The sequence below is a fragment of the Schistocerca cancellata genome, chromosome 1 (assembly GCF_023864275.1).
Source record: "Schistocerca cancellata isolate TAMUIC-IGC-003103 chromosome 1, iqSchCanc2.1, whole genome shotgun sequence".
Classification (NCBI taxonomy): Eukaryota; Metazoa; Arthropoda; class Insecta; order Orthoptera; family Acrididae; genus Schistocerca; species Schistocerca cancellata.
Genome location: NC_064626.1, coordinates 509,428,184 through 509,500,272, shown reverse-complemented (window position 1 = coordinate 509,500,272; position 72,089 = coordinate 509,428,184). Strand labels below are relative to the sequence as shown.

The window sequence follows — 72,089 nt, the reverse complement described above, 5'->3', positions numbered from 1 at the left end:
CCGTTATTCCGAGCAATCCAGCACCACTATACCAAGCTGCATGTGCGTAGCTTTCGTACACAGTCCACGCTCACTTTACTCAAGGCGAAATTGTAATAAATAAGTTGTCATGTCATGGCTCCTCATCGTTAACTGTATTTTAGCAGAATTTCTTGATTTTCTGGAACTCCATCAGAGCAACGTGCTACCCAATCAGGCTAAAATAATTTAGTGATCATATATGCTTCTCTCAAATTAGTTATTTACAACATTACGCAACATTAATCACGGTTCTGTCACCCACATAGCGTGCTGAGCGTTTGCCGACACGAAAAACATTCTTCGCATGACTTCCTTTTATTAATCAAATATGATTTTGAGTTTCTGAACGCAGATTTATATCTGAAGCATTTCCTCCTTAACATAACAACTCAATCTCTGAGCAGTAATCTAAGTTCCGCCTTTTTTTTCTTTTTTTGTATTTTCTCATTTGATTACTTCGTTGCCCCACATGAAAATGAGCTGCCAACAGTTTTCATCATGGTTTATTTTGCGATCGTCGAAGGTTTTTTGAGATGAGAAAGCCGATTAAAATTCACAAGATCCCACAATATACGCTCAGATTCCTTTTATAACGAAGTGAAGTTGAATAATGTTGAGCAACGGTGAGTAGCTACAGGTTAAATCCTATGCATGGATTCACGGGAGTGTAGTTGTGCGGGCATGAAGATATCTGGGACATGACGTCGTCTTGTGGAGGGAATGCAGTCAGAGTTGTAACGTGCTTTTAATTAGGTGGGACTTTATGTTGCGGGTGGCATGGGTGTGGGTAATGGAGCTTTATCTGTGAAACGTAAAGGAAAGGAAAAAGCTATAGCTGGTAGTATGGACTGATTTCTGAATATATTTATGTATTTGTAGCGGGAGGAATGAACAATTGTACTGGGACAGGTTGGAGAATTTGTGGAGTTGAATGGAGAACTCTGAAGGACGACCACCAGATGCGAAATTAGGTTTCTGTTATTCATATGTTTTCATAAATGAAGGGAAAATATAAAGCAGCAGACATGAAAAATGAATAGGTCTCTGTTGTTACTATGATAGTCCTCCACGAAACTAGGATGATGTGAACGATATTAGTTACCTTACACACGACCAATTGGAATCACAACACTTTTGAACTGCGATCTACTCTCGTTGTGGACGCTAAAAAGCTGGAGTCTTCGAGCACTGAGCACTGGAGGCTTCGTGAAGACTGTATGTACGCGAGGCAACTGTCCACATTCGCTCCGCTCGCCTCATGTCACAGCGGGAGTGGTAACAGTGATCACACAGTGACGTAGATCAATCTAGAATCTGCTTTTCGTGAATTCTGCTTAGTTTAAGTGAGAACAGACGTCTTTATTTAATAAGAAGCCGAAATACAGCGATTACCACACACGAAAGGATTTTCTTAGTATGTGACGTCGTCTTTATATGGGATGCTATATGCTTGTATTTGATAGGTGAACAGCTCTCTTTGTTGTTTCCCTATAAAAAAAAAGTTTTCAGGTCTGTAGAGACGATATCCTTCATGTTAGTATGGCTCCATATGTCAAGTTAATAGATATTGTTGTTGTTGTTGTGGTGGTCTTCAATGTCAACAATTTCAACCTTGTCTGTTTTGTGCATTCCTTTTCATATTTGCTTAACTATTGATACTTCCTTTCAAGAACAGGCTTTACTAAGACTCAAGTTTCTATTCAACGACAACAAATTTTTCTTTTACGGACACGATTTTCTTGCCACTGCCGGTGTGCGTTTTATATCGTCTCAACATCGACTATCATCTGTTATTTTACTGCACAAACATCATAACTCGTCTGCTACTTGTAAGGAACCGTTCCTAATCTGATTTCCTAAGTATCGCCTCTTTTAATTTGATTACGTTCTGTTACCCTTTGTTTTCTTGATATTCATCTCATAATCTCTTTTCAAGACACTATCCATACCGTGCAATTGACCTTCCGTGTCACTTGTTGCATCTGAAACAACTACAATGTCACTGGCAAACCTCAAAATTTCCTCGCCCTAAACTTCAATTGCCTTGTCAAATTTCGCCTTGATTTTGTTTACTGCCTTTCAGGGTATAGAGTGAGGAACACCAGGGACAGGCAACCACCATGTCTCATACTCTTCTCACCAACTGTTTCCCTGTTTCTGTTTTTGACTCATAAAAATAGTATGGTTTCTATACAGTAGTAATACACGGAAGTATTTTATCCCTCTTATCACCAGAATTTCAGTGTTTATTCCAAATGATAATTTCACGCCTTAGCTTTCTGAAAAGAATGTCCGCTTTGCACGAAGCTCTTATACATGACCATCACAGGTCATTACTACGTTGCTCGGACTCATCACGCTCAATCTGTAGTTACTTCTTCTACACTATGTGATCAAAAGTATCCGGACACCCGGCTGAAAATGACTTGCAAGTTGGTGGCGCCCTCTATCGGTAATGCTGGAATTCAATATGGTGTTGGCCGACCCTTAGCCTTGATGACAGCTTCCACTCTCGCAGGCATACGTTCAGTAAGGTGATGGAAGGTTTCTTGGGGAATGACAGCCCATTCATTATTCACGGAGTGCCGCACTGAGGAGAGGTGTAGACGTCGGTCGGTGAGGCCTGGCACGAAGTCGGTGTTCCTAAACACCCCAGAGCTGTTCTATACGACTCAAGTCAGGACTCTGTGAAGGCCAGTCTATTACAGGGATGTCATTGTCGTGTAACCACTTTGCCACAGGCCGTACATTATGCACAGTGCTCGAACGTGTTGAAAGATTCAATCACCATCCCTGAATTGCTCTTCATCAGTGGGAAGCAAGGAGGTGCTTAAAACATCAGTGTAGGCCTGTGCTGTGATAGTGTCACGCAAAACAACAAGGGGTGCAAGACCCCTTCATGAATACCACCAACACACCATAACATCACCGGCTCCGAATTCTACTGTTGGCATTACACACGTTGGCAGATGACGTACACCGGGCATTCGCTATACCCACACCCGGCCATCGGATCGCCACATTGTGTACCGTGATTCGTCACTCCACACAACTCTTTTCCATTGTTCAATCGTCCAATGTTTACGCTCCTTACACCAAGAAGCGAGGGGTCGTTTGGCATTTACCGGCGTGATGTATGGCTTATGAGCAGCCGCTCGACCATGAAATGAAAGTTTTCTCATCTCCCGCCTAAATGTCATAGTACTTACAGTGGATCCTGTTCCACTTTGGAATTCCTGTGTGATGGTCTGGATAGACGTCTGCCTATTACACATTACGAACCTCTTCAACTGTCGGCGGTCTCTGTCAGTCAACCGACGAGGTCGGCCTGTACGCTTTTGTGCTGTACGTGTACCTTCACGTTTCCACTTCACTATCACATCGGATACAGTGGACCTAGAGATGTTTATGAGTGTGGAAATATCGCGTACAGACGTATGACACAAGTGACACCCAATCACCTGAGCACGTTCGAAGTCCGTAAGTTCTGCGGAGTGTCCCATTCTGCTCTCTCACGATGACTAATGACTACTGAGGTCTCCGATATGGAGTAACTGGCAGTAGATGGCAGCACAATGCACCTAATATGAAAAACGTATGTTTTGGGGGGGGGGGGGGGGTTCCGGATACTTTTGATCACATAGTGTACATCCAACTGACAATGATTTGTGAGTTCTGTCCATGTATGTAAACGTTACTTGATTTATGGATACCAGTCTGCATTGTCAACTAGCTTCACGTCATCTCTATGTGTATTTGTTTGGGAACTGCCTTCAAGGTAGTTCCATTTACCACATGATCTGTACAGAGTGCCTCTGTTTGTGTTAATTGTTAACAACCATTCAAAATCCAAGATTGCACAAAAGATTTTTTATTCAAGACAACTATTTTTACTCAACGTTAACAAATTTTTCTTTTACAGGCACGATTTTCACTCTACAATACGGATCTACTATTTGTACAGAACCATTCCTAATCTGATTTCCCCAGTACCGCCCGAGCATGTTTTACTGCAAAAAGAAGTTTAAGAGCTGAAGGTGACAGCAAAGACTGCTGAAACCGGTTGTCTTGAATAAAAAATATTTTGTGCGGTCTTGTCTTTTGAATGGTTTTTAACAATTAACGCGATCGCACTTCAGTACTCTCATAATGAGAAAATTCAATCAATTTGTGTTAAGTGGAGTTTAATTTAAGACTTACATTACAGAAGTTTCATTACAGATGCATTATCGTGGACGTGTGCGACACAAATCTAATGACTCCTAGTGCCTTTTCTGTCCTAACTTGCTTCTGTGACTACAAGAAAAAATGAAATTTCATTTCATTTTTTAGTTCCAGTTGACAGAAAATTACCAGTTGCCATTAGCGTCATTGCTGTACATCTCTCGGCACATTCACTTACAAATTATTGATTTATGAGGTTACGACGCATTACATCTAAACTGAGTTCTCTGTACAGGCACGACACTAATAATTAAATTACGGCGATTCTGTTCTTTTTGCTTTAGATAATTACGTAATGAGAAGTCTCTATTATCGATAAATGATTGGATTTTTAAATCATTGAGTACTTAAGAGACGAAGGATGCAATTTTTGGATTAATAAATCCGTATAAATCACTTCTAAATTCAAACTGTGCTCTCCTTTGTTTATTTTTATATTGGAGAATATGATATTAGTAAACGTCATTTTTAATATTAAAAGGAAAAGAAGCAGTAAAAGGGAAAAGTAAGAGAGTGCGATACTGGTAATTTTCCCCTAAATCACAATCAAAGAAATAGGTTCATAAATATCGTTCAAATTCATTTCACAAAATTCTTCAAGAACAGAGAAGTGAAAATATGTTAAAAACCATGAAAGTAGGATGAATGGTCAGTATAAAGAAATCCTAAGTCATATCAGAATAAAAGAATTAATTTAAAGAAGAGTATTCATCAGGGAGAAGAAATTTCCTTAAATATTAGCTGCAAGTAAAAGGAACCATAATGTAACAAGTTCTAAAGTATGTGGTGAATTAATAAAGGCTGGACATCCTCGTACCATAACATTACCTTTAAATACAAATGAGTTTGAAATAGTTTGCTGGAACCATTATCCGAGGCAGACATATTTAAGCAGGACTCACATTTAGGAAAAAGTGTGCAGATGAATAAGGAAAGAGCAAGAACATGATGAACTGTAGGTATGAGAATACATATTCCGAATTAAGGAAGTGCGAATGGATATCCTCTTCAAGTTGCGATTCAGTGAAGCATTACCTCAAAGATCAGCGAAGAAAAACATTCTCTCAGTATGGTTTTTGATACTTTTTATTAACATTCATCTGCTGCACATCAAACAATGTTATGTACAAACTGACTGAGTTAGTAAAGATTGTTGTACTTTGTAACTTCGTTCACAATGGCTTCTTCTACCTATGTTTGTTGGAGGTTTCATCTTGCGAATATTCCGTTCAATATCTCTCTACAATTGTATTGTGTGATGTGCAGGCTTCATAGAGTTCATTGTTCATCCTCAAGTTTACTACAGGAAATGAGATTACGATTCCATTCGTTTACAGGTAAGTCTTCCATTATACTTTCCTTTGATATAGAGACCTATAGTGTATGTTTCACAATAGCAGGTTTTAACACGACAACGTTTTCTTCCTACAGTCAAAAATCCTCAACCAGTTTTCTTCATCAAAAGTTCGACAGCTCTGGTTGAGAAAATGAAGAAGAAAAAGAGGAGAAAGAAAGGAAGCTCACGATTCGTTAGGCCCCTGAAGATAGATATTCTGAGGAGTACAATTACCAAAGGTACCTGATAAAGTTCGTTTCTGCCTCGTTAGAAGCTCTTCCACACATTCCTATCGACGTTTAATGCCATTGCTGGTAAAATATAGAACAATTGCTTATTCTATTACTCGGTGTTCGCTTGAACTGCTGTAAGCATCTCGTTTCAAGCTAGCTTAATGGTTAACGTGGAATTATTTTCTTCGAAACAGTGGAACTGAAACAAAGATTGAGTCTTAGGTCTCGTGGAAAATTTGTCGAATACTGGTAGAAGACAGTTCAAACTTCATATAAGATGTTAACAGTATGCATATATCCATTTCAGAGCCAAGGTTTCGTGTGTAGAATGGAAGAACAGATGCACGCGTTCTGTCCAGCAAAACCAGTTATTTTAATGCTCACAGTGGTTACTGCGAAACTGACGACCCTAGCCTCGAGCTATCAATAAATTCCACATTTAAACGAGTAGCTCTTGATTTCCGGCATAAAATTGTGCGCTTTGTAGCGACAAGTGTCCTGCCAGTCACGGACAGACAGCAGGGATCTGGTTTGTGTCGTCCCGCATGGAGCTCTAGTTGATTCTTCAATCAGGTTCCAGCCGCCCATAGCGGTCACTCGTCGGGACGACGGACGCGCACCGTTAAATGACGGCGTCGCCGTCGGCGACGTCGTCAGCTCGGGTCTCGTCGTCGGCAGTAGCGCACACGACCATGGGCCCCTTCTCCAGCATCATATTCTGTATCTCATCGCCAGTGAGGCCGCTGGTCTCTGGAACGAGCAGCACCACAAAGATTGTGTACGCCAGACAGACGAAGGCGAGCACCGAGTACGCCACGGTGGTGCTGAAGTGGTTGACGAACTCCTCGAAGAAGCCGGTCATGACGGCGCAGGTGAGCCAGTTGACGGAGGTGGCGACGCCGACGGCCCAGCGCTTGTCCGCCGGCGGCAGCAGCTCGGCGATCAGCAGCCACGCCAGCGGGCCCAGGCCGATGGCGAATCCGATCAGGAAGAGGTTGATGGCGACCAGCGGGATCCAGCCGGCCTCGGCGTGCAGCCACGGCGAACCCTGGTGGAGGGCGAACGCCGCGTGTGAGAACGTCATGAGCAGCCCAGAGGCGATCAGCAGCGGGCGCCGGCCCGCGTTCTCCACCAGCACGGACGAGAACGCAGTGGCTACGAACTGGATGGCGCCGGTAATCACTGTGGACAGCTGTGGAGAGATCGACGTGCCGGCCTCCTGTGGAAGAAGAGAGTGTGTCGTTAGCGCTGTTTGAAGCCCTAGAATGCAATACAGGACATGGTTCAGTTCATGAACAACCATGAGCCTAGGACTTCCAATTACGAGAAATGAGGTAGCCCTCATAGATAGTGCATCGTCAGTCACGAGGCATTGCTAATAATACAAGTCATTTCACCTATTATCGTCTCTAGATAACAAACTGGAAGTAAAGGTTATAGCTTAAATCTCGGATACCTAGTAATCGACAGCCACCTGACATTGCAAAGAATGCAATCCCCCTGAGACTTTACCCCTAACTTTTATATAATTCTCGAATCCCTTTCAGTTTTTCTCAGTATTATTATAAACTACACGAAATTCCATTAGATCGACTATCAGCTCCGAGACCATGCCTGCGGTTACCCTTGACGCTGCATCACCGACAGGAGCGCCTGCGATGGTGTACTCACCGACGAACCTGGGTGCACGAATGGCAAAACGTCATTTTTTCGGATGAATCCAGGTTCTCTTTGCAGCATCATGATGGCGACATCGTGGTGAACGCACATTGGAAGCGCGTACTCGTCATAGCCATACTAGCCTATCATCTGGCGTGATGGTATGGGGGTGCCATTGGTTACACGTCTCGGTCACCTCTTGCTCGCATTGACGGAACTTTGAACAGTGGACGTTACATTTCAGATGTGTTACGACCCGTGGCTCTATCCTTCATTCGATCCCTGCGAAACCCTACATTTCAGCAGTATAACGCACGACCGCATGTTGAAGGTCCTGAACGGGCCTTTCTGGATACAGAAAATGTTCGACTGCTGCCCTGGCCAGCACATTCTCCAGATCTCTTACCAGTTGAAAACGTCTGGTCAATGGTGACCGAGCAACTGGCTCATCACAATACGCCAGTCACTACTCTTGGTGAACTGTGGTATCGTGTTGAAGATGCATGGGCAGCTGTAGACACCATCCAAGCTCTGCTTGACTAAATGTCCAGGCGTATCAAGGCTGTTACTACGGCCAGAGGTGGTTGTTCTGGGTACTGATTTCTCAGGATGTACGCACCCAAAATGAATGAAAATGTAATCTCATGTCAGTTCTACTATAACATATTTGTCCAATGAATATCTGTTTATCATCTGCATTTCTTCTTGGTTTAGCAATTTTAATGGCCAGTAGTGCATTTACTGAAGACTAGGACACCTATTAGCGCCTGAGCATTTAAACCTGGAAATATTTTGGTGGACAGCACTACTTCACGTTTAACAGATTTCCTTACTTTCCAGAACAATTTTCGTCAGTGGTTTGGCCTTCAGAGGAGTTTTCATAATTGTTTGGCCTTGAATGTATGGAAACCAAATAGAATTACGAAGAGAATTATTTATAAAGTTTTAGTTCCAACTCGACAAAATTAAGTTGAGTAATATACGATTGGTTTCTTTTCAGGCACATGTCTACAGTCGGTAGGAGTTAATTCCTACACCACAGTATCGTAGCATGCCACTAGAAGATATTAATTTTGTCAGTGGTTTGCGCCATTTTTTCGTTTCTCTGGCTGCGTGCTTAAGTACCATGTCACGGAGATATCGGTCTGTACCACGTAAGTTTAACCAATTATGTAATTTTATTTTATTCAAAGTGGTAATTTGAACTTTATGGCATGTGTGTCTCGAAGAATTTTTTTGCTTTGATTTGGCTTGTTCATTACTGTTCTTGCTCTTTTTGTTGCAGTTGTACCAACCTGGAATATGTCGATGGTGTAGAACAGGATGGCGTCGACGCCACTGAGCTGCTGGAAGGCCATCAGCGTGAAGACTATGATGCACGCCCTGAGAGTGGGCGTCTCGGTGCGAACGGCGCCCTCCACGTCTTTCTCGCCCGGCAGCTGGTCAGCGCACAGTGGCTGGGCCAGCTTCTCCTTCTCCTTCTCCTTCTGCTTGAGCAACACCAGCTCGGTGGGCGCCAGCTCCAGCTGGAGCCACAGCTCGGCCAGCCTGGCGCGCTTCAACTGCCCGCGGCCGCGCAGGTACTCGGGCGACTCGGGCATCATGAGGAAGGTGACGCAGAAGCAGAGCGGCAGCACGGCCATGCTGGCGGTGAGCCAGCGCACCGGCACCACGATGCCCAGCCCGTACACCACGAGCAGGCCGGCGGCCAGCATGAGGTCCAGCAGCGTGCCCAGGGCCCCGCGGATGCCCGGAGCCGCCACCTCCTCGGCGTACAGCGGCGCGATGGCCGTCACTCCAGCGGACGCCAGGCCGCTAATGAAGCGACCCACCATCAGGAGGCTCACCTGCAACAAGAACGCGGCTGTCAGTTGCCGGGAACATTTCTCTCCTTCCACAGGACATGACCCAAAAACATTTAGAAAATGATAGTTGACAATGGAGGTGGAGAAAAGTGACACATTACCTTCCTGAACGATTTGGTAGAAATGAAAGCAGATGGAACACCAGAGCACAGAGTGTGTCGCAAGCCAACTCGTACCGATATTATGCTCAAAGTATTTGTTACCCATAAAAATAGCACACTGATAACCTTGGAGCGGTGAAGGTAGTGCAGAACTGGACCAGGCAGTGTGACCATCCACTGGTGATCTAAGTCATAACAATCAAGTGGTCTGCATATGTCGTTCGATTTTAGGAATCAGTGCGGTAATTGGGTAGACATGGAGGCGTAGCATAATGAGGGAAAGGAACTACCTATGACTGCGAATACTTTCCTGATGGGGATCTTGTATAAAAATTTCTCACTAATGATTTTTATTCCAGTCTTTGATCACAATATCAATTCTTTAGACGATGGCCGGTTTAAGTCCGTAATGACCATCCTCAAATCTTTTTTACACCATGTCCTAAAGTGATAAGGCCATAATGGCGTCGTCAAAACATATAAATATAATCAGCGCGGCATCGTCACATAGATCCAAATAAGGTGTAGAATACGCCACATCGTTCACACAGTCATTATTATTGAGTAACCAGTTGCAATAATGACTGTGTGGATGATGCGGCCTATTCTACTTCCTTATTTTAGATCTATGTAACGATGCCGTACTGATTATATTTATATGTTTTGACGATGCCATTATGGCCTAATCAGTTTAGGACATGGTGTAAAAAATATCTGAGGAGTTTCATTACGGACTGAAACCGGTCATCGTCTAAAGAATTGATATTGTGATGAAAGACTGGAATAGAAAACATTTGACAGTACTGGATCACTGTTTCTACACGCGACTATGTCACAGTTGGTGATTTCTCACTAAGCTTGTCGTGTCAAATTCGATAAAATGTCAAGCTTTCGATGAGTACCCCCATAATTGTCAACAGGCCCATGTCTGTTTGTTGTGACACTTGTTAGCCTCCCCTTCTATGCCCAAAGGATGCCATCTGATTGGCTGGAGTATGTCGTGATGACATCACGGACATGGTGCGTACTGAGGCACCGCACTCTGTGTCCATAGACAATGCTTGCCGCGTCATCACTCGCATTGGGTGTAAGCTACAAGAAGTCTTCCTCTTTGCGAAGGCTATTGCTGCAAGCGGCACATACAAGCTGCACGTCTTCAGTGGGTCCAACAACACGGGAACTGGATAATACCTGATTTGGCGCATGTTTTCCCACCACTCGCCGATTGTGCCTCTTTTCAAATGGTGCAAGGTTCCGGGTTCACCGACGCCACCGCGAAGCGTTTAATCAGCTATGTATAGATCTGGCACTGGTGCTTCTCTGAAGTTTTGCGCTCCTCTTCCTATCATGACTTGGGCTCGTCACTCAGGTTAACGTGAACATGCATCAGGGTCTTTGTTTGAACATTCTCAGAGACGTTTCCGCAATGAGGGTGAAATGGCTCTGAGCACTATGGGACTCAACTGCTGAGGTCATTAGTCCCCTAGAACTTAGAACTAGTTAAACCTAACTAACCTAAGGACATCACAAACATCCATGCCCGAGGCAGGATTCGAACCTGCGACCGTAGCGGTCTTGCGGTTCCAGACTGCAGCGCCTTTCACCGCACGGCCACTGCGGCCGGCCCGCAATGAGGGTGTTGGGGACATACTGTCTTACGTGATGGTAACAACGATGTTCGTCTAGGATCCTGGTTTGCCAGTCAGGCACCATACTGCAACCCATCCGGCTCGATAAATCTCGCAATGTTAATACCTTAGAAAATTCTGCTACTATTTGGAATAGTGAGTGAAGCGTAGCAGTCAACATCCGAGCAAGTATAGCTCTTTATCTCTGACTTTGGTTTTTTGTAGGATTTTGTACATGGTTATTGCTCGCGTATCTGATCTTTCTGGATACCGAAATCTCCGTGTTCCGTGAACAACGATCACGTGGAACTCAGCTTGTCCTGTTCAACCACGAGACTCAGTGTAACTGTTAGTACTCTGCTCTATACACCGTAATCTGGCTTGCGGAGGATAGCTGTGGATGCAGATGTAGAATGGCTGATGGTGATTATGTCTCGGCCCAAATCAAGTCACGGTATGGGGCGGAAGAAATCATTGGGCCAACAGTGAGTACTGACCAAGAATGATGGTAGCTTGTTCAGGGTAGCTGTGGATTCGCGATGGAGGCGTTGTTGTGCGGTGTCGGCAGCTAGGAGACTCACCCATTCGTGGAAGAGCAGGAGGATCCAGCTGATGAAGAGCAGCGCCCCGAAAGCGACCAGCGGCAGCTTGCGGCCGTAGCGGTGCGTGAGGAAGCCGGCGGGCACCGAGCCGACGAGCGCGCCCAGCGGCAGCAGCGCCCCTATCCAGGCGCCCTCCTCCGTGGAGAGGGGGTCTCCCTCGTAGAAACCTCCCTCCGGCTGCTCCGACAGCCTCTGCAGTACCGGCAGCACGGGCGCAGTCCAACCCATGGCGCAGCCGACACATAGTGTGCTCAGGTTAGCTGTGGACACGTGGCAAGGCGTGATACTGTGCAGTCCACGAACACGAGAGAGAGGACGGTACAAAAAACAATAAAAGACTGAGTACTTCTTGTGTCTGACGTGGTACTCCTGGTCAGTTGGCAGCAGTGTGGAGCGGGGCCATGAACGACAAACGAGTTCACCGTTTAGTAATTGTCGACCAGGAGAATAAGCGTTAGTAATGTTGTACAAAACAGGGATAGCTAGAAAGCATTGATAGCTTTTGTAGAACTGGCAGGATGTACTCTTTGTATCCTACGGTCAGCCAATATACAGGATGTACCATTTACCTTCACCGTTCCAGTGTTATTCCCAGAAGAAAAAAAAAAAAAAAAAAAAGTATCAAACAAACTTTCTTTAGTTACTAGAGGGAAATTAATCAGAATGATTGCCTTTCTTGTAACTTTTTTTCCCGAAGGTACCCAGTACAAATTTTTAAAATAACAGCTAATATTTTATTCGGCAATTGTCTTTCTCTCCTCCACACCTGTTCGTCCGTGAGCAGTTTTCGTAGAAGTGCGGCTGTGTCCTGCTTCATGCTTTTGTGGGCAGAGCCAACGCCTGGCCTACGTGAGGTCTCACCACGGCCGCCCCCAGATAATTATGAAGTATGGTATTTTTGCCTTTTCTGCACTTAAATATTACATTATTAGAAACGTAAGACAAAATTGGTTTTGATTTCCCCAAACTAACATAACTTATCCACTTGCTGGGCCTGGCAGTGCAAAAATGGAGATGCACTCCATCTTCAGGCCGCAAGTGGCCCATCGGGATCATCCGACCCCAGTGTCATCCTCAGATGAGGATTCGATTAGGAGGGGCGTGTGGTCAACACACCGTTCTCCCGGTCGTTATGACGGTTTTCCTTGACTGGAGCCGCTACTATTCGGTCGAGTAGCTCCTCAATTGGCATCACGAGGCTATGTGCACCCAGAGAAATGGAAACAGTGCATATCCGCTCGGATGGTCACCCATCCAGGTGCAGGCCACTCCCGACAGTGCTTAACTTCGGTGATCTGACGGGAGCCGGCGTATCTGCTGTGGCAAGGCCGTTCCCATAAAAAATGAGAGAAAAGGAAAATGCACATCGGTCATTCATTCAACTCTACCCGGCATCCTGCACGGTGTATTAGTACAGGAGAATCAGAGTCAATTTTGTGTTTTAAAAATAAATTTTTTTGTGAATAGTACACAGTGATAAGTTTGTGAACAGATCTTGAAGAGAGAGAGTGCTTACCGACTAGAAAACGTAGGGTGCTACTTAAAAAACTGTACTGCTGTTCATTGCTTCGTAATGAGCAAAATTAAAAGCAAGCAGTCATGCTGGATAATGTCCTCCTTGTAGCTAAGCAACATTTGTTTGACATATATGGGAGTCACGTTTGACGTGTCATCCCTTGTATTTCGTGTACGGCTAGACATATCGAAATGCGGTTTTTGGAGAAATGTGAGAGCGTCCAGGGGCACGTATTTTTTGTTTTGTTAATGTCTTAAGCTCTGGTATCAACAGAGATATCGAAGCAAGTACGTTCTCTAAAAGGAACTGTATACCTCCTACAACTGTTTTCGATAGTTCTTGAGAAGACATGGTGATGAGGACAGCACAACACCCAGTACGCGGGCGCAGAAAATCCCCGACCTCGCCGGAAATCTAACCCAGGCCCTGTGCAAGGCAGCCAGCCGCGATGTCCACTTAGCTAAGGGGGCGGCACAAAGCAGTTATTGTTTGAAAGTAGAGTACATTGCTTTTCGACTATTTTACGGTCGGGGGGTTTCGCAGTCGGGTGTCCTACAAAAGGAACAAGAAAATGAAGTGCAAACCCTAAAAATCTTTTCGAAAATAAAGAGAACTGACAGAACGGCTTTTAGTCTTATAGTGTCTACAGCTTTGAGTACTTACGGAAACAGCTGCGCTCTTGTTCTCGAGAAAATATTCAACAAATAGTCATTGTTAATTTAAACCTCCGTTTGTAAAAGATGCAAATTAACGAGGAAGGTAGCGCAGTGGCTAAGACACTTGACTTGCAACCGAGAAGGCAGAAGTGAACATTCCTCTTCTTTAATTCATTTTTCAGCCATTACTCCTGTAGCACCAATGTACACTTTTCCGGAAATACACAGTAGCTTGTAAACTTCTGTTTTTTCAAGGTGAGTATCTCTGAGCGATCTAAGGTGTTCCTTTCAGCAGGAGTTTGTAAACTTCGCCAATATTCCGTTTCTTCAAGTTCTTCACTATGCAGTCAGAGACGTCTTTGTTGAATGGCAAGAAAACTTTGGATTTCACAGCCGTCTGTACATCACTATCATATCTACGTAGCGGTCTTAACGCCCTTTTCTTCAGCAGACGAGAATCCGTTTTTGGCGTACTATTCTACATCGAGCAGTTCCTTATGAGCCTTATTGCTCGTTCTATAGTTTTTTTTTTTTTTTACGTATAACTCTTGCCGCCGATAGTGATTTGAATCCTGAGTGTAGGTAGCGGTCCATGTGTGTCGGCTTTCAGAATGTCATGTGGCGTCATGTAGGGCAACCAGTCATTTTGTTCCTTGAAGGCCAGCACGTTCAGAAAATGAAATTTACCATACACCTTCTCCTTCATAGGGAACTAAATGTTCATATTAACTGTCCACTGAAATATAAAGGTCTCCTTTCAGGCAGTTTTCCTGAAAGCAATATCTTTAATTATTGTCTTCGGTTCACCTAGTCGTTGAGATTGGTTTTCTGCTACTTACTTGCCATGTAACCATGCCTGGGAGAACTATTTCGAGAGGAAGCAAATTTACTGATTTTATTTCCTGATACCTCGTACCAACATTGTATGTTACTCTTTACTCATAACCTAATCATGCTTGGTTCTGTGACGGCCGAATGAGTGGCTAAATTAGGTGCATGTGCGATTGCAGAATCAGTATAGCTTCCTTGGTTTTCGTTGCAGAAGTGTACTAACGTCCGCTCTTTCCAAAAGTACGTTTTACGACTGATCACTCAGACCAAGGCGTGAACTCTTGTTCGAAATTTTGTCCGGTAAGCTGGTGGAAGGCTGAATAACGGGCTGTGATATTTTTACCTTCCACCCGATTTGCCAAAGCATTTGGCAACACGTCGTCGTTTCTTGTGACGATTGGGTTGCGACCACGTCCACTCTGGGAGGTTGCGCCAGAGCACAGTGGCCGGAGTGTTTTAGAAAGTGGTTGTTAACGGTGAGTCGGTGTCTGACGCTGTTGTGAGTAACATGTCTTGCTTTCCAGTGCATTTAGGGTAAAACCTATTGGCTGGAAATCCGGTAAGTCGTTTTCGCTTCGCGATGTAAGTAATCTCTGCATTAATTACATTCAGTTACCAAGGAAGTTCCGTGCACATTTTTTATCGGTTTTCAACTTAGTTTTAGAAGAGTGATTTCGTTTTACATTAGCATCGCCCGTTACGATTAGGTCTTTGGCTCTAGAGATTCTCTTGAGCAGAATGAAAAGCCACTTTTCGCCAAAACCGCACGGATTCTTAGGAATTATTAACGAACTTATCCTCTAATGTTTTCCCCATTGCTGTAGAGAGCGCTTGACTTTTTTTAATGTGTTCACAAGAGGAACCATGTCCGATCACTGCGACGGAACGATGCTTTGATGACAGAATACTGTCTATGGAATTGATTAGCAGGACAAGTGCCTTCATAAACCGTAATGTTAAGGTGAATCTTGCTTGTTAAATGATTCCTAAACATTAAGGAGATAATACCTCCATTTAATAAAAATCCATATCATGGGATATGTATGATTCGCTAGTCTTTTCGTTTAGATGCATTTCATCCCACCGCTCCTTTCCATCTCCAGTGATTAATAACAGCCGGCCGCTGTGGCCGAGCGCTTCTAGGCACTTCAGTCTGGAACCGAGTGATCACTACGGTCACAGGTTCGAATCCAGCCTCTGGCATGGAAGTGTGTGGTGTCCGTAGTTTAGTTAGGTTTAAGTAGTTCTATGTTCTAGGGGACTGATGACCTCAGATGTTAAGTCCCATAGTGCTCAGAGCCATTTGGGCCATTTGATTAATGAGAAATTTGTCTTTAAATCATCACTGAAATTAATTCTCTGATTTGTCGCACTGACGTCATGTAGTCAGATTTTCTCGTGCATTTTCAAATATATCATAGGTTTAGATATAATTACGTTTTCTAGTTGACATTAAATGATATTTTACTCAGTGGAATTTACGAAGAGAGAGGCACTGCCTGTTCTTGATAGGAAGCACAATAGCTCAACAGAGTGCACTGGATATATAACCCCACATCATACTACTGCTAAAGTCCGAAATTCAGTAAAGAGAATAAAAATCCGCTTCAGTTTCCAGTAATTTCTCAATTTATTGCACGATCGGTTTCGAAGCATAAAGCTTCATCTTCAGGTGCCACAAAATTTTATTATCGGAACATGAATGTGTGTCGGTCGGGACAGTCAGTGATGGGGTTTCACAATACGTCACACCAGCGTGATGGCAGCGTAGGACAAGCAATCAAAGAGCCCGTCTGGTGAGCACACGCACTTCCGTGTCATGCTGTCCAGGCGGGCGCTGTGGCTGCTGTTCCTACGCTGCCACGCGTTTGTGTGAAGTGGGTGTGAAGCCTCATGACTGACTAGCCCGACCGCCACACATTCATTTTCCCATAATTGCTTGGTGACACCTGAAGATGAGGCTTTACGCTTCGAATCCGATCGTGCAATAAATTGAGAAATTACTGGAAACTGAAGCGGATTTCTGTTGTGTAAATATGTTCCTCAGTGATGGTTGTTCGTCAGATCAAATACATTGTTCAAAACTAAAGTTAAATCCAGTCAATCAATTGATAAAAACACGACTGGGCATCTTTCAAAATTACCTATTGTGAGTAAACAAATGTATGGACGATCGTCATGAGAAGGACAGACAAAGCGGAAGATGTAGTACATCTAGGAGTAGCTAACTCATTGCTCGAAGGAGCATTGGAGAGGAAAATAAAAAGGTACAGAAGAAAAATTAGGACATGATAAAGAAATTGTAGAGGATGTTGGGAATGGGAGTCGCGTAGAGATGAAAAGATTAGGACAGCTTCGATTAGATGGAGGAGAGAGTCAAACCAGTCGCAAGCCTGATGGGTTGGAGGATATTGTAGAGGATATTGGGGATGGTAGTTTCGTAGACTTGAAAATATTACAATTTGGGAAGGGATGGAGGACAGATTCAAACCAGTGGGGTGACCGATGGCTTGTAGAGAACAGGAGCGGTGAGAGACTTACCAATGGTGGCGGCGAGCACCTGCTGCCAGTGGATCCTCTCCCTGACGGGCATGCTGAGGGACGGTCGGTGGTGGATGGTGGGCGCCGTGGTGAAGACTGGGTGGTCGAGGCCCGCAGCCGCCGGCCTTTATTGCGGCCCGTTATCGCCCCCGAGCGCAGATACTGTGCCGCGGTCTGGGCCAAGGCCCGCCCAGCGGCCTGTAATCACGGCGCCAGGTCTGGACGGACAGTACGCCGCAGATACCGCGTGACAACTGATTTGTATCCCAGATACGAGGCGCCGGCTCTAGCGCCGCCCTGCTCTCAGTAGCCAAGTGCCAGGTACTTACACTCCCTGCGAGGGGAAATGGCGGCTTCTGACCATCAGCGAAAACATTTAAGATCCACCATTGCCACGATTAACGTATGAAATTACCGTTATGACACCGGACTCCCATCCGACGATGACCTACGAAGTTTATATATTGCGCGATTGAACATTTTAACACAGCCTCACAAAAGTTGCCCTATTAAAGCTTTTAACACGGTCTCACAGTCACTGTTAGCCTTCTCACATCTCTGACCGATAAGTGATCATTTACGCTAGCTACTTCTTCCCCACGGCCTAGGTCAAACTCTGTGATTCACAGAGGAGTGATGAGTCCCATCAGTATGTGGAGTCGAAGCCACAGGAAAAACTTCTAGAAACCAAAAGCTACAGTCCAGCAAATTAACAATTACTGAGTGCAAATGCATCTTTTCCGAGTTATATAAGCGCTCTTGTTCGTCTTGTGGTTGATATGTTTGCTTTCAGATACACGCTTACGTGTCAAAAGTCATAGCATAGTCATAGGCACATATACAGTTTGCGGTATTAACCCGTACGAGAGGTATAAAAGAGCAGTGCAGGTTTCCTACATGATTATGAAGTACTGTGGGGCCGGCCGTTGTGGCCGAGCGGTTCTAGGCGCTACAGTCTGGAACCGCGCGACCGCTACGGTCGCTGGTTCGAATCCTGCCTCGGGCATGGATGTGTGTGATGTCCTTAGGTTAGTTAGGTTTAAGTAGTTCTAAGTTCTAGGGGACTGATGACCTCAGATGTTGAGTCCCATAGTGCTCAGAGCCATTTGAACCATTTGTACCGTGGGAATGAACAGACTTTGAACGTGGAATGGTAAATGGACCTAGACGCATGTTACATTCCATTTCGGAAATCGACAGAGAAGTCAATACCCTGAGATCCAAAGTGTTAAGAGTGTGCCGAGAATACCACACTTCAAGCATTATCTCTCACTATGAACAACTCAGTGCGGCCTTCGGTTGACGACAGAGAGCAGCAGCGTTTGCGTAGAGTTGTCAGTGCTAACAGACAAGCAACAGTGCACATAATAACCTCAGAAATTAATGTGGAGCATACGACGAACGTATCCACTAGAAGAGTGCCGTGAAATCTGGCGTTAATGGGCTATTGCAGCAGACGAGCTTCGAGAGAAGTCAATTCGTGCACAAAATCTTGCACCGACAACACTGACGCAATTATGGAGAGCTATAGAGGCAGCAATATTCAATATGTCCGCAGTCCATGCCACATCGATTTGCTGCACTACACCGGGTAAAAAGATGTACGACTCGGTAGTAGAAGGTATCCCATGAATTTTGCCACTTCGGTGTTTAGTTACTGAATTATGTTTCTGCCTTGAGCAAACACGAACTATTCTTCTTTAACACACAAACATGTTTCGATGAAGTTCCACCCTCGTAATCGGTTCATTTCCCATTTACAGGAATCGTCCTGCCGAAACTGGTATATCTTTCCCTTCTTACTCTCCTACCTTACTCTGTTTCTTCGCCTCATTCATGTTCCCATATTTATCTTGGGCAATGATGTCATCATTTCCCATACTGACGTTTCTGTGGTTGTCTGTTATTTAAGTGCACCAGATATTTTGCTCCAGTTGTCCACTTTTTGCTGCTTCCGCTTTTTCAAGCCTCTACGTAAATTGTACTTTCTAACATGCACAAGTCTCTATTCATTGTGTATTCACCTATCTATTCTGCTACGTTTCTGTAGAAAGTACATTTTAGATAAGGGGGTGTAAAAACGGAAAAGAGACTGGAGCAATATATCAGCTGTACTGTAGATGATATCTACATCAACTGCAATATACAATACTAAGAAAATAATGAACCAACTCACGATGGTAAAACTTCCCTGAAACATGTCAGGTTGTTATAGATGAAGTATTTGTTTTTGCTCAAAGTAGAGCAATATTTACGTAATTATATGTGAGCGCATGCTTTCCACAGTCTGTATTGTTGATTTTCCAAACTTATTCCAACCTCCACACTTCTGTCTTTGCCTATTTTTTTCTCTACGTCAAGTGTACGTGAATGCACATTTTCATATTTTCTCAGCTTCTTTTGTTGTCAGTTTCTCCTGCTGTTCCGGTTTTCTCATTTGCTGTCTTATTCTATACTTACTACCTCTTCTGCGTCATTATACGCTGTTCCTCCCAGTCATTGTCCCCATGTTTTATTAGTTCATTTGCTGTAAAATATATTCTCCTAGTATTTCACTTGTACTTTTTCAAAAGTTTCATTTCGTTCCTCCTTTCCTCTTGCCATATACCAGCTGTTATTTATCGTCAGTCTGGTTACATCATTCAATTTATTTGAAACTTCTTGGCAGATTAAAACTGTGTGTCAGACCAAGACTCGAAATCGAGACATTTGGCAAAGATCCTGAGTTCGAGTATCTGTTCGGGACACAGTTTTAATCTGCCAGGTTATTTCGCAATATACACCTGTATATAGGAAGTACAATATATCACATGATCTTGGTATATCCGATCTCAGAATATTACGTCATGTCTCTTTTCCACACTTTAATTCTCTGCGTTTCTTGTTCTAAGTAAAACCATCTTCAGAACGAGTTTGGTTTGGACACTAAAGTTATTTACAGGAATCGTCCTGCAGACACTGGTATAGCTTTCCCTTCTTACTCTCCTACCTTACTCTATTTCTTCGCCTCATTCATGTTCCCATATTTATCTTGGGCAATGATGTCATCATTTCATATCAATCTTTTTGAAATGCAGGGTAGTGTGTCTTGTTTTGTATACAAGACATACTAAAAAAATCCCTAACCGTGTTTTTTAGTTATCCAATTTCGGGTACTTGTATTTGCATGATTAAGAACCAAGTAGCACCTTTCCTAGCAGGTAATTTTTCCGGCACCCAAATCAACTTCATTTGTCCTCGAGAGATCCAGTATTCTTGTTTGGTTTAGAACTAGAGATATTTTAGTGATGTTACTATTAACACGTTCTTAAATATCTTCCTACAATACCGTTATTACTGTTGTCCATTTTTCTAAGAATAAATTAAGGGTTAATAATACATCGGAACTTCATTCTGCCATTGCTGTTCATTTTTCTAAGAATGCGTCAAGCACTAGTGATGCATCGAAGCTTCATTCAGTATCTGTCTATATGGTCTGTGCCGGAAACAAATATTTAAAGTTTCTGACTCCAATGTGATAAGCTCTATGCTCGGATCATCAAACAAGGGAACTTCCCACTCTTCATGATAAAAGTTTGAAGGTGGTAGCAACCTGTATTAGCGAGCCACCGCTGTCGCTGATTCTGCTCTAGAGTGTGTAAAAAAAGTTCTCTTGCAGTATCTTACCACAGATAGACGAAGTAAAAAGACACCAGAAAACTCTGTCAGATGAAACATTTTCCGCTAAGAGTCCTTGAAAGATGTGAGGGTAATCGTTTTTATTCTTGATATACGTGACTGTTTTCAGTGTGTGTTAGACAAGGAATAATATAAATACGTCTCTTGTTTGCTTAAATGTTGCAACTGAATATTTACCACATCTCTGCAACAGCATTCAGTTTAATACAAATGTGGTTTGACTACTTTTCCCATTAATGCGTTGCGGAGTTTCGTTGGATACGTTGCGGAATTTTGGTGCCTACTTATCCACACTTGAAGTCAATACAAATTAACTATTCTTAAGGGTCATCGTTCCACCTTTTAGCTTACTCTTTCCTGTCTTCTCACAGCTGAAAAGTGTAGCGTTAGAAGTTCATAAACATGCATTTGTCACTTGTTTATTTAAATATTGGCAAGTGGATTATTACCACAGCTACAGAACAGCATTCATTTTATCGCAAGGAAGTTTGAGTAGCATCGTAGAACATTACCTACCGCATCTACCCGTCGAGAAGATTTTCATCATACAAAAACACTTTTTTCACTGATGGAAGTATATGAATGAACTTTTTTGACGTTGTGTACATAGTTCAGTGGAAGAGACGTAATTGTATGAAACTCGGTTCTCTTTGTCCGAGAGAACGTGCATTGGTTTTTGAGATTTAGGCTTTTCCAATTTTGGTTTGGAAAATTGTCTTATGGGACCCAACTGCTGAGGTCATCAGTCCCTAAGCTTACACACTACTTAATCTAACTTAAACTAACTTACGCTAAGAACAACGCACATACACACCCATGCCAGAGGGAGGGCTCGAACCTCCGATGGGGGAGCCGTGCGGACCGTGACAAGACGCCCAAGACAGCACGGCTACACCGCGCTTGAATAGATCGCTATAGACGAATGTATGAATTTGTTTCTCATCGAACTGATTCAGTACTTTTCCTTAATGTTAAGGAAAGGTAAATCTACTTTTATAGCTTTTGTAGCCTTAGAGAAAGCTTTTAAATATGTTTATTGGAATATTCTCTTTGAAATTCTGAAGTTAGGAGGGGTAAAATACAAGCAGCGAAAAGCTATTTGCAGCTTGTTCAGCAACCAGACGGTAGTTATAAGAGTCGAGGGATATGCAAGAGAAGTAATAGTTGAGAAAGAAGTTAATTTTGTAGCCTGTCACCAATCTTATTCAATCTTTACAATGAGTAAGCACTAAAGAAAACCAAAGAAAAATTTGGAGTAGTAATTAAACTTCTGAGAGAAGATATAAAAACTTTTAAGTTTGCCGATGTCATTGTAACGGAATGATTATGGAATCAAAGTTGGTTTCGACGATCTCCTGCTTCAGGGCAAGAAAAGTTAAACGATGAGGAGTCTAGCATTGGAATTTTACCCTGCCTGTATAAAGACAACACTTGGCATGGTAGTATGTGAACATAGCTCATTATTATTAATGAATATTTTTGTCTTTCAATTTGTTGGTACAAAGCAATGCTATATGTATTTGACCACTAAACAAGTGAGTCCCTACTCAATTCTTAGCCTTAAACGCTAGGTATAATGATAGTTTGTTTTATCGTCTTTCCGCATACATTGTAATGCAGTTGTGTATGAAATTTTACGTCAATAATGGGCGTTTGCATGTTTTACTAAATGCACCTGGTTAAATCAGCCTTATCATGTTGATCTTCATTATGTTACAATGATATTGACAGACCTTCATAAAAATTGTTTGTAAAGAGTTTTATATTTCTTTTATATTAAATATTTAGTGAATCATGTAACCATTGTGATATGAGTGAGTATGCCTGGTTTTAGCTTCTGACGAATTTCAAGCTGGTATGTATCTGTATTTTATCAAGACGATATTCAACAAAATCTTTTCAGTTACTTAATTTTTTAAATTTTTATTTTTAAAGTGATGTATAAGACAGCTGTATGAACCTATTAATGATCCTTTGCTTAGATTTTGGTGGATCGCTTCGCAACAAAGTTATGAGTTTGCACGTGTTAAGATGGCATTTCTTGAATTTCAAACTAATGTGAGAATATGCTCTTGATTTTAGATACGAAATAGAAAAAAACAGGATTTTAAACTACTGTATTGAAATGAAACTGTGTTAGTTAATTTGTAACATAGAAGGCGTTAGTTGCACTATATGACGTAAATACTGCTGTACTTGCTGTAAACAACCGTCTCGGTTTGCTTCTGCCTATACACCCGTTAGATCGTGTGGTTACATGTACTGCCGCGAATTTGTTGGATTGTAACTCAAATGGTTTAGCGTCCAGAATGGATAGATGCTATTGGATAAATGTTGTTTTACTTACTATTCTATGTAAAATAAATTAATTCTGAGTCCGTAATTCCCTTGTATTTTAGCACTGAATATGGCCATTTATAGCCGAAATCTAGATATGCAGACGTAACAAAAGTTAATGGGATTGCAGCTGAGTGCTGTGTGTGCCTCTCCTTGTTTATTGTGATTCTGTCAGAGACACCAAAAGACTTAGAGGAGCAGTTGAACGAAATGATCAGTGTCTTGAAAGGAGGATATGAAATGAACATCAACAAAAACAAAACAAGGATAATGGCACGTAGTCGAACTGCATCAGGTGATAATGAAGAAATTAGATTGGGAAACAAGACACTTAAAATAGTAAATGAATTTCGCCATTTGGGCAGCAAAGAAACTGATGATCACCGAAGTAGGAAGGATATAAAATGTAGATTTGCAATGGCAAAAAAAGCGTTTATGAGGACGAGAAATTTGTTAACATCGAATATAGACTAAGGTGTTAGGAAGTCTTCTCTGAAGGTATTTGTCTGGAGTGGCTATGTATGGAAGTGAAACATGGAGGATAAACAGCTTACACAAGAAGAGAAAAGAAGTTTCTGAAATGTGGTGCTACAGAAGAATGCTGAAGATTACATGGACAGAACACGTAACCAATGAATAGATGCTGGATAGAATTGGGGAGAGAAGAAATTTATGGTACAACCTGGCTAGAATAAGGTATCGGTTCCAGAATGAAATTTTCACTCTACAGCGGATTGTGCGCTGTTATGAAACTTCCTGGCAGATTAAAACTGTGTAACTGACCGAGACTCGAGCTCGGGACCTTTCGCTTTCACGAGCAGGTGCTCTATCATTTTTTTGATTGATCTAGTTTTCTTATCGTTATGATTCGTTCTATTTGTTCGGGGCGGATGCCCAATGACAGCCCTTCAGGTTCCTCGTTGACCCATTCACTCAGGTTTTTTTAATTTTTTTATCACAGACGGTAGCTAACCCTCCGATCGAACACGCTGAGTTACCGTGCCCGCACCATCTGAGCTACCCAAGCGCGACTGACGACCCGTTCTCACAGGTAGGAGACGAGGTACTGGCGGAATTAAGGCTGTGAGAAAGGGTCGTGAGTCGTGCTTGGGTAGCTCAGATGGTAGAGCGCTTGCCCATGAACGGTAAAGGTCCCGAGTTCGAGTCTCGGTCCGGTACATAGTTTTAAACTGCCAGGGAGTTTCAAGGTATCGGTTGATAGGACACATTCTGAGACATCAGTGGATCACCAGTTTAGTACTGAAGGGAAGCGTGGGGATAAAAATTGCAGAGGGAGACAAAGAGATGAATACAATAAGTAGGCCGGCCGGGGTCGCCGAGCGGTTCTAGGCGCTACAGTCTGGAACCACGCGACCGCTACGGCAGCAGGTTCGAATCCTGCCTCGGGCATGGATCTGTGCGATGTCCCTAAGTTAGTTAGGTTTAAGTAGTTCTAAGTTCTAGGGGACTGATGACCTTAGAAGTTAAGTCCCATAGTGCTCAGAGCCATTTGAACCACTTTTTTTTGATCAATAAGTAGATTCAGAAGGATGTAAGTTGCAGTAGGTACTCAGAGACGAAGAGGTTTGGAAATAACACATTAGCTTGGAGAGCTGCATTAAAACAGTTTTCGGAGTGAAGACCATAGCAAAACCAACCTTTCCTTAGTTATTCGAACAAGTAATCAATTCTTCAGCATTCTCCTGTAACATAACATTTCAAAAGCTTATTTTTATTCTTGTTTGAATAGTTTATCTTCCACATGTTATTTCCATGCAACGCTACGTTCCAGACAAGTATGCCTACTTCCAGAAAAACTTCATCACACATAAATTTTCGGTGCATGTTTACAAACATTCTTCTCTTTCAAAAATATTATTCTTGCTCTTGGCAATTTGTATTTGATATCATCTTTCAACCTAAGCAAAAATGAGTAACCTACGAGTAAGCTCAAGGGATTGTTGTAGTGTAGTGAGAATAACGGAGTAATAACCATATTAGTCTAATTGCCATGATTATTGTGCAAATTTTGAAAGTAGTGTGTTTCACAGTTATGTAATATGTAAGACCGTACAGTCTTCAGTGCAACCTTAATACATCAGCTGAAGGTAGAAAAGCACCAATGTGAGTAAAAATAACGTTCCATTAAAAAAATGAAATCCGTTGAAGCAAACGTTACTCCTTAATTATTTGTAGTCAAAATCCTTCAGTACCTCAAATACAAGCATTGTTTGCATATAAATTAGTCTGTAGGTCCTGAATTAGAACTAAAGCTAATTCTTGTAATTATTATACTTTTTCATTTAGCTGTTTTATATTACAGCCTAATTAAATGTTTCACAGAGTAGCGTCCTGCAGAAAAAATAGAAGTCTCCTCTTTGACTTTTCTTCTAGCAATTTCACCCCGTTATCAGGAGATTTCCTCACTAATGAAAGTTTGAAAAATATGTGAATTTATTTCGGATTGAAATATTCTCACAATATATCTCCTTTACCATTATCATACTAATTTTATTGATTAGTTTAAACATTTGGTGGTTTTACTCTATTATTAGTTCATAATTTCGATCTCACATTATCTGCATCACTTTGATCTAAGTTTGATTTAAAATTGTCCTGAAACCATAATTAACTATTATTAAATAGGAAGAAGCTTAAGTTCAGACTTTTGTTGGTATGCTTTGGTTTACTCCACATTTCATTTTGTAATATACAATGCCACTCGTAATTCAAAGACAGGTTTTAATCATTCGTATTCCATCGACGCTGTCAAACATCATATGGGTGTGAAAATATTAACCCGAATGTCAACACAGTTGGGAGCAAATACTCCCTCTCAAGCGCCTCATTAGGAATGACATTACATAGAGAGAACTACTCCAATTCTGTTTAGCTTAAGGATCCTTTTGTTAAATCAACTTAAATGTTCTTATTTGAGAGGTGTGAGGTTCAAATTCCAGTCTGGTCTTCGTAATTCAGGTTTCCTCTAATTTTATGTCACAATTGTTTGTTAAATATGATCATGATCAATTTCCTTTTCCATTCTTGTCCATTCATGAGCTAGTGCTCGGTCTATAATGACCTCTTTGTCGATGAAGGAACATAAACCCTATCCTTCATTTTGTCTACTGTTGTTACCATTCTCACGCTTCACACGGGTACTGGAGCGTCTATCTCATCTGCGTGTCTAATGCACGACTAACATGGAATTAATATCTCTTCTAAAATAACTGTGTTTTAATCTTAGTAGGTGTCTGAATTGGAGTTTTATCAGCTTTTACTAGACCACCTATTCAAACACGGGAATCATAGTGTTAATATAAGGTAACTTATTGAAGCGATTTAGAAAAAATAATAATTACATTGGTGATATATTCCAGAAGCAATGTTTAACCAGTTAAGACAATACACATTCTAAGAGCTGAAATTTGACAGCGAAGTGACGTTGTCTGAAACACAGCGCATGTCTTCTCATAACCTGACGCCTCGTGCAGAAATCTCGTAAGCCGATAATCCATCTGTCACAACGTCTCCATGAGTTTTGCACGAGACGCAAAAGACGGATGAGATTGATTTGCACTGGCAGTGATAAGGAAAATGTCAGTACACTAACATCTTCATTGCAATCTATTTTCGCATTTTCCTAAACAGTGATTAACAATTTCGTTAAAATTTCAAACGTTGTGCTAAGTCTGACATAACGTAACTAATATGAAACAAACATATGACGTACATATAAGTCTATATGATACCAGGTGTAGTCGTAGAGCAACCTACTATATCGATGTGCTGTACGCATCTTCATAAATAATAATAATAATAATAATAATAATAATAATAATAGTAATAATAAAACTGAGGTGCATACACGCAAAAGAAGTACATCACTTTCCTAGCATAATGAAAATGTCTTCTAGATGTAGACTGCGAGATTCTTTTCCATTCTTATTTCCTACACTCTCCAATACTTTACTTTATTTTATCTTTGCAACGATTTAGTTTTAACGCAGTGATTTCATCATTTTGATATAAGACATAGACAGAGCGACACCTCCTAACATGTTTGCCTCTACTCCTTTGTATTCCTGATTTTATGACGTATGTAAGTTAGTTACTTACGGAAAGTGCGCACAGCACGTTAGTTGATAGGTTGTCTGTTATACATTTTTATATTTATCGTGTATTTTTTAAAATTAGTTATTTAGGATAAAACTCAGCATATCTTTTATTTGTTTTCGCAGATCTGAGGATGGTCGAAATTTGAACAAAACTGGTTGTCATTATTAAGAGAAATTTGACAAAAGATTGAAAGAAAAGCATTAGGATTATTAGTTGTCGAAGATACATATCCCCATGTGAAGCCCCGTCAAGCTTTCATAAATTTTAATGAAATAATTGTACGACATCTGCTAACGACAGGTAAGAGTCTAAACTGCAAACGCAGCCATCACACTGAATAATTATTTCGAGTAAGCTTTTGCTATCGTAGCATTTTCTGGACTGTAGCATCGTGACTAAGGATGGACAGAATTTAAAAAATCGATCTATACTTTCTCTGCATGGAGAAACATAACTAATAAATTCACGAAAATGTTTGATTAACATGAAAAATATGTTTCAGATCCCAAAATGTATGTATTCACTGTGTGAAGAAAACACGTCCACATGTACCACCTCGAAGATGCCACATTACATTATCTGCGTCAGATCTTGTGGAATCTTCAGAACCTCTTCCACGCCTACAAACAGATGTAATTACCTATATATGAAAGGTGACAACGTTTTCCCATTATTGATTTAAAAGGTTACGTGTGGTTTTCTACACTCCAGTCGAATTCCCCTTTTTTACAGAAATAACTGAGATATACATATTTCTTCTTTGTCAGAGCTTATAAAGTTACTTGCAAGCTAGCGAAAATCAGAAGTTACAAGCAGAAGAAGAAGTGCGCTACACAAAACGAAAAATTGTAGTATCCTATGACTATAATATCAGTCAACTTATACTCGGCATTCCTATATTCTTCATGTACTTATCATCATATAAAACAACCAAATGAAACCAGGGCAGCGATAGGATTTGGTGAAAGAATATCCTAATTTAGTTCTTTAATTATTTTATACTTTTAATGTAATTAACTGACAAGCACTTCACGTGTCTAGTTTTTCATAGTATTACAATAACGAACACATAAATTGTTTTATTTGTACACGAGACGAAAATCTGATATTATTACACTTCAAAGTTTTGAACAATATTATCTATGTCTTAATTAAAGCTAGAAAGGCACGCATTTATGATATATGGTCAGGAACCACTTTTGTGATTGATAGGTGAACATGTACTGTGTATGATACTGTGTCTGATGTGAATTTTTAAGGAATATATTGTTCATTGATTTTTTACTAGATTTATCTCACTGAAATTACACTTCCTTATGTACAGTTTGTATGAAATATCACTGTAACAAACGTTTTATGCTGAATTTCTTCATCGGATGAAAAAGATTAAACTATCATCTATAGTATTTTGTTCTATTTTCCTACTTGATGAAACACTAATTTGTGCATTAACAAAGCAAATTATGAACTTCCTTACGATAGGTAAAAGGGTCATGTTTTTGATACGAGAATATTTCTTCTTTGTCAGAGGATATAAAGTTACTTGCAAGCTAGCGAAAAGCAGAAGTTTCAAGCAGAAGAAGAAGTGCGCTTCACAAAACGAAAAATTGTACTATCCTATGACTATAATATCAGTCAACTTATACAAAAGGCTCAGTGTTACGCTGTATAGGGATATGAAATGGAATGATGGGTCAGTCCTGGGTAAAACAGGTATATTGTTTTAGTGGTAGAATACAGGGGAAATGCTATCAGTCTACACAGGAGATTGCTTACAAATCACTCGTGTGGTCCACCCTAGAAAACTGGTCAAGTATGTGCGACCCGTACAACATAAAACTAGCATTGGATATTTAACGTATACATAGAAGGGTAGCACAAATGGTAACATGTTCCTTTGGCCTGTGGGACAGTATTACAGAGACACGTAAGAATGTGAACTGGCAAATTCTTGGGGATCGACGTAAACTGTCCAGATAAAGCCTACTTACAGAGTTTCAGGAACCGGCTTTAAATGATGATACTGCAAACTCCACGTATCACATCCGTAGGAATCGAGAGGACAATGTTCGATTAATTAGAAGACGCATGGAGGCATTTAAAGAATCATTCTTCCCGCCTTCCATACGTGACTGGAACGGAAGAAAACTCTAATAATTGGTTTAGTGTGATGTAACCTCTACCATGCACTTCACAGTGGTTTGCAGAGGGTAGATGTAGATGTAGAATCAGTACCAGCATTGCTTGTCTCCAGGGCAGCGCTGTAGCAATAACAAAGCAGTGAAACAGTTCAGCAAATCCCTATATAAAGAGACAGACTTCTCACAGGCGAACGAAGAGAAATTTGGCCAATCTGCGAGAGAAGAAAGTAAATGTCATACGATTTTCTGACTACCTTAATATCAGATAAGATAAAACTCTGTGTTACTGAATCTGACATTTAAGTCGAGTTTCCAGCTGCTATAACCATTTTAATGTCATCAATTCTACATAAAGAAAACAATGTAATACTTCACGACGTAGCACTTCGGAACACCGGAACATTTTGTGAAGTGGTACCTACAGGGCAGAAACAAAACAAACACCGTCCGGACGGGCCTTGAAAAGTCGGCGGTACCGACCGGCCGCCTCGTCATCTCCAGCTCTTAGACATCACCGGATGCGGTTACGGAGGGGCGTGTGGTCAGCACACCGCCCTCCCGGCCGTTGTCAATTCTCGTGACCGGCCGCGCTACTTTCCAGCCAAGTACCTCCTCAGGTGTCCTCACAAGGGCTGAGTGCACCCCGCTTGACAACAGCACTCGGTAGACACGGAAGGTGACACATCTAAGTGCCAGCCAAACCCAACAGCGCTTAACTTCGGTGATCTGAGGGGAACAGGTGTCACCACTGCGGCAAGCCGTTGGCATCTGTAGGGTCCGTTTTCGGATAATTAAAGCGAAGCGTATTATATGAATTCGCTAGCTTCAGCCGCTGCCTGTGTTTTTGAAGGAGTATTGGGATTTTGTAGACACTAGCTTTCATGAAAGGAGATTCTTTCTTTCGGTTTATGTTTAGAATGTGTTACTGAAGTTTAACGGCATTATCTGCACTAATTTTTAGGGACACATTTAGGAAACTTTCTTCTTAAGATTTTCACCGTAGCCTCTCAGAATCAATCACTGCAGTGACTGTCAGCTTGATTCACAACAGTAAAATGTGTGACATCCACGACATGTCACATCTGAAGATCTGTACGTTCTCGTCTGGAATATTATTCACATTTTAAATAGGTCACGCTGTTGTGACGTTGAACCTAACAAGGCTGACCACTCGGTTACTTATCCTGCGGTATTCCAACTTAGACGTTGCTGTCACCGTTTTCTTAATACTGTGTGTGCTTAAATTAATTATGAAAAAATAAATCTAAGTTTCTTTAATGTAAACCCGTTGGTTTCGCCTGTAGTGTTGGTACTGGGAACAGTATGCATCATACAGCCAGAATGAATAACACATCAAATATGTGCGTGTATGGGCATGGAACAAAAACACAACTACATATTTTCAACAATATTCGTGTGATCAATAAAACGTATCAACTTTCTAAATGGTTGTAGAATTTATTTCGTAGGTGACTCAATCACGGATTAGACAGAAGCAATCTCTTTATATCTGCACGATATGGTACCGCTCCCTTATGCCTTCGAAAGCAGGTTAAAAAAATGAGAACCGATAAACTAAACGACGGAGAACAGTGCACTGCCCGCCTGAATATGTGACTCTACATCCTGAGTAGCTGTCTTCCCTATACGTTCAATGTATTGTTTCTGACGGGCCCCTATTCCCTGTCAATTCGAGGTGATCCGATTTTTCATAACACACTCTATACTCTTTGCGAAGGATATCGAAAATAATCCTTTACATCTTTCACATCTTCACAAAACTGAATTGTGTCTAGGGGTTGGTGTTGTATCTGTTTTATTCAGTTTATATGGCATCTTCATTTATAATAAAACAAATGCAAGAGTACGTCTACTTTTTAAGCAGATACTGTTACCCAGATATACGGCCCAGACTAGTTTTGCGTAATTGACTACAGTATTTGTAATTAATTTTGGTTTTTGATTTTGACGGGTTCTGGAAATTATTAACAGAATTAAAACAATGGGACTGAATTTCCGTAATGTAACTTGACAGTGCTTATATTCACTAGAATGATGCGCACCTAAGCACATCTATAAGGACAATCGATGGGACAATTTTAACTACTTAAAGCAGTTGGCTCCCAATGCGTTCAAATTTGTTCACCGCACAACAAAGGAGAACACTGCCTCTGAGTGAGTTTGTGAAAAAATGAAACAAAAACTATCCTCACTCGTATAGACCCGCATACCCTCCTACCAAAACGGTGCGATTAAGATCAGTGTTTGAGAAAGCCATGTAACAATACATGAAGAGTTAGATCAGAAGAAAATTTTGGAGACGACAAGAAAATAATAATAATCATCAACTTGTATGAAATCCTGTCTATCCTTCTTAACAAATTATATAAACTAATTCGGGCCCAGCTATATATGTATCACAAGCACAGCATTTGTTTCACGACGGAAAACACAAATGTAGCTTCAGAATTAGAATTAGTGACCTGAGTGATCGGATTGATGTGTGCACAGTCAAACAGATTGTAGAAAGCTGAATCTGTAGGAGGGCAATAACACTCTGCACCTTCTTTCCAGCCATTTCACTATATCATCTCACTTAAATAATGGGCAGTAATTATTACCCATATATTTTAGTTAGCTGTTACTAGTCTTTTCGATGCGCACAACAGCAACGAAAGGGAAAATGAGTTCTCAGAGGTGTTTGTTTGTTTGTGTATGTGTGTGTGTGTGTGTTGTGTTTTAGGGAGGGAGGAATAGGGAGGGAGGAAGGGGGAAGGGAGAAAGGGAGAGAGAGAGAGAGAGACAGAGAGAGAGAGAGAGAGAGAGAGAGAGAGAGAGAGAGAGAGAGAGAGAATTTGATGATTTCAGTGATTAACGCACCAACTGCGACTAAAATGTTCTTCTCCACACGATTTTCTGTATCATCACACTGAAACATTGGTGGGCGCTGACGGTTGTCTAGATGATTTTTCTGTAATTTCATTCAACAATGTCAAATGGTGCAAGATCTTGGTAGTCCTAAGGAAAATAGGTGGAAGCTGTATAGTAACATGGCTGAAAACATTATGTACAAAAATCAGGAGGGAACAGTTAGAACTGAAAACCATAAACGAAGTGCTTGGATTAAAAGGAAGTAAGGAAGGGATGCAATCTTCCGGCAGAACTGTTCAATCTACACATCGTACAAACAATAACAGAAGGAGGAGTTAGGTTCACGAGTGGGACTGAGAGTGAAAGGATACCAACTGTGAGATTCACTGATGACAGTGCTATCCTCGCTGAAGGCGAAGAAGAATTACAGGACCTGTTGAGTGGAATAATCAGTATAGTGAGTACAGAATATGGGTTGAGGGCAAACAGAAGGAGGACGGAAGTGATGAGGAGTAGCAGAAATGAAATAAGCGATAAACTTCACATCGGAATTTGTGACCACGAAGTAGATGAAGTGAAGGAATTCTGCTATGTTAGAAGTTAAACGACACACGGCGGAAAAAGCAAAGAGGACATCAAAATAAAGACTAGGACAGAAGAAGAGGGCATTCGTACCAAACATCGACCTCAATTTGATGAAGAAATCTCTAAGAGCGCATGTTTGAAGCACAGTATTGAATCGAAGTGAATGATGGGTTGTGGGAGAAACGGAAAAGAAGAGATTCGAAGTATTTGAGATGTGGTGCTACAGAAGGATGTTGTAAATTAGTTGGACTGATAACATGAGAACATGGTTCACAGAATCAACGAAGAAAGGAACATATAGGCTGATAGGACATGTATCAATACATCAAGAAATAGATACCGTGTTACTACATGGATATGCAGAGGGGAGTAGGGGAGGAAATCGGAATACACTCTACAAATAATTGAGGGTGTTGAGTGCAAGTGCTAGTCTCCGATGAAGAGATAAACACAAAAGAAAAAGTCGTGGTAGACCGCGTCAAACGAGTGAAAAGATTGTCGACCCAAAATAGATAGCACCGTAGTAAGTTGCCGATAGGCTTTGTGAAGGGGAAAGTCAGCAACGATTTCAGTGTATTATTGTACCTCGCAAGTGACTGATGGGAGATTGTGTATGTGTGTGTGTGTGTGTGTGTGTGTGTGCGTGTGTGTGTGTGCGCGCGTATAGACAGAGAGAGAGAGAGAGAGTTTGATGATTCATTGACTACTCTATCAACTGCGACAGAAGTGTTCTTTTCCTTCTACAGTTTTCCTTCCACAGTTCTAGTGGGGACAACAGCATAGTCTCTTTTCAGTATTGCTGGGAGAGAAAGCCACCCGCTGCTAGACATGCCCTGACGTTTGGTCGGTCTCCTGCACGTTGTCGCAGCTGCCGGAACTTATGCAGCAGGAGGTGCCGCCCTGCCTCGACAGGTGGCACTGTATTTGGTGGCCCGTGAGGCCGCGCGTCTCCGGGAGTAGCGCCGTGACGAAGACTGTGTAGGCGGCGCAGATGCAGCCCAGCACCCAGTAGGCGGCCGACGTGCCGAAGAGGCGGACGAACTCGTCGAAGAAGCCGGTCATGAGGGCGCAGGCGAGCCAGCTGACGGAGGTGGCGGCGCCGACGGCCCAGCGCTTGTCTCCGGGCGGCAGCAGCTCGGCGATCAGCAGCCACGACAGCGGGCCCAGCCCCACGGCGAAGCCGATGAGGAAGAGGTTGATGGCCACGAGCGGCAGCCAGCCGGCCGCGAGCTGCAGCCACGGCCAGCCCTGGTGCACCGCCAGCGTCAAGTGCGAGAACGTCATCAGCAGCCCGGAGCTGATCATCAGCGGGCGACGACCCGCGTTCTCCACCAGCACCGACGAGAATCCGGTCGCCACGAACTGGATGGCACCCGTTATCACCATCGACAGCTGCGGGGAGATGGACGTCCCTGCTTCCTGTATAACAGAAAGCACGTCTTCCAGAAACCAAATGCAGAATCTCTCCCATCGAAAGTAACACCTCTAAAGGGAAAGGAAAGAAGAGGCCCTAGAGGGCCTTTTACTGACAGTTTGACATTATGACGATCGCCACTTGTACACAGAAGCCTATGCCTTAGCTATAAAGTCCCTTTACACCTGAACTAAAAGCACTCCGTCTTCTGGCCAAAAGTGGCCCATCGGGACCATTCGACCGCCGTGTAATCCTCAGCTGACGATGAGGATAGGAGGGGAATGTGGTCAGCACACCGTTCTCCCAGTCGTTATGATGGTTTTCTTTGACGGGAGCCGCCACTATTCGGTAGAGTAGCTCCTCAGTTGGCATCACGAGGCTGAGTGCACCCCGAAAAATGGCAACAGCTCATGGCGGCCCGGATGGTCAATTCAGGAAGACGACGGTTCAATCCCGCGTCCGACCATCCTGATTTAGGTTTTCCGTGATTTCCCTAAATCGCTCCAGGCAAATGCCAGGATGGTTCCTTTAAAAGGGCACGGCCGACTTCCTTTACCGTCCTTCCCTAATCCAACGGGACCGATGACCTCGCTGTCTGGTTTGCTCACCCAAACAATGCAATTCGGATGGTCACCCATCCAAGTGCCGGCCACACCCGAAAGCGCTTAACTTCGTTGATCTGACGGGAACGGGTAGTATCCACTGCGGCAAGGCCGTTGCCACACCTGAACTAAAAGCGTGTAAAAAGCGTCATAATAAGATATTTACGATTTCAACATCCCGTACTGATCATTCATACGGCAACAGTGCTCATCACATGAATTGCAAGGTGATTGGCCACACAACTGCCACGTGACTGCCCTGGGAGGAGAATAAAGTCTGTGCCTTGAACAACTGATTGATTGTCTCTGCCTCTATGGTGAAGAACGTTGGCAGGTACCAGAGATCACTTTGGAGTAGCGCTTAGTGACAAGTTTGGGTTCATGAAGGGAGACATAACAACGAAAATATGAGACAAGTGATGGATAGATCTCGTGAACGGTTCTGTAAGGAGCTCCGAATCATAAGAGTTCGATCATGTGATAGATGACCGCCCCGATAGCTGAGTGGTCGTTGTGGCGGACTGCCATGCCAAGGAGCCCGGGTTCGATTCCCGGCTGGATCGGAGATTTTCCCTGCTGAGGGACTGGGTGTTGTGTTGTCTCAATCATCATCATCTCATCCCCATCGACAAGCAAGTCGCCAAAATGGCGTCAACTCAAAAGACTTGCACCAGGCGACTGGTCTGCCCGGCGGAAGGCCCTAGCCACACGACATTTCATTTTTTCATATGGTACAAGAAATGTTTTCTCTTGACAAATGTATTACATGTCCGCCGCTCTATGTGGTCCACCAGGCTGAAAGGAAATAAGTACTGGAATTACTGCATCGGCGGTGGGGTCACCCTGCAAGTCAACCAGAACGAGTGCTGCAGAACCTGGAAGTAAAAGGAGCACTATGCTACTCCGCGTGAAAAAGGACTTAACTGCTAATGCAGATGAGTAGGAGGACATGGAAGCGTATCATGCCGTGCACGGATAATGGTGGTACACTTACAGAGATTGGGAAAAAGTAAGGAAACACCAAAAAGGCAGCCGGCCGAAGTGGCCGAGCGGTTCTAGGCGCTTCAGTCTGGAGCCGCGTGACCGTTACTGTCACAGGTTCGAATCCTGCCTCGGGCATGGATGTGTGTGATGTCCTTAGGTTAGTTAGGTTTAAGTAATTCTAAGTCTAGGGGACTGATGACCTCAGATGTTAAGTCCCATAGTGCTCAGAGCCATTTGACCTATTTGAACCAAAAAGACACACATTACCGCGTCTAATACCATGTAGTAAAACCGTTGACCTCAAAACAGCTTCCACTCGTCCAGAAATTGGTAAGAACAGGCCCTGTATGGTTTTCAATAGAGTATTATGCCATTCTTCCTGCAAAATAGTGGCAAGTTTAGGTAACAATGATGTAGGTGAATAGCGATCACGCACCCTTTGTTGCAAAGTAGACCACAAAGGCTCAGCGATATTTAGAGCTGGCGACTGTAGTGGTTAGGGAAGATGCAAAAATTCATCCTTGTGCCTAGCGAACCAATTCTGAAGTTTTCTTGGAACACAGCATCACTATTGGCGAACTAAAATTGTACCGTGAGATGGATCTCATCAGCTAAAATGCTGAAAACCGTGGTACCCATGGAATACCACGATATGGCTGCCCAAATAATCACCGACATCCCGACAATTTTCACTCTTGGGACATAAACTCGATCAGAATTTGGAAACAGTGTGCAACAAGACTCATCCGACCAAATACACTCCTGGAAATGGAAAAAAGAACACATTTACACCGGTGTGTCAGACCCACCATACTTGCTCCGGACACTGCGAGAGGGCTGTACAAGCAATGATCACACGCACGGCACAGCGGACACACCAGGAACCGCGGTGTTGGCCGTCGAATGGCGCTAGCTGCGCAGCATTTGTGCACCGCCGCCGTTAGTGTCAGCCAGTTTGCCGTGGCATACGGAGCTCCATCGCAGTCTTTAACACTGGTAGCATGCCGCGACAGCGTGGACGTGAACCATATGTGCAGTTGACGGACTTTGAGCGAGGGCGTATAGTGGGCATGCGGGAGGCCGGGTGGACGTACCGCCGAATTGCTCAACACGTGGGGCGTGAGGTCTCCACAGTACATCGATGTTGTCGCCAGTGGTCGGCGGAAGGTGCACGTGCCCGTCGACCTGGGACCGGACCGCAGCGACGTACGGATGCACGCCAAGACCGTAGGATCCTACGCAGTGCCGTAGGGGACCGCACCGCCATTTCCCAGCAAATTAAGGACACTGTTGCTCCTGGGGTATCGGCGAGGTCCATTCGCAACCGTCTCCATGAAGCTGGGCTACGGTCCCGCACACCGTTAGGCCGTCTTCCGCTCACGCCCCAACATCGTGCAGCCCGCCTCCAGTGGTGTCGCGACAGGCGTGAATGGAGGGACGAATGGAGACGTGTCGTCTTCAGCGATGAGAGTCGCTTCTGCCTTGGTGCCAATGATGGTCGTATGCGTGTTTGGCGCCGTGCAGGCGAGCGCCACAATCAGGACTGCATACGACCGAGGCACACAGGGCCAACACCCGGTATCATGGTGTGGGGAGCGGATCTCCTACACTGGCCGTACACCACTGGTGATCGTCGAGGGGACACTGAATAGTGCACGGTACATCCAAACCGTCATCGAACCCATCGTTCTACCATTCCTAGACCGGCAAGGGAACTTGCTGTTCCAACAGGACAATGCACGTCCGCATGTATCCCGTGCCACCCAACGTGCTCTAGAAGGTGTAAGTCAACTACCCTGGCCAGCAAGATCTCCGGATCTGTCCCCCATTGAGCATGTTTGGGACTGGATGAAGCGTCGTCTCACGCGGTCTGCACGTCCAGCACGAACGCTGGTCCAACTGAGGCGCCAGGTGGAAATGGCATGGCAAGCCGTTCCACAGGACTACATCCAGCATCTCTACGATCGTCTCCATGGGAGAATAGCAGCCTGCATTGCTGCAAAAGGTGGATATACACTGTACTAGTGCCGACATTGTGCATGCTCTGTTGCCTGTGTCTATGTGCCTGTGGTTCTGTCAGTGTGATCATGTGATGTATCTGACCCCAGGAATGTGTCAATAAAGTTTCCCCTTCCTGGGACAATGAATTCACGGTGTTCTTATTTCAATTTCCAGGAGTGTAGCTCTCATCCATTGCTCCATAACCCAGATTTTATTGCTCTGGCATCACGTTTTCTTGTTACAGGCATTTGCATCGCCGGAGTGTGGTTTTGGAATTCCAACTCTCCCTGAAATTCCCTGCTTATGAAGCACCCTTCGTGTTGGAAATTTGTGGTAAGATCCTGGGGGGCCAAACTGCTGAGGTCATAGATCCCTAAGGATACAAAATACTTAATCTAACTGAAACTAACTAAGGCAATAACAACACACACACCCATGCCGGAGGGAGGACCCGAACCTCCGATGGGTGGAGCCGCGCCGATCTCGATAAGCCGCCCCAGACCGCGCGGCTATCCCGCGCGGCCATTCGTATTGTTTTGGTGCTGACAGGGTTTGCAAATGCGACATTCAGCTCTGCAGCGACTTTTTCAGCAGTCGTCCTGTTATATTTCGTCATAGTCCTCTTCAATGCTGGACTGGCATTCGGGAGGACGACGGTTCGATCCCGTGTCGCCGAGCCTGATTAGCCGAGCGGTCTTAGGCGCTGCAGTCATGGACTGTGCGGCTGGTCCCGGCGCAGGTTCGAGTCCTCCCTCAGGCATGGGTGTGTGTGTTGTCCTTAGGATAATTTAGGTTAAGTAGTGTGTAAGCTTAGGGACTGATGACCTCAGCAGTCAAGTCCCATAAGATTTCACACACATTTGAACATTTTGAACAATCTCGTGTCCGGCCATCCTGATTTAGGTTTTCGTGATTTCCCTAAATAGCTCCAAGCATTTTCCGGGATGGTTCCTTTGAAAGGGCATAGCTGAGTTCTTTCGCAGTCCTTCCCTAATCCGATGAGACCCATCACCTCGCTGTGTTGTCCCCTCCTCTCAACAGCCCAACCCAACCTCTTCAATGACCGTCTGTCGCGATCAATCAGTGCACTTTAGTCCGTTTTGCGACTTAGCAGATGATGCTTTATCGCTCTCCCTGTATGCGAAATACATTTTTGATACGGTGTCTCCTGAAACATCAAACACGGAAGCGCCCACCATACGAGCACCAACCATTTGGCCACGTTCGAATTCAGTCAGCTTCGATGTAACACACTCACAATTACAGAAAGCGCAGTTCGGACCACGACTGACACGTAATGACGACAGCGCACAGGTGCCGTTCGAGGTCAGGTACAAAAAGAATGTTCAAATGTGTGTGAAATCTTATGGGACTTAACTGCTAAGGTCAACAATCCCTAAGCTTACACACTACTTAACCTGAATTATCCTAAGGACCAACACACACACCCATGCCCGAAGGAGGACTCGAACCTCCGCCGGGACTAGCCGCACAGTCCATGACTGCAGCGCCTTAGACCGGGTCAGGTACAAAAACCCATCCTACAGGCTTGGCTAGCATCAGCATTTATGTTCACGCATATATTTCGCGTGGTGTTCCCGTAATTTTGTCCAACTATATTTCGTCACCGTAGCCATATGGAGGCACATTCGGGAAGCGACGGAGATAGCATTTGCGAGGAACATTGTTCCGCTTTCTGCTGCCATGACTGCAACAAGTACACCACATTTTACAATTAATAAAATTTTCTAAGCTATTATGCCCTCGTGGTCGAATGGATTTCACTTTAAAACCCGATGTTTCGTTCCCATCTGCGGAGGACATTTTCAAGTGGGCTCGTAGCTTTGCTGAATGTTCGATTCACAGCCTGGCTCACCACTGACTCAGTAGTGCTCAGTAGCGAGCCACGGTGTGAATCGAACATTCAGAAAAGCTACAAGCCCACTTGAAAATGTTCTCCGCAGATGGGAACGAAACATCGGGTTTTAAAGTGAATTCCATTCGACCACGGCTTAGTAGCGCGGAACATTATATTATTTGTGACATTTCCACAATTAATAAAATCTTCCAGGCTATTATGTGGTGGTCGAATGTATTTCACTTTAAAGCTCGATGTTTCCTCCCCATCTGCGGAGGCATTTTCAAGGGAGTTCGTAGCGTTGCTGAATGTTCGATTCACAGCCTGACTCACTATGACTCAGAAGTGCACAGTAGCGAGCCACGGTGTGAATTTGACATTCAACAAAGCTACGATCAAAAATGGCTCTGAGCACTATGGGACTTAACTTCTGAGGTCATCAGTCCCCTAGAACTCAGAACCACTTAAACCCAACTAACCTAAGGACATCACACACATCCATGCCCGAGGAAGGATTCGAACCTGCGACCGTAGCGGTCGCGCGGTTCCAGACTGTAGCGCCTAGAACCGCTCGGCCACCCCGGCCAGCAAAAACTACGATCCCCCTTGAAAATGTCCTCCGAAGATGGAGACGAGACGTCGGGTTTTAAAGTGAATTTCATTCGACCACGGCATAATAGCCCGGAACATGTTATTAATTGTGACATTTCCGGCCGTTAAAGTTTACATTTTACAATTACACCACATCTGGCAGTTGACCCTCTGCAGGAGGTAAAAATCCAGCCCATGTGCTGGATCGATAGTTCAAGATCGGTGTCATTCTTGAAATCTTCGTAGCGTAATGGGTATTCAATGCGATTTCGCAATTGCGGCTGGATGACGTCTTATCACGATATTCCGGTTGACTACCAGGTGAGTTTACCACTGGAGATTGCTGAGCGTATTGGTCAGATAAAACTGCCAGCATCTCCACAGGGAATCATGTGACTTCAGATTGTGCTACGGTTGTGTAGATAAGGAGGGGCTTTGACTGCCTGCGTGGAGTGCTACGTCTGCGTACTTCGTAAATAAGCATGAGTCCCTAAGGGTCTTGTGAAGGTCAGCTTGGGACGTTTGTGAATTTAGGACTTCTTCGCCTAATGAATTGATGTGGGCTGAAGAAGACGTTCCGTATAGAATCTGACAGATTTTATCTGGATGATTGAACAGATGGGTGATAGCACTGAGTGTTGTATAAAGTGATGAGATTATAGGGGCGAGCGTTCGCGGTGGAAAACTTTTCTCTAAATACGGCATTCTTCCGAAATGTGTGTCGGCGGCTAGTCACCACGCTTCCGCGCTATACGTGGTAGCACTAAAAATACTCAGTTTTGCGATATTTGATAGCGGATCACTCTTAAAGAGCGGGTACAATTGGTAGAATAGAGCGACCCTTATTCACTGGTTATGTGTGACACCCATGACTATGGTAAGACAAAGTGGAGCTTTTGTGGTGTCCGTCACAGGCCTTATACAAGCAACTGGCACGGTGTCACGTGCGCATATGTGGCGACCGTATGACGGGCCTCTGTCGGGTTTTGCGTCCTCTATTAAATGTTACTCCATATGAGGCGAAGAGGGAATTTGCAACAGAGTTTTTGATTGTACGTCCCTTGTCGATCTGTAGGTACACAGAGTTAAGATGATATTTGGTATAAATTTTGTATTTGCGAGGATATTAAACAAGTAACCGTAGCCCACTCCTTTTCAAGTTGAAAGCCATTATTATAATTAATGAGGTCATCCTACAATCGTATTTTGTACATATCTCAATAAATGAATCGAAGAGATACCATATTTTGGCCAAGATTTTCGTTTGCTAGGCATTTCTCGCATATGAAGCTAACGTTTCAGGTAAATTAAGCATAAATTAGGCATACTCTTAAACAAGCATGTTCAAGTAATCTCTAGGCCACCTACAAAGATCTTTGTTCTTCCCTGCTCGGTAAAAGATGATGTGGGCTTGCGGAAGACAGGACTGTAGAGAACACAATGTCGATATGCAAACCCTACTTTATGCGGATCACGTACACAGTTCATGAAATGTGCTTGTAACATGAACACCACACTCGCCTTTCACAGCAAAGTTAAGACAGATATAGCCGAGCACTGTATCTAGGCGGAACACTTCATGGATTATTCTGACACGAAAATCACTGCCATGACGAGATCCTTCTGAGATTCAGTTATTAAGGAATGTGTAGAAATACGTGGAAGAGCTCACAAATTGTTATGGCAGCGTTTAACTTATACAGTAATGGATACCGCTGATTTCCTTAATATATCCATACAAATAAAATTTTACTCCTAAAATCACGCCTAGAGATAGTTAATTTTATTATTTTGACCTCCGTAGCTACGCATTTCGGTTGAGGCTATCCACGCAATACTACTGTAACGCACGCTTCTGGAGCAACATTTTATTGAGGCTGCTGGATGCGACAGAGATCGGTCAAACAACAAAAGACTAAGCTCATGCTCCCCGGCGCTGGTACTTTGTACACGGTGTTAGGACATTCCTATTACAAACTTCTAGGACTTGTAGAGGGGAGAGGGTACATAATATTTTCAAAAGGAAACAACGTGCGGAAACGTCATCCAACGACGCTACAGAGTGTCACGGAGCGTCGAAGTCATAAGCGCCGGGGCCTCTAAATGTATGTACATGTGTGGTTGTCCATGACGATGTTACAGACTTTCAAGGATGATGGAGAAGAATAAATGTGTCAATTTGAGGTAAGGGTCCCTGTACCGATAACGAACGAATCAAAAGTTAAAAGTGAAAACCGTTCTGATACTTCTGACAGTGGAATACATGCACCAGTACTCTTGTTGCTGCGATTGTATGGTAGGCAACTATCAGAGGTGGCAGTATAGACCAAAACAAGAAAAAATGTGTGGCAAATATGGGCTCTATATTGCATATCTTACGAGGTATGAACACTTGTTCAATATAGGAGATGCGTTTCACGCTAGCAAAGGTTAACAAATGCTCACAGCATTTCAGAGCCATAATTTACAGGACATTTTTACTTGTTTTCATCCGTACTGAAAGTTACACACCTTACGTTCTTAGCGAAAACGGTACCGGTCCATGTATTCCATTGTTAGAGGTAGAAGAATGATTTTTACTTGTAGCTTTCGACTCGTCATTTCCGAACCAGGGAACCTTCCCTCAGTTGGTACGTTTATCCGTCTGCACCGCTCTTGAACGTCTGTAATATCATCAGACAGCCACCCTGTATGTACATACAAGGTGACAATTACTGAACGATATGAAGAAAAACGTAAATTACTTACAAGCTACGGCATGAACACGCTTTATTCAACATGTAAACGTTGCTATCCTCTCGGTACCCTAAAGTCAGAATGCGGTCCCCAAAGTGCTCCTCCAGGACGTCAAAGACCCTCTGCTTCTATTGGGTCGAGCTCCGTCTTGCATGAATCACATAGTCGAAATCAGGGTCACTTTGGATAACGGAGATGAAATCACCTTCCAAAACCTTCACGTGCCGTTCGGTAGTCACCGTGCCATTAAGGTATATCGCACCGATTATTCCGTGACTGGACACTGCACATTATACAGTGAGGGTGAAGATACCTCTATGTCGCGAAATGCGATTTCTCAGTCTCAATATGCGCCAATTTTGCTTATAGACTAGCCCATCCAGATGAATGTGGCTTCGTCGCTAAATCAAACCATGCACGCACATACTAATTCGCATTATTCCCCGCGGGCAAGACCTAGAAGTGTGTAAAGGGAATTTCCGAATAACCTGTATAAAGCAACGACGTGCAACAGCAATCTACAGTGTGAAACTCACATGAAGACGTCAGAATGACTGTCAGCCCATATATCTTGACCAATTGTCGACTTTATGCGTTTGCAGTCTCAAAATTTCAGGGGCTAGATAGAATGTCGTTATTGTCACCTTGCCTTCTGCATACCAAGTTAGATTTGGAATTCTGTCTGTTACGCATTGCTGTGTAGACATTTATGACTTCGTTCACTGGCAATGAGTGTGTAACATTCATACTGTCACACGTTTCCGGTCAGAGACTCGACATCGATCTTGAGTTTGCGCACGCTACTTGGTTCTCGGAGGTGATCTGCCTAGCTTGTGGCAGGCTACATACACTGACGAGCCATAGAAACTGGTACACCTGCCTAATATCGTGTAGGGCCCACGCAAGCACGCAGAAGTGCCGCGAAGCGAAGTGTCATGGACTCGACTACTGTCTGAAGTAGTGCTGAAGGGAACTGACATCATGAATCCTCCAGAGCTGTCCGTAAATCCGTAAGTGTGCGAATGGTGGAGATCTCTTCTGAACAGCATGTTGCAAGGCATCCCAGATACGCTCAATAATGTTCATGTCTGGGGAGTTTGGTGGTCAGCGGAAGTGCTTAAACTCAGAAGAGTGTTCCTGGAGCCACTCCGTGGATGCCGCATTTTCCTCCTGGAATTGCCCACGTCCGTTGGATTGCACAATGCACATAAATGGGTGCAGGTGATCACACAAGATGCTTACGTATGTGTCACCTCTCACAGTTGTATCTATATGTATCAGACGTCCCATATCCATCCAGCTGCACACGACCGACACCATTACAAACCATCCAGCAGCTTGAACAGTCCCCTGCTGACATGCAGGTTCCATGGATTCATGTGGTTGTCTCCATACCCATATACGTCCATCCGCTCGACACAATTTGAAACGAGACTCATTCGACCAGGCAACATGTTTCCAGTCATCAATAGTCCAACGTCGGTGTTGACGGGCTCAGGCGATGCGTAAAGCTTTGTGCCTTGCAGTCATCAAGGGACCACGAGTGGGCCTTCGGCTGCGAAAGCCCATATCGACAATGTTGCTTTGAATGACTCGCATGCTGACACTTGTTGAAAGGCCCAGCATTGAAATATGCCGCAATTTGCGGAAGAACTGCAGTTCTTCAATTGTGATTTGTCCCGTTCTTGCACGATCTTTTTCCGGCCGCATCGCTGTCGGAGATTTTATGTTTTGCCAGATTCCTGATACTACATCTACATCTACATCTACATTTATACTCCGCAAGCCACCCAACGGTGTGTGGCGGAGGGCACTTTACGTGCCACTGTCATTACCTCCCTTTCCTGTTCCAGTCGCGTATGGTTCGCGGGAAGAACGACTGTCTGAAAGCCTCTGTGCGCGCTCTAATCTCTCTAATTTTACATTCGTGATCTCCTCGGGAGGTATAAGTAGGGGGAAGCAATATATTCGATACCTCATCCAGAAACGCACCCTCTCGAAACCTGGCGAGCAAGCTACACCGCGAAGCAGAGCGCCTCTCTTGCAGAGTCCGCCACTTGAGTTTGTTAAACATCTCCGTAACGCTATCACGGTTACCAAATAACCCTGTGACGAAATGCGCCGCTCTTCTTTCAATCTTCTCTATCTCCTCCGTCAACCCGATCTGGTACGGATCCCACACTGATGAGCAATACTCAAGTATAGGTCGAACGAGTGTTTTGTAAGGCACCTCCTTTGTTGATGGACTACATTTTCTAAGGACTCTCCCAATGAATCTCAACCTGGTACCCGCCTTACCAACAATTAATTTTATATGATCATTCCACTTCAAATAGTTTCGCACGCATACTCCCAGATATTTTACAGAAGTAACTGCTACCAGTGTTTGTTCCGCTATCATATAATCATACAATAAAGGATCCTTCTTTCTATGTATTCGCAATACATTACATTTGTCTATGTTAAGGGTCAGTTGCCACTCCCTGCACCAAGTGCCTATCCGCTGCAGATCTTCCTGCATTTCGCTACAATTTTCTAATGCTGCAACTTCTCTGTATACTACAGCATCATCCGCGAAAAGCCGCATGGAACTTCCGACACTATCTACTAGGTCATTTATATATATTGTGAAAAGCAATGGTCCCATAACACTCCCCTGTGGCACACCAGAGGTTACTTTAACGTCTGTAGACGTCTCTCCGTTGATAACAACATGCTGCGTTCTGTTTGCTAAAAACTCTTCAATCCAGCCACACAGCTGGTCTGATATTCCGTAGGCTCTTACTTTGTTTATCAGGCGACAGTGCGGAACTGTATCGAACGCCTTCCGGAAGTCAAGAAAAATAGCATCTACCTGGGAGCCTGTATCTAATATTTTCTGGGTCTCATGAACAAATAAAGCGAGTTGGGTCTCACACGATCGCTGTTTCCGGAATCCATGTTGATTCCTACATAGTAGATTCTGAGTTTCCAAAAACGACATGATATTCGAGCAAAAAACATGTTCTAAAATTCTACAACAGATCGACGTCAGAGATATAGGTCTATAGTTTTGCGCATCTGCTCGACGACCCTTCTTGAAGACTGGGACTACCTGTGCTCTTTTCCAATCATTTGGAACCTTCCGTTCCTCTAGAGACTTGCGGTACACGTCTGTTAGAAGGGGGGCAAGTTCTTTCGCGTACTCTGTGTAGAATCGAATTGGTATCCCGTCAGGTCCAGTGGACTTTCCTCTGTTGAGTGATTCCAGTTGCTTTTCTACTCCTTGGACACTTATTTCGATGTCAGCCATTTTTTCGTTTGTGCGAGGATTTAGAGAAGGAACTGCAGTGCGGTCTTCCTCTGTGAAACAGCTTTGGAAAAAGGTGTTTAGTATTTCAGCTTTACGCTTGTCATCCTCTGTTTCAATGCCATCATCATCCCGGAGTGTCTGGATATGCTGTTTCGAGCCACTTACTGATTTAACATAAGACCAGAACTTCCTAGGATTTTCTGTCAAGTCGGTACATAGAATTTTACTTTCGAATTCACCGAACGCTTCACGCATAGCCCTCCTTACGCTAACTTTGACATCGTTTAGCTTCTGTTTGTCTGAGAGGTTTTGGCTGCGTTTAAACTTGCAGTGAAGCTCTCTTTGCTTTCGCAGTAGTTTCCTAACTTTGTTGTTGTACCACGGTGGGTTTTTCCCGTCCCTCACAGTTTTACTCGGCACGTACCTGTCTAAAACGCATTTTACGATTGCCTTGAACTTTTTCCATAAACACTCAACATTGTCAGTGTCGGAACAGAAATTTTCGTTTTGATCTGTTAGGTAGTCTGAAATCTGCCTTCTATTACTCTTGCTAAACAGATAAACCTTCCGCCCTTTTTTTGCATTCCTATTAACTTCCAAATTCAGGGATGCTGCAACGGCCTTATGATCACTGATTCCCTGTTCTGCACTTACAGAGTCGAAAAGTTCGGGTCTGTTTGTTACCAGTAGGTCCAAGATGTTATCTCCACGAGTCGGTTCTCTGTTTAATTGCTCGAGGTAATTTTCGGATAGTGCACTCAGTATAATGTCACTCGATGCTCTGTCCCTACCACCCGTCCTAAACATCTGAGTGTCCCAGTCTATATCTGGTAAATTGAAATCTCCACCTAAGACTATAATATGCTGAGAAAATTTATGTGAAATGTATTCCAAATTTTCTCTCAGTTGTTCTGCCACTAATGCTGCTGAGTCGGTAAAAGGAGCCAATTATTAACCTAGCTCGGTTGTTGAGTGTAACCTCCACCCATAATAATTCACAGGAACTATCCACTTCTACTTCACTACAGGATAAACTACTACTAACAGCGACGAACACTCCACCACCGGTACACTCATGGTACACTCGTGAAATGGTCGTACGGGAAAATCCCCCCTTCATCGCTACCTCGGATATGCTGTGTCCCATTGCTCGTGACTGTAACAACACGTTCAAACTCACCTAAATCTTGATAACCTCCCATTGTAACAGCAGTAACCGATCTAACAATAGCGCCAGACACTTGTTGTCTTAAATAGGCGTTGCCGGCCACAGTGCCGTATTGTGCCTGTTTACATATCTCTGTATTTGAATACGCATTCCTATAACAGTTTCTTTGGCCCTTCAGTGTACAACAATAACCGTGAACTAAAGTCCGTGCATCAGAAAAATAGTCTATAAGGGGCCAAACTACGAAAAGCGATTTTTTGGCAAATTAACACCCAAGCCGATTTTAGGAGTGTACTAGTAAGATAACTATCAATACTTGTATGAAGAATGACGTTCCTTCCATCTTGGCAGGTGGAATTGTAGCACAAAAATGTTTCTTGAGGACTCAAAATTAACATCAAAATTGTAACGAAATTTAATTTCAGAAATTAATGAATAATCAACATTTGGTACGAATGTTCTGCTGTCTGACCATTAATATTTGTGATAAGATGTGTGTTGTTTCTTCCTGTGTAGTCAAAAGATAATCTATAAGCGACGAAAATCTATGGAGGATGTAGTGAAAAATTCTGTTTCATGAAGCTAGATAATGTGGAGGAGTTTGTACGGACGTTGTAGCGCTACGACCATCAACATTTGTCCAGCAAATGATATTCCTCCCCGGCCACCTATCCCTTCCCCCCCCCCCCCCCCCCCCACAACCTACCCACCATAATATAAACGTTAAGGTTCCAAAACTAATGAGAAACACCAGCAAAATTCTAGAGGTAGGCACAATGACATAGCCAGTAGCAGAAGTGACAGAACACTACACAGATTAAACAGGCAGCTCAAATGTAGGGAGATAAAAGTAGGAGGTTGCAAACGAAAAAAGTCTTCACTGCAATGGAATATTGATATGAAGCTGAGGAATAAGTTTTTGAAAGTGTTCTTCTCGACCAAAGAATTGTATGAAAATGAAATGTAAATCATAGGAAAATCGAATAAAAAGAAAATGTAGATATTTGAGGTTGTTTTAGAGTAAATGTCGCGGCATGTTGGAATAGCAGTATGAATACACATGACTGACTATTCTGAAGGGTAGAGTGGTCTAGTTCTTGGGTATTTCGCGAAGCTACTTTGTTGCTCTCTTCCCGCTGCCCTGATCGTATTAACTAGGACAGAATGAAGATGGCAGCAGGTCAGTTCGCCGAAATATGGCGAACAGTAGGCGACGCTACATTAGATAATCCCGCAAGAGCAGTTCAGAATTATCATCAGCCTATAATATTTAGAATCAGTTTCGGTGTCGTGTGAACGGATAAATATAAGAGAGGTACTTGAAAGGCAATATCCAAGAATAATCGATGATGTAGATGAGTATGGCGTCTATACCGCTGAGTCTTCTTGGAATGTCCACTCTATGATTTTTAACAGCCACGTCTGACTTCTACATTTCAAATCATTTCTTCTCATGTCCTAAGTCCTCAACACCAAGGCTGTCTTCAACATTCCACTTCTTCACTACTTATCTACCTTTTAGATATAGTAAGAACATGCTTCCTTCGTCTCCTACCTTGCTCTAATTGTTGGTCTCATTGGCGTTTTCATGTTAGTCTTCAGTAATGATATCACCTTTGCACCGGAATCCTCTTCCAACGCCTCAAATGCTCCACCTCTCCACAGCTACTGATTTCCTTCCTTTCGTGTTTCGTCATATACGGAGCCCAACACCTCAGAGGACTGAGTTCAGTGTTGTTGTTGTTGTTGTTGTTGTGGTCTTCAGTCCAGAGACTGGTTTGATGCAGCTCTCCATGCTACTCTATCCTGTGCAAGGTTCTTCATCTCCCAGTACCTACTGCAACCTACATCCTTCTGAATCTGTTTAGTGTATTCATCTCTTGGTCTCCATCTACGATTTTTACCCTCCACGATGCCCTCCAATGTTAAACTGGTGATCCCTTGATGCCTCAGAGCATGTCCTACCAACCGATCCCTTCTCCTACTCAAGTTGTGCCACAAATTCCTCTTCTCCCCAATTCTATTCAATACCTACTCGTTATTTACGTGATCTAACCAATCTAATCAACAGCATCCCTCTGTAACACCACATTTCGAAAGCTTCTATTCTCTTCTTGTCTAAACTAGTTATTGTCCATGTTTCACTTCCATACATGGCTACACTCCATACAAATACTTTCAGAAACGACTTCCTGACACTTAAATCTATACTATCTATTCAAGAATCATAAAAGAAGGTTGTATACATGGAAGAAGCCTGGAGATACTGACATATTTCAAATACAATATATAATGGTAAGACAGAGATTTAGGAATCAGGTTTTAAATTGTAAGACATTCCAAGGGGCAGATGTGGACTCTGACCACAATCTATTGGTTATGAACTGTAGATTAAAACTGAAGAAAATGCAAAAAGGTGGGAATTTAAGGAGATGGGACCTGGATAAACTGACTAAACCAGAGGTTGTACAGAGTTTCAGTGGGAGCATAAGGGAACAAATGGCAGGAATGGGGGAAAGAAATACAGCAGAAGACGAATGGGTAGCAATGAGGGATGAAGTAGTGAAGGTAGCAGAGGATCAAGTACGTAAAAAGACGAGGGCTGGTAGAAATCCTTGGGTAACAGAAGAAATATTGAATTTAATTAATGAAAGAATAAAATATAAAAATGCAGTAAATGAAGCAGGCAAAAGGAATACAAACGTCTCAAAAATGAGATCGACAGGAAGTGCAAAATGGCTAAGCTGGGATGGCTAGAGGATAAATGTAAGGATGTAGACGCTTATCTCACTAGGGGTAAGATAGATACTGCCTACAGGAAAATTAAAGAGACCTTTGGAGAAAAGAGAACCACTTGTATGAATATCAAGAGCTCAGATGGAAACCCAGCTCTAAGGAAAGAAGGGAAAGCAGAAAGGTGGAAGGAGTATTTAGAGGGTCAATACAAGGGCAATGTACTTGAGGACAATATTATGGAAATGGAAGAGGATGTAGATGAAGATGAAATGGGAGATATGACACTGCGTGAAGAGTTTGACAGAGCACTGAAAGACATGAGTCGAAACATGGCCCCGGCAGTAGACAACATTCCATTACAACTACTGACGGCCTTAGGAGAGCCAGTACTGACAAAACTCTACCACCTGGTGAGCAAGATGTATGAGACAGGCGAAATACCCTCAGACTTCAAGAAGAATATAATAATTCCAATCCCAAAGAAAGCAGGTGTCGACAGATGTGAAAATTACCGAACTATCAGTTTAATAAGTCACGGCTGCAAAATACTAACACGAATTCTTTACAGACGAATGGAAAAACTAGTAGAAGCCGACCTTGGGGAAGATCAGTCTCGATTACGTAGAAATATTGGAACACGTTAGGCAATACTGACCCTACGGCTTATCTTAGAAGCTAGATTAAGGAAAGGCAATCCTACGGTTCTAGCATTTGTAGACTTAGAGAAAGCTTTTGACAATGTTGGCTGCAATACTCCCTTTCAAATTCTGAAGGTGGCAGGGGTAAAATACAGGGAGCGAAAGGCTATTTACAATTTGTATAGAAGCCAAATGGCAGTTATAAGAGTCGAGGGAAATGAAAGGGAAGCAGTGGTCGGGAAGGGAGTAAGACAGGATTGTAGCCTCACCGCGATGTTATTCAATCTGTATATTGAGCAAGCAGTGAAGGAAACAAAAGAAAAATTCGGAGTAGGTATTAAAATCCATGGGGAAAAAATAAAACCTTTGAGTTTCGCCGATGACATTGTAATTTTGTCAGAGACAGCAAAGGACTTGGATGAGCAGTTGAACGGATTGGATAGTGTCTCGATGGGTGGATATAAGATGAACATCAACAAAAGCGAAACGAGGATAATGGAATGTAGTCGAATTAAGTCGGGTGATGCTGAGGGAGTTAAATTAGGAAATAAGACACTTAAAGTAGTTTTGCTATTTGGGAAGTAAAATAACTGATGATAGTCAAAGTAGAGCGGATATAAAATGTTGACTGGCAATGGGAAGGAAAGCGTTCCTGAAGAAGAGAAATTTGTTAACATCGAGTATAGATTTAAGTGTCAGGAAGTCGTTTCTGAAAGTATTTGTATGGAGTGTAGCCAAGTATGGAAGTGAAACATGGACGATAAATAGCTTAGACAAGAAGAGAATAGAAGCTTTCGAAATGTGGTGCTACAGAAGAATTCTGAAGATTAGATGGGTAGATCACATAACTAATGAGGAGGTGTTGAATAGGATTGGGGAGAATAGAAGTTTGTGGCACAACTTGACTAGAAGAAGGGATCGGTTGGTAGGACATTTTCTGAAGCATCAAGGGATCACAAATGTAGCATTGGAAGGCTGCGTGGAGGGTAAAAATCGTAGAGGGAGACCAATAGATGAGTACACCAAGCAGATTCAGAAGGATGTAGGTTGCAGTAGGTACTGGGAGATGAAGAAGCTTGCACAGGATTGAGTAGCATGGAGAGCTGCATCAAATCAGTCTCTGGACTGAAGACCGCAACAACAACAACAACAAATCTATACTCTATGTTAACAGATTTCTCTTCTTCAGGAACGCATTTCTTGCCATTGCCAGTCTATATTTTATATCCTCTCTACTTCGACCATCATCAGTTATTTTGCTCCCCAAATAGCAAAACTCCTTTACTACTTTAAGTGTCTCATTTCCTAATCTAATTCCCTCAGCATCACACCCGACTTAATTCGACTACATTCGATTATCCTCGTTTTGCTTTTGTTGACGTTCATCTTCTATCCTCCTTTCAAGACACTGTCCATTCCGTTCAACTGCTCTTCCAAGTCCTTTGCTGGCTCTGACAGAATTACAATGTCATCGGCGAACCTCAAAGTTTTTATTTCTTCTCCATGGATTTTAATACCTACTCCGAATTTTTCTATTGTTTCCTTCACTGCTTGCTCAATATACAGATTGAATGACAGCGGGGAGAGGCTACAACCCTGTCTTACTCTCTTCCCAACCACTGCTTCCCTTTCATATCCCTCGACTCTTATAACTGCCATCTGGTTTCTTTACAAATTGTAAATAGCCCTTCGCTCCCTGTATTTTATCCCTGCCACCTTCATAATTTGAAAGAGAGTATTGCAGTCAACATTGTCAAAAACTTTCTCTAAGTCTAGAAATGCTAGAAACGTAAGTTTGCCTTTCCTTAATCTAGATTCTAAGATAAGTCGTAGGGTCAGTATTTCCTCACGTGTTCCAATATTTCTACGTAATCGAGACTGATCTTCTAGAATAATGAAACACCTTTCATATCACTTGTCAAAAAAATGTTTTCCTCTAGTGTGCTGCATTTTTTCCGGTAGTGTACATCTCCAGTTTACCCAGACGCGGACAGTGGGTGCATCCAATGGTATTGGCATTACTCTTGTGTGAGCTTCACTGCCCTCTGAATACTCCCCGTTTTCCATGCTCTTCCCATCGTACAACTATCGCAAATATTTGGTTGGTGCTCTAGCAGTAAGTAGCATGTTCCGATTCCAATGACGGAAGATGGACACTGCTCGCCGGAAAACAGCAAATATTAGACGGGCTGTATCTGCCAAATTAACTGAAATCAGCCCGCAAAATCTGCAATCTCTTTCAGAAGTTACGCAAACAGATAAACTGTAAATAGAATAACCTGGAATATGTCGACGGTGTAGAAGAGTATGGCGTCTATGCCACTGAGCTGCTGGAAGGCCATGAGCGAGAAGACCAAGATACAGGCGCGCGCCGTGGGCTTCTTCTCGGAAAGCGCCTGGACGCTGCGCTCCACCTGCTCCCAGCGCTGACCCTGCCCCTCCCGGTGGCGCTGCTGCTGCTTCAGCTGCTGCGTCTCCGTCAGCACGGGCACCAGCTCGGCAGAGCCGTGGTCCAGCCGCAGCCAGGCGGCCGCCCTCTGGGCCTCGTCGTGCTTGCCGCGGCCGCGCAGGTACTCGGGGGACTCCGGCATCGTGAAGAAGGCGACGCAGAAGCAGAGCGGCAGCGCGGCCATGGCGGCGGTGAGCCAGCGCACCGGCAGCACGATGCCCAGCCCGTACACCACCAGCAGGCCGGCGGCCAGCATCAGGTCCAGCAGCGTGCCCAGCGCGCCGCGCACCTCCAGCGCCGCCACCTCCTCGGCGTACAGCGGCGCGATGGTCGTCACGCCGGCCGACGCCAGGCCGCACACCAGCCGGCCGACCATCAGCAACGAAACCTGACGACAGAATAGGCTCTTCTCGTAATCCAAAATCGTACTCAAACGTCCGTGTTTGTGGAGAACTGTAGACGCAGATGTGTTTTACGCAGCAGAATAATTTCATTGAAGGTGTTCCACTTTTTTCGAAGTTTTAGGCCTTGTGAGGCCAATTGTGGAGCTACTTGTTGAGAAGTAGTGGCACCAGTCGCGAGAACTGAAGACGGCCGGGAGAGTGGTGTGCTGACCACATGCTCCTCCATAGCCGTATCTGGTGCCGCCTTAGGGTGAGGACGACACGGCGGCAGGCCGTTACCGCTGGGCCTTCAAGGCCTGTTCGGACAGTTAATCGCGAGGGTTTGAATGATCACTGCTGTGGATTCTCCCACACACAGTCGAGGATTTATATATAAAATGAAAAGATCGTGTGGCATTGTTGGCCAGTAAGTTCCATCGGGGGAAGTTCGACCGTGGGTTGCAAGTCTTATCTCAGGTGACGCCAAATTCGGCGACTTATGTGTCGGTGAATATGTTGAAGAGGACAACACAACACCCAGTTCACGATCGGAGAAAATTTCCGACCGGACCGGGAATCGAACTCGGGCCCATTGCATGGGAAGAAAACACGTTACCACTCAGGTAAGCAGGCAGGTGGACGAAAATTTAGAAAAATAGCCTGAAACGTTGATAAAAGCGGACAGTTTTTTGTAGGCTACAGTCTCTCTCATTCAGCGACATCTCTGTTCGTGTTGGTTTGGATCCCATGACTTTCTCTTGAAAATGGAATCGATCACTTCAGGAGCTCCGAAGTTAGTGCTATGAAGAATTAAAACCCTAAATAGGGTCAAAGCTCCAGGCACGGACGGCATTATAGCGGAAGTAGTGCAATTCCTCGCCTCGCCCCCCCTCCCCTAGTTGGTGGGGCCTCTCACTAAATTGGATAATAAGTGCTCGAGGCTCTAGAAATTCCCGTCTATATGGGAAAAGGCAAATGTGGTGATTGTAAAGAAAGGTCCAGACAAAGACCCGAGAGAGGTAAAATCGCACAGGCCCATCTGTTTGCTGGACCTGCTGGGGAATCTTTTTCAGAGGCTGCTGGCAGACAGACCGAGAGCACACCGTGTGCTGTGCGGGATGAATGACAGAGAGTTCGGCTTTCGGTGGGGGCGATCGGCGTCTGACGCAATAGCCCCGGCGGCTGAGGTCTGTGGCTCAGTCGCGCACAAGTACATATTCAGCATCATGGAGGATGTCGGTGGCGCCTTTGACAGACTGTGGTTGCCTTCGCTCTTCTCCTGCCTACGGTAGAAGGAGTGTCCTCGGTCGCTATAAGGCTGTCTTAGGAGCTACTGTGAAGAAAGAGAGGTCAGGCTATCGTCTCCTAGCGGAAAAATCGTAAAAGGATAGCAAAGGGGTGTCCAGAGGACTCTGTCCTGGGGCCACTCTTTTGGGATGTCATCATGGAACCTCTTCTGGACAGCTGGAATAATAGTGATGATGTGCTATAGGACACAGCCTACGCAGACGACCTACCCCTGCCGCGAAGAATTGGAGCCAAAAGTGGAAAGGACCATGTAAATCTTGACAGCATGGTTCTGCAGGGCAAATATGACGATAGTACCCAGCAAGTCAATTTACCTACTACTGAAATGACAACTCACCAGAAATCCCACGGTCAGAACAGACGGCTCACCATTTCTTCGGCGCCACGATGCCCGACACTTGGGAGTAGTCGTCGACGAGAAGTGGAACTACACGACACACATAGACACCATAACCCAGAGGTCGCTGGAATTAGTCATGAACGTTTCCACCGGCCAGTGCACCTGATAAAGCTGTACCATAACAGCATCCTAACACCTATCGTAGGGTAGGGTTCGGAAGTCTGGGCACACAGGCTCACGAGGGTCACGCCCGCAACGGCCGTGAGAAGGGTGCAGCGGAATATGCTCCTGCTCTCGGTAGGGGCAACTCCTGGGGAAAGTGTTAATGGCACTCTGTCCGCTTGGTACAAAGATCAGGGAGCAGGCAGCTTGGTTCTGGGCAAAGAAAGAAAAAGAGAGAAAATACACTCCTGGAAATTGAAATAAGAACACCGTGAATTCATTGTCCCAGGAAGGGGAAACTTTATTGACACATTCCTGGGGTCAGATACATCACATGATCACACTGACAGAACCACAGGCACATAGACACAGGCAACAGAGCATGCACAATGTCGGCACTAGTACAGTGTATATCCACCTTTCGCAGCAATGCAGGCTGCTATTCTCCCATGGAGACGTTCGTAGAGATGCTGGATGTAGTCCTGTGGAACGGCTTGCCATGCCATTTCCACCTGGCGCCTCAGTTGGACCAGCGTTCGTGCTGGACGTGCAGACCGCGTGAGACGACGCTTCATCCAGTCCCAAACATGCTCAATGGGGGACAGATCCGGAGATCTTGCTGGCCAGGGTAGTTGACTTACACCTTCTAGAGCACGTTGGGTGGCACGGGATACATGCGGACGTGCATTGTCCTGTTGGAACAGCAAGTTCCCTTGCCGGTCTAGGAATGGTAGAACGATGGGTTCGATGACGGTTTGGATGTACCGTGCACTATTCAGTGTCCCCTCGACGATCACCAGTGGTGTACGGCCAGTGTAGGAGATCGATCCCCACACCATGATGCCGGGTGTTGGCCCTGTGTGCCTCGGTCGTATGCAGTCCTGATTGTGGCGCTCACCTGCACGGCGCCAAAAACGCATACGGCCATCATTGGCACCAAGGCAGAAGCGACTCTCATCGCTGAAGACGACACGTCTCCATTCGTCCCTCCATTCACGCCTGTCGCGACACCACTGGAGGCGGGCTGCACGATGTTGGGGCGTGAGCGGAAGACGGCCTAACGGTGTGCGGGACCGTAGCCCAGCTTCATGGAGACGGTTGCGAATGCTCCTCGCCGATACCCCAGGAGCAACAGTGTCCCTAATTTGCTGGGAAGTGGCGGTGCGGTCCCCTACGGCACTTCGTAGGATCCTACGGTCTTGGCGTGCATCCGCGCGTCGCTGCGGTCCGGTCCCAGGTCGACGGGCACGTGCACCTTCCGCCGACCACTGGCGACAACATCGATGTACTGTGGAGACCTCACGCCCCACGTGTTGAGCAATTCGGCGGTACGTCCACCCGGCCTCCCGCATGCCCACTATACGCCCTCGCTCAAAGTCCGTCAACTGCACCTACGGTTCACGTCCACGCTGTCGCGGCATGCTACCAGTGTTAAAGACTGCGATGGAGCTCCGTATGCCACGGCAAACTGGCTGACACTGACGGCGGCGGTGCACAAATGCTGCGCAGCTAGCGCCATTCGACGGCCAACACCGCGGTTCCTGGTGTGTCCGCTGTGCCGTGCGTGTGATCATTGCTTGTACAGCCCTCTCGCAGTGTCCGGAGCAAGTATGGTGGGTCTGACACACCGGTGTCAATGTGTTCTTTTTTCCATTTCCAGGAGTGTAGTTCAAATAATGGGAGTCCACGTAGGAAACAAATCCAACATCAAAAGAAGTTGTGAGAAACCATGGCAGGAGCAGTGGGATGGGGATGAAACTGGGTGCAGAACTTACAAGTTGCTGTCGAACATTAGGGAGCTCCTGCAGCTCAGGTATTTCAAACCAACCATAGGACTGCTGCACTTTTTACTGGACATGGACCGTATCCGGCATATCTAAACCGTTTCGAGAAGCGGCCTACACCAGCGTGTGATTGTGGCGCCATAGAAGGCACTCTAGACCATGTGGTATACGAGTGCCCCACTTAGATAAAGTTGCATCACAACTCAGGCAACAATTACCCAATCGTAACACGCACGATCTGCTCAAGCAACTGGACACATTCCAAACACTTAATGAACTCTCAAACGAAATCTCAAATAAAAACCTAAGGAAATTCCAAAGCAACAATCATAATTAGTATATTACACCAATCTAGACTCCGTGCACATGTCCTGTTCCGCCGGGACGCGGACTTGGCCAGCTGCCTCACGTCTGGGAGGGTGCATAAAACACCGATTATGACAAAGCACTAAATGTGATAGTAGTAATAAGAATTTTAGCTTAGACGTCGGTTAAGACAGGATAAACTGTCAATATAAAACAGCAGCGAATTCAAGATCTTGGGCCAGCGGTGTGCCAGGGGCATGCCCACTCGGATTAGCTCGGTGTTCATGGCCGATGGGATAGGTATGTACATCACGCTCGCACACCTGGAGCGTTGCCGCTAGCATAGAATTAGGAAAAGACATCAACGTATTAACCTTGTAGGTAGCTCAAAAAGCCAAAGTAACATGTAGAATCAATAATGATAGAATAGTGGAATAATAACATAACAACGCACAACCTGTAGTGAAATAATGCAGCTGCAGTAATTGTAAGGAATATGTAGAATTTGAGTATCAATTGTTTGTTTTGAATAAAGAGTTCATTAACAAAAAAAGAAAGAAAATATAGAATGTCGAACACCACCACGTGACTAACGCCCGAAATGACAGACAAAGTGTTGTATCTTACATCCATGTCACACACATGAAGTCTGGAAATAAGGTTGTGTGCAGCAAGACTTGTGTCCCCATGGGCCGTGCGATGTACTGAGTAGCAGGTGCTGCTGTAGATCATACAGTTTTTCCAGAACGAATCACCCACACTTGGCCAAGTCAAGTGAACCATTACATTGAGCACATACGAATAAATACGTTAAGAATCAGATAACTAATTTAGGATTGTAGGTTCTGACACTCATGAAGCAGGGAATTGAATTATCACAATTAGTGGTCGATTACATATATATTAAAAAGTAGCATAAATTTAAAATAGCAGGCCTCGTTACACTCATATATGTTACTTATTCTTTGCGTAGATTACCGAAATCAGCTAAACAGCCATATGTTAACAAATCTATTAGAATCTGTTGCATTTTTATGATACTGTCTCATCATCTGTGATACAGCAAGTACTTTTCTCCACACATTTTAGTGGAATTTCTCAAAGACGCTGCACAAAGCGTAGCTGCAATATTATTGACTTCACAATCAATAAGAAAATCGACAAAAATCCAATGAAACCCATAAAAACTCATTTTAACCCTTTTGCTGCTAGAGATGTGCTCTGTGCATTTCGTGCTAAGGGCACCTATTGTTATGGCTACGCTCTAGCCAAATGCTGGTGCCTGTACTTGGAGAGGGTGTTTTGGCCGATGTGAAATACTTATCTGATTTTTCGAAAAATGTTAGATAAAAAAATCGATTTTTGCATATTTTACAATCTGGTATCTTGCTTCAATAAAGGACTGAAATCCTTTTTGTTATATGCCATAGTTACTCGATATGTCAATTTAAGTAAAACATTGCACGAAATTTTAAAGGTTTTGCAGAAGTAAAAACGCATTGTGTAAACTTTCAAAATGGCTCTGAGCACTATGGGACTTAACATCTGAGGTCATCAGTCCCCTAGAATTTAGAACTACTTAAACCTAACTGACCTAAGGACATCACACACATCCATGCCCGAGGCAGGATTTGAACTTGCGACCATAGCGATTGCGCGGTTCCAGACTGTAGCGCCTAGAACCGCTCGGCCACAACGGGCGGCCTGTGTAAACTTTGTGTATGGTTGTTCTTAGTTCATACACTGCAGTGACTGAAATGTAGATATGATATCAGAATATTATTTAAATTGAAAGCAAGAAGATACCTCATTTCGTTCTCGAATTACTGAATTTAATACCCGATGGACGGCCATGCTCAGACGCGCTCATTCACATTTTTGTGCATCGCTAATCGTGTGGTCGTAACAATCGTAATATCTCGTTAAACGATTCAAGACATTGAAAATACGTTATTTGTAAGTGAGGCACATTTATTGTATGATAAACATTCGAAACTCTTTTATTCAGCGAGTTATGGAAGTAGTTCGTCCGCATCAGTGAGAGGTCGACAGCGCAGGACGCATACAGACTGTAATATTAGTAAGCTTCGCCTAAAAAAACATTAATATACGCTCAATAGTAAACGCGTGATGGCCTAAAGTTATCGACCAATTGTAAACTAAAAGAAAGGAACCATCACATAGCAGCGACAGAATCTATTATTCTTTACCTTTGCCGTTCTTGCGCGGTACCTGCAAATCTCTATGTACATGTATCGATTAATGATACGAAAAAGAATTCTGTTGTTTCAAGACATATGAGGCATTTGGCGCCTCACCTTTTACTGTTTGTATTCCATGAGAGGCGGACGCGGACTTGCTGCGTTCCGCAAAGGTATTTTATATTTCATGTGAAAATATTGAGTGAATATGCTAATTGTTTTTTGTCCAATCAGAAAACATAGAGTTTTTGTAACTGATTACGAACAGACAGCATCAAGAGTGCATTTTGACTGTTATGTATAAAGTGTTTAACCACAGTGGTCATCTATTGTAATTTAATATGAAAAGGTACGCAGCATTAAGAAAAGTGTGTTAAAAATAAGTGTGCTTATTTTAGTAAATTAACGTTGATGATTTCCATCTCTTCATTTACTTAATTGATAATTATTTTGTGTTAGTTCAACATCAGAAATTACGATCACGCTGATGGGCCGAACGCAGCATGAGGCAGAAGGAACATTATCGTTTTCCTAATATTTCTGAACCAATTTTTTTAAATTGTGTAGTGTTGCATTTTTTTTAAGTCTACAAATCTTCTGGTCCCTTAGTGTTGTTTCGGGTATGACTACATCGCGAATATAAAAATGCACAGAAATGATAATGTTTCTCTTATTCAGGTATTTAATGCTCGACGTATGTTATTATATTAGTGTAATCAATCCCTGATTCTGTTGCCAAGTGGCCCACCAAATATTCACTTTTCGACATTTAAAAAAAATAACATAAAATAAGAATTCTTTTTCTTTTTGTCCCCCAAGAGCAACTCTACAAAACGTGCACTGCTATGTAGGAAAACCCGAGCAGCGCGCGTATGCACGTCCACAGCACCTGTCGAGCGCCGCGAGAAAGACGGGCTGTGGCGCGTATGTCACAGCACAGGGCTCTGCAGATCTTCCGAGTACCAGCAGGCATCCAGCAGGAAGCGAGTAACTTTTTCAGACAAGTTTAACAATTCTTGACTGCGCCCGTAAATGCATGCACGCTGTCGATAGGACACGACAAAGTTAATGTTGATAGCGAGTGTCTTTTCAGTTACACACTGTTGTCCAGTGGGCTTCCCAAGGAACCGAGATCTCGTGGCGTGTGGCAAGTCAAGTTAACTAGTGTGACGTCACAAGTTCGTTACAAGGCGTGTATTTCTCGCTGGTCGAAGCACCTGGGGAACAAGTTGGTTACAGGGCATGTATTTCTCGTTGGTCCAAGCAAACACCTGGGGAACGCCGTTGCAGGAAGTGTATGCTGGCCCACAGCAGCGAAAGGATTAACCGACTGGTGTTACCCCCACCCCCGCCCCCTCAAAAAAAAAAACATCCAGCCCTGTCAAAGTGTGTGCGGTACTGACCCACTCGTGGAAGAGCAGCAGCAGCCATCCGACGCAGAGCAGCGCCCCGAAGGCTAGCAGCGGCAGGCGTCGGCCGTAGCGGTGCGTGAGGAATCCGGCGGGCAGCGAGCCGGCGAGCGCACCCAGCGGCAGCAGCGCGCCCACCCAGGCGCCCTGCGCCGCGCTCAGCGGCTCGCCCTCCACCAGCCCGGCGCCCGGCTGCTCCAGCAGGCGCTCCAGCTCGGGCAGCACCGGCGCTGTCCAGCCCATGGCGCAGCCCACGCACAGCGTGCTCAGGTTAGCTGCCGGCATCCGAACACGCGAGTGTCACGGCCAAAGAGGCACACTCGGACTATATGTGGTTTCTGCAGTCAAATGGAAACGTCCGAATCTGACATGCAGTCCATAGTATTCGTTATCACTTACAAGGGAACCTCCCCATCGCACCCCCGTCGGATTTAGTTGTAAGTTGGCACAGTGGATAGGCCTTGAAAAACTAAACACAGATCAATCAAGAAAACAGGAAGAAGTTGTGTGGAACTATGAAAAAAATAAGCAAAATATACAAAGTGAGTAGTCCATGCGCAAGATACGCAACATCAAGGATAGTGTGAGCTCAGGAGCGCCGTGGTCCCGCGGTTAGCGTGAGCATCTGCGGAACGAAAGGTTCTTGGTGTAATGGTACTTGAATTGCTTAACCATTACGGCAGCTCACCTGAACCTCTCGATACCAGCAATATTCTACTGTGTTTCTGTAAAGTAGTTAACATATTTCTGAGACAACATTCAGATTGTATTTGAATAATGTAGAGGCACTTTTATACATCGATATGTTTATATTGCAATGATATTATTCTTATGTGTATTCTTTCTTTAGCCACTATGATCTTTGTTGTACTTGTAACTCTGATTTTTGGGCGCGTATGCGATTATTAGTTAGTTAGTTGTTAGAGTCGAACCTTGAGAAAGTCAAGTCTTGGACGTCATGTTGGAAGGACGTATATTGTAGCCAGTTTATCAAATGTGAACTTTAGCAGTGCTGAAGATGTTTTCAAGTATGTTTTGTATTGTGAAGTGAGGTTTTGAGGTTTTGTGTGTTACGTGCTATCGCAACAAAAACAATAAAAAAAAGTGTAACTTAAATTCGGAGTGCTGATTTTTTTTTTTTCATCACCATTGTGCTAACTTTGAAAGGTTTAATCTTCAGGAATGGTTTGAGAAGCGCATCTACAAAACTTTTGAAGATAGCAGAATAAAACCTAGGCCTCTTTGCATCCGAGCTTGGAATCAACACCACCTAGATTTTCGACGATTGATCCAGGATTTTACAGCGAGACCAGCGTGGGAAACACGAACAGATGAGTGCCTAGTTCATTCATTATTACATGAAATGACTTTATTAACTGTGCTCTAATGACACCTGCCACATAATAACTTTGTTGTTGCCCGCAGATGCAGTGTTTAGCAGCGCGAGCAACACCACAAAAAAAAATGGCTCTGAGCACTATGGGACTCAACTGCTGTGGTCATAAGTCCCCTAGAACTTAGAACTACTTAAACCTAACTAACCTAAGGACATCACACACATCCATGCCCGAGGCAGGATTCGAACCTGCGACCGTAGCGGTCGTGCGGTTCCAGACTGTAGCGCCTTTAACCGCTCGGCCACTCCGGCCGGCAGCAACACCACAATCATTAAATTTTGACCTTTGTTGTGGTAGGGTTGTTAGACTGGTTAAAGTCTTCCCTCGAGTGAAAAGTTTACATTCTTTATTTTCGCTTACATTCTTTATTTTCGCAAAGTTATGATCTGCCCGTTCGTTCATTGACGTCCCTGTTCACTGTAATAAGTTTAGTGTCTGTGTTTTGCGACCGCACCGCAAAACCGAGCGATTAGTAGACGAAAGGACGTGCCTCTCCAATGGGAACCGAAAACATTTCATCGCAAGGTCATAGGTCAACCGATTCCTCCGCAAGAAAACACGTCTCATATATTCTATACGACACTGGTGACGGCATATGCGTCACATGACAGGAATATGTTGTCGACCCACCTAACTTGTACACTTGGCGAATGGGTAAAAAACTACTTTGTTCGACAATCCTTCGATCCCCTAACGAACTTTCCGATTCCTTACAGTTCGGAAAATATTCATTGACCTTGTTATTGAAGTCGCGAGCTATATTTGCTGGATTCATATTGCCCACGGAATACATCTCACGTATTTAATGCACTCTCGTCCAAAGCAGCGAACAGTCAACTGCCAGCCAGGGAGCCTCGTTATCAGGAATACACTCTCTTCCGTGCGCTGTAGTCGACTGACGTCGTATGCTTCGATGTTTGTTTAGGTGTAGCGTCCCCTTACTACGGCACAGTTACCTCACATCGGACGGACGGACGGACAGATAATAATTGTCTGAAAATAAAAAATTAAACTTTTCAATCGAGGGAAGACTTGAACCAAGGACCTCTCATTCCGCAGCTGCTCACGCTAACCACGGTACCACGGCGCTCCTCAGCTCACGCTATCCATTATGTTGCGTATCTTGCACATGGACTACTCAGTTTGTATATTTTGCTTATTTTTTTTTTCATAGTTCCACACAACGTCTTCCTGTTTTTCTATTGATCTGTGTTCAGTTTTTCAAGGCCTATCCACTGTGCCAACTTATAACTAAATCTGAGGAGGGTGCGATGGGGAGCTTCCCCACTCTTTCTGGCGACATATCAAATACCTCCTGCTCCCAGAAAAATGTACCAAGCTCACACAACGAGGTAACAGATAATCACAACAGAGCTGAAACTAAATCTCAAAGCGATATGTGACAGTCATGATACAAGGCGTTCTACAACCTCTGACAATAAAGTTCGTGAATGAAGTCAGAACGGTCGATCGGGCAACACTGGCCACTCACAATGCTGCACCTGCGTAGCGGCCGGTGTTGACAACTTGCCCCCACCGTAGTTCATTTGAGCATCGTGTGTGTTCCGTGTTGGACTTGTTGGACGAAGTGCTTGTTTAGTGCTTGGTTCTGAACTGAGAACAGGACAATGAACTACCAAAGAATCAATTTAAAGATTTGTTTTCATCTTAGCAAGACATCGAAATAAACGCTTGCAATGCTGCTATGTGTTTATGGGGATCCAGCAGTGTCCATGAAGTGTGTGTACGAGTGGTTCGCCCGTTTTCGAAGAGGCCGGGAAAGTATTTCTGACAATGCCCGTAGCGGATGACCGGCGACCGCCGCCACTAGCGAACACACTGAAAAAGTGAGGACATTAATCACGAACGACAGTCGATTAACTGTGCGCGTGATAGTGGATGAACTGCAGATGAACTGTGAATCCGTGCGACGAATCCTTACCCAGTAGTTAGGGAAGAGGAAAACGTGTTGTCGTCTTGTACCATATCACTTGACTGACGATCAGAAGCGGGCGCATTTAGAGGGTTCACAGGATTTTGTCGAAACGGTGGATGCGACACCCAATTTCGTGGATTGTATTGTCACTGACGATGAAACATGAAGTCTCCGGTACCACCCTGAAACGAAACGACAAAGCATGGAATGGTGTATCCGACAGTACCTAGTCGGAAAAAGGTCAGAGACGAAAAATCACGCAAAAACGATGCTCAACACCTTTTTTGATAGTCAAGGCATTATCCATAAGGAATCTTTATCTCAGGGAACGACGTTGAACGCTGTACGGTACGTTGAAATTTTGACCCGTTTCATGCAACGTCTACACAGCGTACGACCCCAGTACGCACAACAAGGTTCCTGGTTTCTTGTTCACGGCAACCCTCGCCCACACGCAGCCAATATCGACAAACAGGTCTCGGCAAAAAAGGGGGTAGTGCAACTTGAACATACAACATACTCGCCAGATCGCAATCCTCCAGACTTCTTCCTATTCCCTCGACTCAAACTCGCTTTGAAAGGAAAGAGATTTGATGATATTCCTGACATCCAACGAAAGATGATGCGGCTTTTGAACACCATCCCAAAGGAACACTGTGCAATGTTTCCAAGACATGTATTGCAGAGCTCAGCGGCACATAGTTATAGGTGACTATTATGAACGACAGTAAGGTAACTGAAATTCGTAGTTCGTCTACGTTAAAGTTACAGCACTATCCACCGAACTCTATTGTCAGAGGTTCTACATAGTCACCATCCAGTTGAGTGTAGCGCAAAGAACGTTCATACAGCCATGCGAAACTGTCCGAGAAGCCATTCTTTGGAACGTTGTTCAACTCACACATCAATCATATCGGCTAGAATGTCGGTTATGTCGTCAAAGCGTTGACCTTTCATGTGAATGTCTATACTTTGTTGTTTTACGATAGATCCGTATTGATAACAACAAGTCTAGTCACAAGCGACGATTTTTTTCCAGAAACGTATTGTCCCTGTTTTGCATTTCAATCAAGTCGCGGCAGGCGTAAACACGTCGTTGTTTTTCTTCGCAGGTCAAGGTGTGCGGGGCCAGCTTTGCACACATTTTTCTTTTCTTCAAAACATTCTCTAGAGTATCTTGAAGACTACTTGGAAATGTTCCTACATTGCATTAACGACACAGCAACGATGACACAGCGGTTGCACATCCACTACGTAACGCTGCCTGCTCACAACTGACTGGTCCCGTGCTCATCTCCGGTTAACAGCTTTTAGTTCAAGCTGCCACCGCAGTTAGTGCACTGACGCCGCTTACACGCCAGCAGTAGAAGAAGTCTCGGAACTTTTCAGACGGGGGGATAGACTAAGTAAAAGTGCCTTACCTACAGCATGTACCGTACATATGAGATAGCAAAACCCCCGCAATGTGTCCGCAGCGCAGGTGCAGTCTCATCCACAAACCATACCCAAACTTGCAGTATACATGCCAATGTAATACACTCCTGGAAATGGAAAGAAGAACACATTGACACCGGTGTGTCAGACCCACCATACTTGCTCTGGACACTGCGAGAGGGCTGTACAAGCAACGATCACACGCATGGCACAGCGGACACACCAGGAACCGCGGTGTTGGCCGTCGAATGGCGCTAGCTGCGCAGCATTTGTGCACCGCCGCCGTCAGTGTCAGCCAGTTTGCCGTGGCATACGGAGCTCCATCGCAGTCTTTAACACTGGTAGCATGCCGCGACAGCGTGGACGTGAACCGTATGTGCAGTTGACGGACTTTGAGCGAGGGTGTATAGTGGGCATGCGGGAGGCCAGGTGGACGTACCGCCGAATTGCTCAACACGTGGGGCGTGAGGTCTCCACAGTACATCGATGTTGTCGCCAGTGGTCGGCGGAAGGTGCACGTGCCCGTCGACCTGGGACCGGACCGCAGCGACGCACGGATGCACGTCAAGACCGTAGGATCCTACGCAGTGCCGTAGGGGACTGCACCGCCACTTCCCAGCAAATTAGGGACACTGTTGCTCATGGGGTATCGGCGAGGACCATTCGCAACCGTCTCCATGAAGCTGGGCTACGGTCCCGCACACCGTTAGGCCGTCTTCCGCTCACGCCCCAACATCGTGCAGCCCGCCTCCAGTGGTGTCGCGACAGGCGTGAATGGAGGGACGAATGGAGACGTGTCGTCTTCAGCGATGAGAGTCGCTTCTGCCTTGGTGCCAATGATGGTCGTATGCGTGTTTGGCGCCGTGCAGGTGAGCGCCACAATCAGGACTGCATACGACCGAGGCACACAGGGCCAACAGCCGGCATCATGGTGTGGGGAGCGATCTCCTACACTGGCCGTACACCACTGGTGATCGTCGAGGGGACACTGAATAGTGCACGGTACATCCAAACCGTCATCGAACCCATCGTTCTACCATTCCTAGAACGGCAAGGGAACTTGCTGTTCCAACAGGACAATGCACGTCCGCATGTATCCCGTGCCACCCAACGGGCTCTAGAAGGTGTAAGTCAACTACCCTGGCCAGCAAGATCTCCGGATCTGTCCCCCATTGAGCATGTTTGGGACTGGATGAAGCGTCGTCTCACGCGGTCTGCACGTCCAGCACGAACGCTGGTCCAACTGAGGCGCCAGGTGGAAATGGCATGGCAAGCCGTTCCACAGGACTACATCCAGCATCTCTATGATCGTCTCCATGGGAGAATAGCAGCCTGCATTGCTGCGAAAGGTGGATATACACTGTACTAGTGCCGACATTGTGCATGCTCTGTTGCCTGTGTCTATGTGCCTGTGGTTCTGTCAGTGTGATCATGTGATGTATCTGACCCCAGGAATGTGTCAATAAAGTTTCCCCTTCCTGGGACAATGAATTCACGGTGTTCTTATTTCAATTTCCAGGAGTGTATTTGTGAACTATCCCCTCTGAACTGCACCTACAACTGCAAGGCAAAATACTCTTCACCAAGCTAGAAATACCGTCCCTATCCATTCCACAAATACGCTATTCGATGCCAACAACTTGCTACGTCTTATACCTTCACTACAGGAAAAGGATACGTTTTATCGCACGACGTAATGCAGATCTCTTCGAATGACTCCCTATCGTCCATCAAGAGACACTAGCTACCTATTCCACACTTGCCCACGTTACCTAAATGTCGCCTTCACGTTCTCCAAGAACGACACTCATTTCACTTTCCCTTACTTACATACCACTGTCCCAGCTGTGGTTCTCTCCAACTCTACCATGAGTAGCAGCTGTAATCATGGAACAAAACTCAGAAATGCGTGTCTCCAAAACGTCTAACAGCTCCCCGTCCCAATATACTTTAGCAGCACTGTCAAAATTCCAAAATATGAAAACAAGTTATTCATATTACAAAAAATACATATTCATTGTCCCTAGAAGAAATACTCAGTTCTCTAAACTGCGAAAAATAATAAAGAATGTATGATGATGCAATATATCTGAATCGACTTCTTTCTTCTGGTGACACTGTACTGTTCATAGTGAAGACAAATTTAAACAATTGTAACATGGAGTAACTTCAAAAACCGAGTTTGAAAGTATATATCCTCATACGCTCAAACAAATGTACAATCAACACAACAAAAAGGAAACTGTATAAATTAGCAACGAAGTCGTAGAACCAGTTGTTGAATTTTAATAGTATTTTTGAAAGCAACGATTGGTCGAGCAGGAGGGGAGCGAAAATGGCTTCCAGTTATTTTTCTAAACTTAATAGATTTTAAATTTTTTTTGAAATATTTTATCGTGTTTCAATTGCAAGCCAGCGATTTTGCTTACATGTTTTATTTTTTTAACATAATTGAACAGTACCAACCGCATAAACATGTTTATTTAATTTACTGGTGACCAGCTTCTACCACTGTTCCTGTCATCATCAGACCGCTTACTCCATGGGAGACTGCTGAAGCTGGCAATGAGCAGGCGTCATTCTAGGAGGCTTCTACCCACTTCAGCGTTTTTCAAAATTAAGTTTCTAGTATTCTGAAGTAACACGTTTACAATCAGTTTTGACTTAGGACAGCTCCATACGGACGTTTAAAGATAAACCTTTTAAAAAACTAAGGATTTTTTAGTGAGAAATAGCGAGATTGTTAGGAATCAATAACAGACACGAGAAAACATATGAATCAGGGAGTAGACTTGAATCGAAAATGTTTCATATTTAAAACGAAATGCACATGAATGGAACATTTAGCCAGACGAATGGGTTGGTACTCGTCGATGGACCAAGGAAAATCTAGATCCCAAGAGATAAAGAAAAACAATTTCAAATGTGTGTGAAAACTTATGGGAGTTAAGTGCTAAGGTCATCAGTCCCTAAGCTTACACACTACTTAACCTAAGTTATCCTAAGGACTAACACAAACACACACACACACACACACACACACACACACACACACACACACACACCCATGTCCGAGGGAGGACTCGAACCTCCGCCGGGACCAGCCGCACAGTCCATGACTGCAGCGCCTAGGCTGCTCGGCTAATCCCGCTCGGCAGATAAAGAAAGATTTAGTCGACGATGTTATGAAGAATCAGTACGTGTCATTTCGAAACATACGGGTGTAAAACATCTGGCTCTTGCATGCATCATTGTTTATTGTCGTCCAAAGTGTTATAACGTTATAACACGGGAGCGACGTCAGACAGAACATTTTATCGAAGTTTGCAGCCTAGGTCATTTGCTACGTGTAAGTTTACATACGATGCTTAAATACGATGATCCACTGCTTTAGCTGACGTGGTGCCAGTGGATTGGCAGCCGGAATACGGTTTGCGCTAAAACTTACAGCTTCAGTACTATTTATTAGCTGAACAAAATGTCAGATATAGAAGGGTGAAAAGTCTTCTTGAACTGATTAGTATGTACTTGCTACAATAATCTAACTATAACTTTTGTAAAGTAATAAAACTTATTAACGACGGAAGCACTCTACGAACAATGCACCACAAAGCGCTCCGCGCCGGCAGTTGGATCGAAGTACGCAACTTATTGGCAGCGGTGTTGTTGCCTTTAGGCGCGAGTATGCGAACAATGCAGGCTGATTAATTAGTAGAGAAGTGTTTTATTGCACACAGTGCATGAAACATAAACTCTACAATATCTTGAGTCTGGATTACAGATCGACAGTTGTGGCCGGCCGGAGTGGCCGAGCGGTTGTAGGCGCTACAGTCTGGAACCGCGCGACCGCACGGTCGTATGTTCGAATCCTGCCTCGGACTTGGATGTGTATGATGTTCTTAGGTTACTTAAGTTTAAATATTTCTAAGTTCTAGGGGACTGATGACCTCAGCAGTTAAGTCCCATAGTGCTCAGAGCCATTTTTTTCGGCAGTTGTGTGTACAGGACTTTGTGATCATGGGCTTCTTATTTTAAACAACGCCAAAGTAGTGAATAAAGTAACTGGAATCTAGACTGAAATTTTCACTCTACAGCGGAGTGTGCGCTGATATGAAACCTCCTGGCAGATTAAAACTGTGTGGCGGACAGAGATTCGAACTCGGGACCTTTGCGTTTCGCGGGCAAGTGCTCTACCAACTGAGCTACCCAGGCACGACTCACGCCCCGTCCTCACAGCTTTAATTCCGCCAGTACCTCGTCTCCTACCTTCCAAACATCACAGAAGCTCTCCTCAGTTTCCCAGGAGAGCTTCTGTGAAGTTTGGAAGGTAGGAGGCGAGGTACTGGTGGAATTAAAGCTGAGGAGAGCTTCTGTGAAATTTGGAAGGCAGGAGACGAGGTACTGGCGGAATTAAAGCTGTGAGGACGGGGCGTGAGTCGTGCCTGGGTAGCTCAGTTGGTAGAGCACTTGCCCGCGAAACGCAAAGGTCCCGAGTTCGAGTCTCGGTCCGCCACACAGTTTTAATCTGCCAGGAAGGTTCATAACTGAAATCCCTTGTAAAATATGGATTATGTCACTTAATAATCTGGCTGTGCCTGATTACCCAAGTTACGTTTAGTAGCATTTCATTTCAGATTACAGTGCCTCATTAGGAAGCGACGACTCCCATGTCACTGTGCTGGGACAAACTCAAACTACTTGGGGTGAAGACGCAGGATTAGTACAGCTTTCAGAACACTGCGGTCTGTCCCGATGCGTTAAGCTTCTACTCCGACCTCCGTATACACTGCAGTCTCAGTGCAAGAGAAGTCAGCACCGTCGGCACAATGGTACAATTTGTAGTGTGGAAGGTTTCATACAAAATAATGTAAATCGTCGTAAGGGGCAGAATTCAGGTGCATCGATAAAGACAGCACTCGAAGGAAACACCTAGACGAAGCGGATAGCAGACGGTTAATGACGACGAACAGCTGACTTAACCACAATGCTTTTCGAAAACATGTTGAGTTGGCTGAATGGCTGCATAGCCAAAAACGAAATTAAGAAAACAAAAGCCATATCACCACGAGAGGAACTTGACATTCGTGTCCCTGGAACGAGTGATGGACTGTGCAGACGGACTCACCGATCGTGGCGGCGGCCACCTGCTGCCAGTGGATGCGGTCCTTGACGGGGGCCGAGCCCTCAACCCGCTTCGCCATGCTGCCGTGTGAAGACGTCAGCGGCCCGTGGTCGCTGTAGGTGCCGTCTCACGGCCTGTTCCAGAGTGACTGCCGGGCCTGTGCCACCAACATACACACATAAACTCAACTACCTGGTGTCCATTTGAACAACCTAGCAAGCTCTAATCAGCTAAAGAAAGCAAGCGATGTACAGCATTGCTGGCTGAGAAATTCGAAGCCGTTTGGTCAGTTGTTTAATCGACCGAACACCGTCGTAAGTGTCACACGCTCTCACTTCACGAAACGCTGCAAAGGTACAGGGTTATTACAAATGATTGAAGCGATTTCACAGCTCTACAATAACTTTATTATTTGAGATATTTTCACAATGCTTTGCACACACATACAAAAACTCAAAAAAAATTTTTAGGCATTCACAAATGTTCGATATGTGCCCCTTTAGTGATTCGGCAGACATCAAGCCGATAATCAAGTTCCTCCCACACTCGGCGCAGCATGTCCCCATCAATGAGTTCGAAAGCATCGTTGATGCGAGCTCGCAGTTCTGGCACGTTTGTTGGTAGTGGAGGTTTAAACACTGAATCTTTCACATAACCCCACAGAAAGAAATCGCATGGGGTTAAGTCGGGAGAGCATGGAGGCCATGACATGAATTGCTGATCATGATCTCCACCACGACCGATCCATCGGTTTTCCAATCTCCTGTTTAAGAAATGCCGAACATCATGATGGAAGTGCGGTGGAGCACCATCCTGTTGAAAGATGAAGTCGGCGCTGTCGGTCTCCAGTTGTGGCATGGGCCAATTTTCCAGCATGTCCAGATACACGTGTCC

General features: G+C 44.2%; 2 protein-coding genes across 2 annotated transcripts; both read right to left on the bottom strand.

The window, feature by feature from the left end:
• Positions 1-6,436: 6,436 nt before the first annotated feature.
• On the bottom strand, positions 6,437-17,265 carry LOC126186766 (facilitated trehalose transporter Tret1-like). The gene is made up of 4 exons (XM_049928243.1): positions 17,214-17,265; positions 11,649-11,929; positions 8,769-9,320; positions 6,437-7,033 (listed from the first exon to the last, which is right to left on the bottom strand). Exons 1-4 carry the CDS (start codon positions 17,263-17,265, stop codon positions 6,437-6,439), a joined length of 1,482 nt encoding a protein of 493 aa, XP_049784200.1.
• Positions 17,266-33,766: 16,501 nt separating this feature from the next.
• LOC126186611 (solute carrier family 2, facilitated glucose transporter member 8-like) lies at positions 33,767-71,274 on the bottom strand. The gene is made up of 4 exons (XM_049928229.1): positions 71,199-71,274; positions 61,301-61,581; positions 53,451-53,801; positions 33,767-34,363 (listed from the first exon to the last, which is right to left on the bottom strand). Exons 1-4 carry the CDS (start codon positions 71,272-71,274, stop codon positions 33,767-33,769), a joined length of 1,305 nt encoding a protein of 434 aa, XP_049784186.1.
• Between the last annotated feature and the right edge of the window lie 815 nt (positions 71,275-72,089).

What these genes read in the sequence shown, in the direction of transcription:
- LOC126186766 (XM_049928243.1), bottom strand. Translation starts at nt 17,265, where the DNA reads ATGCCCGTCAGGGAGAGGATCCACTGGCAGCAGGTGCTCGCCGCCACC. An exon ending in TCCTGCTCTTCCACGAATGG is followed by an intron (nt 9,321 to 11,648) that starts GTGAGTCTCCTA and finishes TTCTTGTTGCAG; the next exon opens with GTGAGCCTCCTGATGGTGGG. An exon ending in ACACCATCGACATATTCCAG is followed by an intron (nt 7,034 to 8,768) that starts GTTGGTACAACT and finishes CTTCTTCCACAG; the next exon opens with GAGGCCGGCACGTCGATCTC.
- LOC126186611 (XM_049928229.1), bottom strand. Translation starts at nt 71,274, where the DNA reads ATGGCGAAGCGGGTTGAGGGCTCGGCCCCCGTCAAGGACCGCATCCAC. An exon ending in GGTGGCCGCCGCCACGATCG is followed by an intron (nt 61,582 to 71,198) that starts GTGAGTCCGTCT and finishes GGATGCCGGCAG; the next exon opens with CTAACCTGAGCACGCTGTGC. An exon ending in TGCTGCTCTTCCACGAGTGG is followed by an intron (nt 53,802 to 61,300) that starts GTCAGTACCGCA and finishes TTCTGTCGTCAG; the next exon opens with GTTTCGTTGCTGATGGTCGG.